At 32.5% G+C, this 71,170-nt stretch overlaps 2 protein-coding genes and 5 long non-coding RNA genes across 8 annotated transcripts in view; 5 read left to right on the top strand and 2 right to left on the bottom strand.

Annotated features, from left to right (window-relative positions):
• Positions 1–3,480: 3,480 nt before the first annotated feature.
• Positions 3,481–7,906, bottom strand: LOC139485980 (uncharacterized). The gene is made up of 3 exons (XM_071270661.1): positions 7,753–7,906; positions 5,656–5,886; positions 3,481–4,125 (listed from the first exon to the last, which is right to left on the bottom strand). Exons 1-3 carry the CDS (start codon positions 7,811–7,813, stop codon positions 3,854–3,856), a joined length of 564 nt encoding a protein of 187 aa, XP_071126762.1. The 5' UTR covers positions 7,814–7,906; the 3' UTR covers positions 3,481–3,853.
• A 22,105-nt stretch (positions 7,907–30,011) lies between these two features.
• Positions 30,012–32,431, top strand: LOC139485979 (uncharacterized). The gene is made up of 3 exons (XR_011655442.1): positions 30,012–30,100; positions 31,247–31,489; positions 32,096–32,431. It is a non-coding gene; the product is annotated as an uncharacterized lncRNA (long non-coding RNA).
• Positions 32,432–35,537: 3,106 nt separating this feature from the next.
• Positions 35,538–40,223, top strand: LOC139485978 (uncharacterized). The gene is made up of 3 exons (XR_011655441.1): positions 35,538–35,654; positions 36,967–37,209; positions 38,984–40,223. It is a non-coding gene; the product is annotated as an uncharacterized lncRNA (long non-coding RNA).
• A 3,090-nt stretch (positions 40,224–43,313) lies between these two features.
• On the top strand, positions 43,314–45,714 carry LOC139485977 (uncharacterized). Of its 2 annotated transcripts, none has more exons than XM_071270660.1 (3): positions 43,314–43,473; positions 44,322–44,536; positions 45,220–45,714. In XM_071270660.1, exons 1-3 carry the CDS (start codon positions 43,413–43,415, stop codon positions 45,253–45,255), a joined length of 312 nt encoding a protein of 103 aa, XP_071126761.1. In that variant the 5' UTR covers positions 43,314–43,412; the 3' UTR covers positions 45,256–45,714. The 2 variants fall into 2 exon arrangements, with proteins under 2 accessions (XP_071126761.1, XP_071126760.1); XM_071270659.1 differs by having other exon boundaries at positions 43,315–43,473; positions 44,322–44,540.
• Positions 45,715–50,410: 4,696 nt separating this feature from the next.
• Positions 50,411–52,680, top strand: LOC139487069 (uncharacterized). Its single transcript, XR_011655735.1, has 3 exons — positions 50,411–50,563; positions 51,108–51,338; positions 52,288–52,680. It is a non-coding gene; the product is annotated as an uncharacterized lncRNA (long non-coding RNA).
• A 3,797-nt stretch (positions 52,681–56,477) lies between these two features.
• LOC139487068 (uncharacterized) lies at positions 56,478–60,143 on the top strand. Its single transcript, XR_011655734.1, has 3 exons — positions 56,478–56,642; positions 57,331–57,576; positions 59,830–60,143. It is a non-coding gene; the product is annotated as an uncharacterized lncRNA (long non-coding RNA).
• A 3,201-nt stretch (positions 60,144–63,344) lies between these two features.
• LOC139485976 (uncharacterized) overlaps positions 63,345–71,170 on the bottom strand; it is a 67,551-nt gene continuing 59,725 nt past the window's right edge. Inside the window, exon 3 of the long non-coding RNA XR_011655440.1 lies at positions 63,345–63,956. This is a non-coding gene — a long non-coding RNA (uncharacterized lncRNA). The remainder of the gene's footprint in view (positions 63,957–71,170) is intronic.

Here is a 71,170-nt window from a genome sequence, read left to right as displayed (position 1 = left end):
TCAATTGAATTATTATAGCCAAAAGACAAGATACTATTAAGGGCAATATAGATTTGGGTACATCAACGCATATTGAATACTATTTATTGAGACAACCTTGAAATATAAAAATAAAATGTGTATTTAAGGATTGTTACAAATCTGTTTGTCATTCGTTTGCCATAGTATGTATAAATGCTTCTTGCCAATAAAGTATTCATTCATTCATTCATCCATTCATTCATTCATTCAAATCTCCCTACTCTCCCGTATTTTTGTTTGTTTGTTTGTTTTTGTTTATTAATTCAAAAGCACTTGAAAAAAAAAGAACTACCTACCGATTGCTTTGTGTGTTATCGTTATCCCAATTATTGAAAATAAAATAAATTTATACACCATTTTAAACGTATTCTGGCAAAATATATGATTTCCTATAACGACTTATGTATGATTTGTTTTCAACATCACTTAACAATACTAAAAACAAAGTGAATATATCCGCATGTGCAATACATGGACAGATTACTTTTTATTTCCTATATTTCATAAAGGAAGTACAGTGTTATCTGCTATTTAAGATTTATATATTTTTTACACGCATTAGTGAGAACATTGGTAACATTTTATACAATTCAATTATGTAAACATTATCGACGTTTTTAACTACATTTTTATGAATACGTTCTCATTTATTTGCAATTTTTAGTTCACATGGCATACTTTTGTAATTTAATTGCGCATCGTATGTCTGACAGCTTCCATAGCCATGGCAAAACTTAGTCTAGCGGTTTAAATTGCCGTATTTGAAGAGAAATTTGCACCGATTTAAACAAAAAATCAATCTTTCTGATCTATAGGGGATCAGTCAAATGTCGTATTGATATACTAAAAGGTTTCAACGTAGAATAATAACTTCGCATGTTGTACATTTTGTACATCCTATTATCAATTAAAACTGCTGTGCTGAATATGTTTTCCGAAAACATTTACAGTCGATTTCAATGAGTGTGTAGCTAAAGGTAATATCTTTGGTTGACTTACTTGCTAGCTGCACCGTGAAGTCATTATTATGTAAGTTGTACTACCTCCTTTCCAAGTAGTCTAGTCCTACAGACAGATGAATTGGTTATCTGTCGGACTAGTCTACTCTTAGTGGAGGGTAGTTTATCTAACATAACAATGACTTCACGGTTCAGCTAGCAAGCAAGCTAACCAAAGATATTACCTTTGCCTACACACTCATTGAAATGGGCTGTAAACCCATAATTAAAGATTCTTCTCATGGGGTATTTGATTATGTGATTACATTTACTTGGCCGTGTATTATAGTCATCATTTTATTACAAGACCAATTATTTCATGATAATTTATCATAATTTGATAATCTAGGACTGTGTATTTTTGATTATTTGATAATCTTGTTTAAAAAAAGCCGTGATTATGTGATTACTTGGACACCAACATGAGAGGCCTCATTAAACTATATATTCGTAATTTTTAAAAACGTATCATTATTAGACAGCAAGTTGTTCTTTTTATCACATTTAAGCATGCGCCAATATTATCTCCTGTTCATTGTGGTTATAATTTCCTGTTAGTTAGTATGAGTAATGTTTTGCGGTTTGTGTATAATATTTTTATTTATATAAAATGTATTATTTTTTCTTTGTTATACTTAAAACAAAATCGAAGAAGAAATACATAGAAATAACAGGGGATGGGTTATGGAAACCACAAGTCGTATAAACACAGATTGAACCATAGTTAAAGTATAGACTGATACCAGACAAATAACAAACTACAAAACACTTCACGAGATTTTACGAGATTTTAAGATTTAATATTTATATGCATGTAGGTTGAAATCACGTAGACATATACTATGTGAAAAAGAGTGAAGTCATTATTGATACTATAATATATACATCTATCTTTGATCTCATCCCATAAGAAATTTACTGACCCAATATATCGTATCAGGTCACTAGCACACTTTGTAACAAATATTATAGCTATTTTACGAAATTTTCCTTTGATCTTACTGACTGATAATTTCCTTTCTCAGCACAGTAGAGTGATATGAAAAATTATCGCTTGAAACCAAGAGCGCACGTACCCGTTGTCAATGAATTAACAACGTCGTAATAGGTAAGAAAAAGCGATAAACATATGATCATTGGTCATTTCAACTCGATTGAATCTATAAATATCCGTAACTGGACTGATATCTTAAAGAAATAATCATGATATCAATGTAATTTTTTGTCTGATGTAGAAATGAGAATAAAATACTCAAAGGAAAATTGTGCCTGCTTAAAAATTATTTTAGACTATTTCTTATGAGACCTTAACTCTTTCCCTGTCGTACTTGATTATTTTAGTTTTTCGAGTGGCTACACTAGCTAGATTCAAATAGTACTCAGCAGTATTTGACTTTGCTTACAACACTTTGTTATGGCCTATTCATGGGCATTATGTTTTCTGGTCTGTGCCCCACCTAGGTCTGTCCGTCTGTGCCATTTTATGTTAAAGATTTTGGTCAAGGTAGTTTTAGATCAATTTGAAATCCAATCAGATTGAAAGGTAGTGCACATGGTCCCAAGTATATGATCTTTCTAATTTTCATGCCAAATTAGAGTTTTAACCCCAATATCATGGTCCATTGAACATAGAAAATGATAGTGAGTAGGGCATCTGTGTACTGTGGACACCATTCTTGTTTAAAACTGATTAATATAAAATGAGGATCTGTTATCAGTCACAATGGGTCAATTGATTAATTTCTTAGTGATTGCCACATCAAGATGGATACAAAATAATCCAGGTTATATTAGTAAAAGTTGACTATGCTTGAAGGAGATCCAGGGTACTGGATTTTCATGCTGCATTGAAGACTAAGTGGTGGCCTTTGGCTGTTTTTGCTCTTTGATGCATTTCCCATTTCTATTCTCAATTTTAATCCTTATAGTTTTGAAAAATTTTACAGAATAATAAAAGCTAAGAATTTAGAAACACAATGAATGAAGACCTATGATGAACTATTGACTAATGGTCATGCAGTATCGGGCAGAAATGTGCCTTGTGGTCAAAGTAGCTCTTCTACTGTATCATTAGCCTGACAACTCCAAGGTTGTGAATTTGAGCCAAGAACATGGCAGATGTGTTTGCCTCCAAATTTTTATCGACTAGAATTCAAGTTTTCATGCAACAGGTAAAATTTCTCCATAATCTCTAGTTTCCTCCAGCAATGAAAATGGCTTCCATTAAAAGTCAATATTTCTGAAGGTAGCCTTCAAACACAAACAAATCAATCAATCAGGGACATAATTTGTATCAATCCAGTGGTAGCTATATAGTATACTGAAGAAACTATATATATTTTGTTCTGGAGTGATTGTTGTTCATTAAATGTCCAGTGGCAAATATTCCAAGCATATCTTGGCGATTGCTAGTTTATTGACATCACTAAATTAGAATGCAATAAAACACAAAAAAAACCACTTGGTATAAAAAATCTTTAATTTATGAAAGTTAGGCAGCAACATGCATTGGTCAAATTAAGTGAGACTTAAAAAATGATTAAAAACATGTAGAAAGCTAGTAAAAGAACAATATGTATATCAATCAACAAAATGAAAACTGATGAACTTTCAAAGTATTTCAGAAAGGCAAGTGGTTCTTGCTTTACTAGACTGTTTGATGCCCTTGTGTAAGGAATGACTTAGTCAAACACAAGGAATATACTCAAAGGAGTATGCAGGATTGTAGATTTTTTATTTAAGGTCCAGCTGAGGACAACCTCCAGGTGTGGGATTTTCCACATTTTTTAAATTTTAAGTTGTGCTGCAGTAATTGTACAATTAGAATATAGTCTTTATACAATAATTGGTGCCAACATTAACATGATTAGTAACCACACTGATGAAAACATTAAGGTGCAAGACTTATTGGTACCATCGTTTTTGATACAGAACTCTCCATTTTGTATATCTCCAACTTGTACATTAAGGCTTTTCAGATCATCTTCAAATTGCTTTACCAAGATAGCTTTTTGGTCATTTAAGGTGTTTTGGTCTGTATAACATCCAGATTCTGTGTTTTTATTCACCGCAAAACAATCTCTTAGATAGAAGGTAACTGTAGCGTCTGAAAGTTAAACAAAAAAGATTTTAGGTTTGAATGCTAGTAGTAGATTTAAACTGAACTATCACTGGATCATGTATTTTGTAAACTCATCAATTTTATATAAAAAAGAAGATGTGGTATGATTGCCAATGAGACAACTATCCACAAAAGACCAAAATGACACAGGCATTAACAACTATAGGTCACCGTACGACCTTCAACAATGAGCAAAGCCCATACCGCATAGTCAGCTATAAAAGGCCCCGATAAGACAATGTAAAACAATTCAAACGAGAAAACTAACGGCCTTATTTATGTAAAAAAAATGAACGAAAAACAAATATGTAACACATAAACAAACGACAACCACTGAATTACAGGCTCCTGACTTGGGACAGGCACATACATAAATAATGTGGCGGGGTTAAACATGTTAGCGGGATCCCAACCCTCCCCCTAACCTGGGACAGTGGTATAACTGTACAACATAAGAACGAACTATAAAAATCAGTTGAACAAGGCTTTACTCATCAGATGGACAAAAATACAAGTCATTTTATCTTTTGCAATATCATATATATTAACAATGAACAGTTCTATTCGAACCTGCCTAATATATATGTTTTATGGATGTCATCGAGAAAATCCAGGCCATAACTTACTACTATGTAACATATATAAATAATCGGCAACAATATATTTATAACTCCATTGTTTCCCGTTTTTATGGATTGTAATGTATAATGCGCGTTTGAAATGCAGTAAATAGTGCTACATGTAACGACAGAAAAAAACATGTGAAAAGCAGATCGGCGCAAATGCAAAATGCGCTTAAATACTGATATTGGTATAATCTGGTACCAGGTTTATAGTCTACATTTATATTCATTTTTCATTATTGCTTGTGTACAAATTCTTTCCTTTTCAAGATATTTTGGTGTCAGGCCACCAATTCAGCCAATCAGCATTTAGAACATTGGTAAAAAAAGCCCGACTTTGACGGACCAAGCACGGATGTTCTGTAAATTATACTATACTATTAGATAAATAAGAAGTATGTTTTGACAATTTGCAATTAATCGTTGGTAACTATATACCTTAAAAGTAGGAATTCAAAGACCAATTGCAATTTATGACTTAATTGAATAAATTTGACAGATAGTGATGTACATTGATATTTTTAAGACTACATGTACTTCATCCAGATACATATTTTTGTTCTTTTTTGACCGGGCCAAATTAGGTGATGTTATATCTCACAAAGTCTATACAAATCGTTTTTGCAAAGAATTCCGCTCAAGCCGTTGCTAGGGGCCGTCTTAAACTTGCAGTGAGGTGAACGTACGTTTACTCCGTGTCAAAGACCGCATTATAACTTTGAGATGAAGAACATTAATGCAAACACTGTTCTTTTGTGTGTGTGTTTTTTGTTTGTTGGTTTTTTCAGCTATACATTTGCTGATTTTTGTCATTGACGGATATCTCACATACTTTCTATTTTTTATAACCTAAATTTTAAGTTGCGTACATAATATAACAGCCAGACATTACCTCCTAAAGGTTGCATTGAAAATTTAACACTTCCACGAAGAGAACCACATCGGTTTATTCGTTGGTCATCTGTATTATTTGGACATGGACCAAATGATACATTTGTTGCATTAGTTTCCGACGTTGCTTTGATACACTTTGGGTTAATACATTTTTTCTCATAATCTGGTATTAAGTTTTGGATTTCTGGTGGGCTGATACTACATTCTACACACCTCACACATTCTGTACCTGAAAATAAGATTTTTACTTTAAGAATTGAATGCTTCTTTTTGTAACTTCATTGAAGTGTAAAAGCGTTGATCGAAGTACATTTTGTATGAAGCGCGAAGCGCTTCATCTAAAAAATGCGCGCACGGTCAACCCTTTTACAAACCTATAAATTAAAATAGACACATCCAATACTTACAATTACATTATTTAGCTAGGATCTTGAAAACACGAATTTTATCAACTTTTTATTTAATTCACCTGTGCACTTTATTGTGGGGCCTCGTGTTGATTTTCTCACTGCGTCGAAGACCCGCTGGTGGCCTCGTGCTGTTTTCGTCCATTTAATCGGGTTTTGACTCATTGACACATTCCCCGTTTCCTTTCTTAATTGTATTATTACAGTTAACACGTGTCGCTTAGCTCTTCACTAATCATACATGTATGTGCAGTATTTGGTTGTCGACATTTTATGCCTTTCGTATAATCAATATGGTAGGAAGGAACATGAGTAACGCACAATAAAAAACCCATAAATTTGCATATTAAACCCCAAAAAAAAACGTCGTTCACGATAAACGTGTTTATTACTTTGTTGCAAGAAGCATACACATATCGTTTCTCTTAAAATAGAAGCTTTGCTTTACAAATATTCTGAAATGATGCTAAGGCTAGATACAGTAGGTAAACGCGACGTCGTTTAAATCCCGCGAGATTTTCAAAATCCTTCAATCTCGCAGCTGCTTTAGAAATTCTGCGAAATACAATGCCGCTTGCAGTCAAATAGTTTCATCGAGGTCCAGTAGTTGGAAACTATTGACCGGTCCGATATAATCCAAACCTTGAATTTGAAAAAAAATAGTCAAAATATTGTGTTCTTATTTTATAAAATGATAACTGTGGTAAAATAAAAGCTTTTATTTAAGAATTGAATGCTTCTTTTTGTAAATTTATTTATTTATTCAAAAAATGTACGCACGGTCAACGCTTTTACAACCCTATATATACTTATAATTACATTTTTTAGCTATGATCATGAAAACACGAATTTTATATATTTTATTATTTAATTCACCTGTTGACCTGTGCACTTTATTGTTTGAGCACGTGTTATCATGAGTGAAAAGTTGTATTGAACAATGCAACTGCCTACGGAATAACACGTGATGTGCAGTTAGCCAATCAGAATAAAATATTATAATGAAACATACATCTAATGTAATTATTTCCTGTTGTCGTTATAAAAATATATAAAGAAAACATTTTGTCATCGTGAGCAGCACGATATTATACAAAGTTACAGAATTTCCTGCGACCCCAATAAATGATTAACGTTGTGTTGCTTTGTTGTGCGGGATGTAAAGACACACTGCCGCCACGCCCGCTCGGAATTGGGGGGGGGGGGGGGGGGGGGGGGTTAAATACAATGCCTCGTGTTGGGGTATTGATGTTCAATGGCGACATACATTATTATTTACGATATGTATATGTTAATATTAAAATTTCGACCAACAATCAACAGCTTCATGTAGCATTTATTAAAGACAGAAGGATTTGCCTCACTGCTTATTCCATTCTAGTGAATCAACCGTAATTAGACATATGGAAGAAAGTGGGTATAAACTTGATATCAAATGCATTTTTGGAAACTTAATTAATACATTATTTTGAATTGAATTATAAACAAAAGACAAGATACTATTGAGAGCAATTTAGATTTGAGTACATCAAAGCATATTAATTACATTTTATTGAGACAACCTTGAGATATAATGATAAAAATGTGTATTTAAGGATTGTTACAAATCTCCCTACTTTCTTGTATTTTTGTTGGTTTGTTTTTGTTTGTTAACTCAAAAGCACATGAAAGAAAAATTAACTACCTACCGATTGCTTTGTGTGTAATTGTAATCCCAATTATTGAAAATAAAATAAATTTATACACCATTTTAAACAACGTATTCTGTGTTCAACATCACTTAACAGTACTTAAAACAAAGTGACTATATCCGCAAGCGCAACGGACAGGTTTCTTTTTATTTCCTATATTTCACAAACATGACAAAGGAAGTGCAGTGTTCTATGCTATTTAATATTTATATAGTTTTTACACGCATTAGTGAGAATATCGGTAACAATTTATACAATTCAATTATGTAAATATTATCGACGTTTTTAACTTCATTTATATGAATACGTTCTCATTTAATTTGCAATTTTTAGTTCATATGGTGTACTTTTGTAATTTTATTGCGCATCGTATGTCTGACAGCTTCCATAGTCATGGCAACACTAGCGGTTTAAATTGCCGTAAGCGAAGAGAAACGTAGTATGAAATTTGCGCCGAATTTAAAAAGTTTCAATCCGCATTTGCGCCGATTGTGCACAGGTTAAGTTGAACACTTTAGGTTGTTTAAATCATTGTGACATGTTCAACATAGGTTGGTCCCCTCCTTAAAACATTCAGTATGCCTTCGGAATATACAAATATCAAGAATATTATCACTAGGTATTGTCAAGAATTTCAATAACGGTCAAGAAACAGACTTTGTTCAATACAAATGATCTATAGGGGGTCAGTGATGTCGTATTGATATGTTAAAAGGTTTTAATGTAGAATAGTAACTTCGCATGTTGTACATTTTGTACATCCTATTCTCAAGTAAAACTGCTGTGCTGAATATGTTTTCCGAAAACATTTACAGCCGATTTCAATGAGTGTGTAGCTAAAGGTAATATCTTTTGTTGACTTACTTGCTAGCTGCACCGTGAAGTCATTATTATGTAAGTTATACTACCTTCCTTTCCAAGTAGACTAGTCCTACAGACAGATGGATTGATTATCTGTCGGACTAGTCTATTCTTAGTGGAGGGTAGTTTACCTAACCTAACAATGACTTCACGGTTCAGCTAGCAAGCAAGCTAACCAAAGATATTACCTTTGCCTACACACTCATTGAAATTGGCTGTAAACCAATAATTAAAGATTCTCCTCATGGAGTATTTGAGTATGTGATTACATGTACTTGGCCGTGTTTTATAATGATCATTTTATTACTAGACTAGCTATTTCATGAAAATTGATCTTAATTTGATAATCTAGGACTGTGTATTTTTGATTATTTGATTATCTTATTTAAAAAAAAAAAACCTGTGATTATGTCATTACTTGGACACCCAGATGAGAGGCAAAATTAAACTATATTTTCGTAAATTTTAAAAAGGTATGATTATTAGACAGCAAGTTGTTCTTTTTATCACATTTAAGCATGTACAAATATTTATCTCCGGTTCATTGTGGTTATAATTTCCTGTTAGTTAGTATAAGTAATGTTTTGCGGTTTGTGTAAACTATATTTTATTTATATAAAATGTACGTGGTATTTTTCCTTTGTTGTATTTAAAACGAAAAACAAAGAAGAAACTCATAAAAAATAAAAGGGGATAGGATGAAAACCACAAGTCGTATAAACACAGATTAACCATAGTCAAAGTATATCTACTGATACCAGACAAATAACAAACTACAAAACACTTCACGAGATTTAAAGATTTAATATTTATATATGTACTTAGTCTAGTTGAAATCACGTAGACATATACCATGTGTAACCAGAAGGAAGTCTATATACTAGTTAAGAAACTTCCTGAGCTTCGTATTAGTTACATATAAATAATTTAATTTTGGATGTAACGCGTCTTCTGATTGGCTTACGTTATTTTGTTATCAAACCATAGACATAATTTAGTCATGTGACCGTTTGTTATCAACGTTTTTTCATGGTTTTCTACGGTTTAAAATGGAATTTAGAATTAAATTATAAGAAATGACTGTAATATATTTTCTGTCTATTCAAAATAACATAAAAAATGTGGTGCACACTGTTAAATAACCCGCTACGCGCGTTATTCAGTGTGCACCAGATTTTTTATGTTATTTCTTCAAAGACAGAAAATATATTACAGTCATTCCTTAAATGTGTTTGAATCGGCAAACTTTCACTGAATGTATTTCACTCGTGGACTTTCTAGCATTATAATTTACAAAACATTTCAACATCTTATAGTTTATGTCAAAACTTTAAAGATGTAACATTAAAATTAATATCTCCTATTGCTGAATTTGCAACTAAATTTTATAAAACATAAAGAAAACCTGTCACACATCGTTAAATGTGAGAATGTGTTTGTTTTTATGTACATATGTGCATAGATTGGGAAACACGTGTCATTTCCATTTGAATCACACTTATAAAACTATTGTAGTTGCATGCCACCCTTTAATATGGTCAGTTCTAAAAAACAAGTGAAACTGCGAGCTACTGCTCACTGATGATACCCCCGCCGCAAGAGGATAATATTAATAGTGTAAAAATATGCAAGTGTTCGGTAAACAGGAAATTGTCGAGTGATGAATCTGAAAATGCATCACACAGTAAAGCTGACTTATATAAATCCTGAAACCAAATTTCAGAAATCCTTGTATTGTAGTTCCTGAGAAAAATGTGACGAAAATTTTCAATTTGGCTATCATGTGTAAAATCATACAAGTGTTCGGTAAACAGGAAGTTGTCAAGTGATGAATCTGAAAACGCATCACACGGTATGGCTGACATATATAAATGTTGATACCAAATTACAGAAAGGGTGGATGTGTAGTTCCTGAGAAAAATGTGACGAAAGTTTTGTGGGACGGACTGACTGACGGACGGACTGATGGACGGACGGACGGACTGACGGACGGACGGACGGACTGACAGACAGAGGTAAAACAATATACCCCCCTTTTTTTAAAGCGGGGGTATAATTAATAATAAAGGAGTATAATATTTTTGATTCAATTAATTTTCTTTTTTTGTTTGTGATGTTGTGTTGTTGTCTCATTAGAGTAAACGCTATTTCATGTCAAGTTACTTATTGTAATCACAGTGTACAAGTTTCACAACAAATTTGACACTTTTATTTCTCATCATTCAGCGGTATTTTGTCATGTTCCTGTAATTCTTTATGATCAAACAAGCAACTTGTTTCAAAAAGATATTTTGACGTCATAGAGAGGCGAAAGGTGCCAAAGGGAATTCTTGGTTGGTTCCATCCGTAAAATATCCAGTATGCCTTCGGAATATACAAATATTGTCAACAATTTCAATAACGGCCGGGTACCAGTCTAGGGACATTCAAACATAAGTCAAAAATAAACTGACAAAACCATGGCTAAAAAAGAAAACAAACAAACAAACAACAGTACATAAAAAATATTCGGAAAACTAAAGACTGAGCACCACGTACCCCACCAAATACTAGGGTGATATCATTTCCTCCGGAAGGGTAAAGATCAAGCTCCACATGTGGTACCCGTTTTGTTCTTCCCATATTATAGTAGTTAACAATTCTCTTGTCACTGATGTACACCCTGTATAAGATGTACTATAGTAGTACTGCAACTGACATCGAAAAAGACGCTTAGTTAACGAGTTTAATGGTCCGGAATAACACACGGCTGCAAATTGTTTTAAATGATAGAAAAATATCTATATATTAATTTCGGTCGGGTCGTAAAAAGTTTCTATGGTCACATTTTTGTATTTTATCCCTTTAATGGGGGTACCCCTCAATTTACGGTTTTGGGTAGTTACCTTAAAATCCAGAAATATATTTTTTGGTTAAATTTTTCGCTATTTTCGTAAATATTTTCTATGCACATATCATCAAGGATCATCGGAATGATGAAGACATAAATATAATACCATCTCCAAGTAAAACTTTCAAACTTAAAGTTGGCTGTTTTTTAGATAAAAATTTAACGCGTTTTTCTTTGAAAACGAGAAAACGTATGATTAAAAAACAGTATTTGACATTTGAGAGGACAAAACATATTATTGCGATACTGCATGCAAATTTTGTTGGGCAAATTCCAAATAATTTTGTCAAAAACTCAAAAATAAAAACATCATTTGTACCTTTTTTAATTACGGAAATATCCTATCCGTCAATCAGCTCCACCATTTATTTTTTCCTTCACAATCAATTTGATAGTTTCGATGTGATTATGTAGATTTTGTAGGAGAAGTTAATTTATTTTTGAGTGATTTGGATATATATAGTAGTTCTTTCGTGTATTTTCTGTAAATTAGTTATATTTTTGTTAATAAAAATTTTGACTTTATATAAAAGTTAACCAAATCCTTCGGATAAGACGTTTTTCCGCATAATGACTATAGTTGACATTGTGTGAAAAAACATTGTATGTCAATGTTTAACCTCAGAGCAATTAATATGCATGCAAGTGGTCGGTGGTCGGGGGGAAAAGTACTATTGAACATGTTGAAGTTTCGCAGAGATTTGGTGTGTGACAAGGTGATGCTAAAACCAACTTCTCATGATATTCTCCTTTCCATTGGGCGAATCATTAGTGATGTTATGAGACTTGCACCAGAAGGCAAAATTGGTGCGTCTTTAAATTAGATTGATTGATTGATTGTTGGTTGCTTAACGTCCAGTGGCAAATAGTTCATGCATGTTCAAGACGAGAACAAGTTAACAATAAAAACAATAGGTAGCTTTTGTCATAATAGAGGCCATTCGGGATGATGATCGGGAAAATTTAGACTGATACTGGAAAATGATGGTTTATTTGATTGGGACAGAAATTTTCCATTGCATCATGCCACCTACGGACCCCTCAAAGAGTTGATGCAAGGGTTTTTAACGTGCAAAGAACGTGACACTCCCTTTACACGAGGCATCGGATTTAACGACCCCATTTTGACCGGACGTTACTGCGAACTTGATACATCCCGCACAGCCAAACGGACGCCCCACTTCGTTTTACTGCCGGTCGGGAGAAGACCAAGTGACCATATTTCGTTTCCCCAGTCACCCTTGGGGAACTTTAAATTAGAAACATCAGAAATCCATATATGTGATCAAACTGATCGACATGTATCCTCACAACCTGACACTTTTATACGATCTCGTACTCAGTTTCTTCCTTGTAGTTTGGATATGAAAACAGGGTTTTTGTGTAAAAGAAAAACCTTTAAAAAAACCCAGAAAACTACACAAAACTGAGTCCTCTAAACTTGTTGACAGTCTTTTAAGTTGTGCTTATTAATGTGAGTAATCATTTATCAATGCATAACCAAGTACTTATTGAAGTCAACACCTGTGCAATTAAGTAAAACAGTTACTGAAAAATTAAAATTTGAACTTGCTGTCAGTTCATTAATAACGATTGTTAGTGATGTGATTTGTTCTTCCATAAGAAAAAGCCTTTCTCATGTAGCACATTTTCTATATATACCGATCAGTTTTACCCAAGATTGTCTCTGATGCTTACCAAACTGCCAAACTTCAGAACTAACTAGATATTGTGACACTTAATTACAATTCAGACACAGTGGTGCCAAGGGATATGAAATAAAGAGTTTAGCTCTGAACTCAATTTAGTGGTTGCCATATTTGCTGCATGAAAATTGAAGTCTATGTTAAGACTTTCAGAATTACACCAAGGTGTGTCTGAAAATATCAAGGATACATTAAAAGAAGAACAATTACTTCACCCTGCCACCAGTGCTCTTATGAGCTTTGTCCTCGTTTTGGTATTTCTATGGAAATGATGCCCGCATAGCTTGTTAATAGATATAGGAAGATGTGGTATGAGTGCCAATGATACAACACACCATCCAAGTCACAATTTATAAAAGTAAACCATTATAGGTCACGGTCCGGTCTTCAACACGGAACCTAAACTCAGAAGTTCATTTGTTAGTTAATTGATGAAAAATAACACAAAGGCGTTTCTGAACCGTATATTGTCCCTAAAGATAACAAATATTCTTAAATGTATGGCTATTACTAAATCAATCGTTTCTGTAGCAACATTCTCCCCATTACATTTGGGATTGGCAGTGCAGATACATCATGCATATGCATATGGGAATATGGGTCACGAACATTGATCGAAACTTTGTACTCACGTTTCTTTTGTGTTTCCTATACAAAGTTAAGGTAGCACTCCACAGTTAGGTGTGTAGTTTCGCATTTTGGCCCCTGTGGATTTTTCAAATATGAGAGCTAGTGTGCAATAAAATTCATTTTTGGATAGCTGAGTATTAAAATAGCCTTTGTATTGGGTTTATATGAACATCAAGATTATGTAATGTATTGTAACGTGTAACCGGGCGATCAATGGATCCGTATCTGAATAAATCAGGATTTCAAGTGTTCAACCTAAATTTGCACCACAACAAGTTGTCCTATTTAAAACAATTAACACTCCCTTAAATGAATTCACAATGTCAAATATATAAGCTACACAATGCACATAAACTAAATTACAAGGTGAAGTTCCTCATTCACTTTGTATAGACACAATGCCTTATTATAGAATATATACACACAATGTCACTATGCAATCACTTTGCAACATGTATTAAGCCTGAGTATTCACAATGTCACTAATATATCACTATGCAACATGCATCAGACACTTAATTACACAATGTCACCAACGGATTACTATGCAACATGCATCAATTTATATCACACAAAACGTATAAACACATTATCACATATATACAACATTTATTAACAATATTCACCAATTTGTAATATCACCTTTGAATATTCAATAAACCACTATAACACAGTGACACAATAACATTTGCACAATGCTTCAATGCACAAGGAATGTATATGAACACAGCTCAACTCACACACTAATTATCACTATGAATCCGATCGAAATGAATATATTCCAAACTGATAAGATTAAACACAGTGCACTTTCACTTATACACTTTCACAATATAACAACTTGCAACACCAGCAAGATTTCACCATGTATTCTCACTAATACACGTCCACAATATAACAACTTGCAACACAAGCAAGTATACACCTTGTACTTTCACTGTACAATAACTTATTATATAAGTTCACTTATAACATAATCACTATTTGAAATATTCACATATAAATCCAAACACTATGATTTATATCCTTTGAATCACTAAAGCCACTCTACTTACCAGTTGGAATATTTAATCCTAGAAGTTAACACTTCAATGGTCCACATAAAACTGACAAAGTTTCTCTGTCTTGAGCTGGTTTATATACTACCATATGGAACGGTCCATTATACTTAAAGGGGTGAAAATCAAGACTATACAAAATTTAGGGGTGTTTTAACAAATAGACGGTGCTCCAACTATGGAGAAACTTATAAACATATAGAAACACAATTAACAGGAAAAGACAACTGGTATTTCACATCGAAATAAATAAACTATTACCGATTTTCGTTACACTACCCACGCCTCAAAAATCATGCGTCCTCGCATGACTCCTTGAATATATCTGACATGCTGATAAATCATCTATCAAAGTGGTCATTTTTCATACCCAAACTCTTACCATAGTGCAGTCACTACTTCCATTGGACATATCTTCTGACCACAACGTCAGGCTACCCTTTTGTCCATCAGGTCTTAACTGATGACATCACAAGGCACAACCCGTAGAAACAAAGTCTACATATGTCTTTCAGCCATATCAAACATATTGTACTTTCTTCTTATGAACAAACACTATTCACAGTATATTTCTCCTTTCGTCAGAATAAAACTTTTTAAAACTTCCTACTTCCAAATATCCTTGTTTCCAACATTAACATCTTTCCTATTTACGTCTGTAATTTTGAGCGTCACTACCAAAGAATAAATTTGACAAGTCCCTAACAAATTTTGCCTCTGCAGCGGCCCCAAGGAGCCAACTCTTAACGAAATCTGCAGGAGGGGTCTTTTACATGCACAGGGCGTGACATGTGCCTGTACATGGGGCCTCGGATTTAACGTCCCCATCCGACGGACTCAAATTTAACTATGTACACTATATACACTTCCAAACTACAAAACTACCTATATACACATATACATTGATCCTTTACCACGAAATGATTCCTCTTTTCAGGCTCACGATTACTTTCTTCTAAACAGTACAGTATCTCTTATTAATTAAACGCTATCTTTAATTCCTGAATCATTTTCCCTTTGTATTCAAAGAATAAGAGGATGAATTTGCACGTCAAAACTTTGTCTGAAACAATATTTCAATTTTTCAATTTCACTTGATAAATGTCCAATTTCCAAATCAAACAGATTTTCTACCCATTTCAATTTCAACTGACAGTCTGACTTAATGTTACTTCTCACTTAAAAAAAATGCACTATACTTTGACTACAAACACAACACACAAATAACTTTGAAATATTACAACTGGTTCAATCATACATTCATCATGTTCATATAAGTATTTACAGTAACGAAATCAACACATGAAATCCCACCGCTGCCACCAAATTTGTAACGTGTAACCGGGCGATCAATGGATCCGTATCTGAATAAATCAGGATTTCAAGTGTTCAACCTAAATTTGCACCACAACAAGTTGTCCTATTTAAAACAATTAACACTCCCTTAAATGAATTCACAATGTCAAATATATAAGCTACACAATGCACATAAACTAAATTACAAGGTGAAGTTCCTCATTCACTTTGTATAAACACAATGCCTTATTATAGAATATATACACACAATGTCACTATGCAATCACTTTGCAACATGTATTAAGCCTGAGTATTCACAATGTCACTAATATATCACTATGCAACATGCATCAGACACTTAATTACACAATGTCACCAACGGATTACTATGCAACATGCATCAATTTATATCACACAAAACGTATAAACACATTATCACATATATACAACATTTATTAACAATATTCACCAATTTGTAATATCACCTTTGAATATTCAATAAACCACTATAACACAGTGACACAATAACATTTGCACAATGCTTCAATGCACAAGGAATGTATATGAACACAGCTCAACTCACACACTAATTATCACTATGAATCCGATCGAAATGAATATATTCCAAACTGATAAGATTAAACACAGTGCACTTTCACTTATACACTTTCACAATATAACAACTTGCAACACCAGCAAGATTTCACCATGTATTCTCACTAATACACGTCCACAATATAACAACTTGCAACACAAGCAAGTATACACCTTGTACTTTCACTGTACAATAACTTATTATATAAGTTCACTTATAACATAATCACTATTTGAAATATTCACATATAAATCCAAACACTATGATTTATATCCTTTGAATCACTAAAGCCACTCTACTTACCAGTTGGAATATTTAATCCTAGAAGTTAACACTTCAATGGTCCACATAAAACTGACAAAGTTTCTCTGTCTTGAGCTGGTTTATATACTACCATATGGAACGGTCCATTATACTTAAAGGGGTGAAAATCAAGACTATACAAAATTTAGGGGTGTTTTAACAAATAGACGGTGCTCCAACTATGGAGAAACTTATAAACATATAGAAACACAATTAACAGGAAAAGACAACTGGTATTTCACATCGAAATAAATAAACTATTACCGATTTTCGTTACACTACCCACGCCTCAAAAATCATGCGTCCTCGCATGACTCCTTGAATATATCTGACATGCTGATAAATCATCTATCAAAGTGGTCATTTTTCATACCCAAACTCTTACCATAGTGCAGTCACTACTTCCATTGGACATATCTTCTGACCACAACGTCAGGCTACCCTTTTGTCCATCAGGTCTTAACTGATGACATCACAAGGCACAACCCGTAGAAACAAAGTCTACATATGTCTTTCAGCCATATCAAACATATTGTACTTTCTTCTTATGAACAAACACTATTCACAGTATATTTCTCCTTTCGTCAGAATAAAACTTTTTAAAACTTCCTACTTCCAAATATCCTTGTTTCCAACATTAACATCTTTCCTATTTACGTCTGTAATTTTGAGCGTCACTACCAAAGAATAAATTTGACAAGTCCCTAACAAATTTTGCCTCTGCAGCGGCCCCAAGGAGCCTACTCTTAACGAAATCTGCAGGAGGGGTCTTTTACATGCACAGGGCGTGACATGTGCCTGTACATGGGGCCTCGGATTTAACGTCCCCATCCGACGGACTCAAATTTAACTATGTACACTATATACACTTCCAAACTACAAAACTACCTATATACACATATACATTGATCCTTTACCACGAAATGATTCCTCTTTTCAGGCTCACGATTACTTTCTTCTAAACAGTACAGTATCTCTTATTAATTAAACGCTATCTTTAATTCCTGAATCATTTTCCCTTTGTATTCAAAGAATAAGAGGATGAATTTGCACGTCAAAACTTTGTCTGAAACAATATTTCAATTTTTCAATTTCACTTGATAAATGTCCAATTTCCAAATCAAACAGATTTTCTACCCATTTCAATTTCAACTGACAGTCTGACTTAATGTTACTTCTCACTTAAAAAAAATGCACTATACTTTGACTACAAACACAACACACAAATAACTTTGAAATATTACAACTGGTTCAATCATACATTCATCATGTTCATATAAGTATTTACAGTAACGAAATCAACACATGAAATCCCACCGCTGCCACCAAATTTGTAACGTGTAACCGGGCGATCAATGGATCCGTATCTGAATAAATCAGGATTTCAAGTGTTCAACCTAAATTTGCACCACAACAAGTTGTCCTATTTAAAACAATTAACACTCCCTTAAATGAATTCACAATGTCAAATATATAAGCTACACAATGCACATAAACTAAATTACAAGGTGAAGTTCCTCATTCACTTTGTATAAACACAATGCCTTATTATAGAATATATACACACAATGTCACTATGCAATCACTTTGCAACATGTATTAAGCCTGAGTATTCACAATGTCACTAATATATCACTATGCAACATGCATCAGACACTTAATTACACAATGTCACCAACGGATTACTATGCAACATGCATCAATTTATATCACACAAAACGTATAAACACATTATCACATATATACAACATTTATTAACAATATTCACCAATTTGTAATATCACCTTTGAATATTCAATAAACCACTATAACACAGTGACACAATAACATTTGCACAATGCTTCAATGCACAAGGAATGTATATGAACACAGCTCAACTCACACACTAATTATCACTATGAATCCGATCGAAATGAATATATTCCAAACTGATAAGATTAAACACAGTGCACTTTCACTTATACACTTTCACAATATAACAACTTGCAACACCAGCAAGATTTCACCATGTATTCTCACTAATACACGTCCACAATATAACAACTTGCAACACAAGCAAGTATACACCTTGTACTTTCACTGTACAATAACTTATTATATAAGTTCACTTATAACACAATCACTATTTGAAATATTCACATATAAATCCAAACACTATGATTTATATCCTTTGAATCACTAAAGCCACTCTACTTACCAGTTGGAATATTTAATCCTAGAAGTTAACACTTCAATGGTCCACATAAAACTGACAAAGTTTCTCTGTCTTGAGCTGGTTTATATACTACCATATGGAACGGTCCATTATACTTAAAGGGGTGAAAATCAAGACTATACAAAATTTAGGGGTGTTTTAACAAATAGACGGTGCTCCAACTATGGAGAAACTTATAAACATATAGAAACACAATTAACAGGAAAAGACAACTGGTATTTCACATCGAAATAAATAAACTATTACCGATTTTCGTTACAGTATGTAATATAGGCTTGAAGTTTTTCACTATGATCCAGCATTTATTTTTAAATCACTTTTTGTGGCGTTTCAACATCAACTGCTAACCTTCATAAAATCTTTATTACTGAACCAATTTTAAAAACTAAGGTACCATTTTCATTGTAACAGCTAGTAGAACACAGAAAATATAATAAAAATTGAGGCAGGAGGGGAAAAATTTCACCTTAAGGTAGCACTCCACAGTTAGGTGTGTAGTTTCGCATTTTGGCCCCTGTGGATTTTTCAAATATGAGAGCTAGTGTGCAATAAAATTCATTTTTGGATAGCTGAGTATTAAAATAGCCTTTGTATTGGGTTTATATGAACATCAAGATTATGTAATGTATGTAATATAGGCTGTTTTCTGTATGACAGTCCGTATTTGCATGTCCCTACCATACATTGGTCCGGCAATTATTGCAATGTTTTTTCCCAACTTTTTATCGCACGAACTTTGTGATTGGATTTTACGAAAAAATGAGGCGAAAGACACCCATTTTTTATTTGATCATTAGGAAGATTTATGAAAACAGTTTCTAAAAAGGTATCACTCAAAGGCATTGAAATTCTAGTTTGATCAAAATTTTGGGGGGATATGTGACATGTCCACCCCCCTTTTTGCAATATTTTATGGTAAATAAATGCAGAATGTTGCCATGGATACACATAAAAGGAATTAATTTTCACTCTTTTAACTTTTGAAAATCAAATCTATGGAATATACGGATTACATACATATGCACATGTACAACACAAACAGTCAGGTTAATGTATTAGAAATCCAGGAATAGGAGATGATAAAACATTTTGTGGCTCATTTTTAATTTTATTTTCTAACTGTGGAGTGCTACCTTATGGCACATCAGAAAGCACAGAAATGCACTTTTTAAGATAAAATTTACCACAAATCTTTAGTCTTTTATGTTCTTGTTTTAGTTCTGAAGGTAAAAAATCTGCTAGGAATGCAATTTATGTTTATTTTATTGTTTACTGTCCTTAGCAACCAAATATACACATTTTGACACTTAGACATGTTGCGGTCTTAAATTTGTACTCAATTAGCTTCACCATTGTAACCAAAGATTGCGCTTTATATGATATCCTCAGAATGTATCGCTTTATATTTTTGAATGCGAATAAGTCAAATAAACAATTTTAGCAGGATTTTATATTATAATTTGGCATTAATTAAATTTAATGATGCCAGTACTGCTAGAAATTTATACCCTGCTTAAGAGCTTCTAAACCAAGGTTAGGTATGCTATTTACAGCAAAATTGACCTGTAAGTGCTTTCAAATACCTAAAAATTGTACAATTTGTCCTCTTTGAAGGTAATTTTATGATTTTAAATAAGATAATGGGAAAAGTTTTAGAAATTTACCCCAAAAATGAGACAGACTTGAAGTTTTTCACTATGATCCAGCATTTATTTTTAAATCACTTTTTGTGGTGTTTCAACATCAACTGCTAACCTTCATAAAATCTTTATTACTGAACCAATTTTAAAAACTAAGGTACCATTTTCATTGTAACAGCTAGTAGAACACAGAAAATATAATAAAAATTGAGGCAGGAGGGGAAAAATTTCACCTTAAGGTAGCACTCCACAGTTAGGTGTGTAGTTTCGCATTTTGGCCCCTGTGGATTTTTCAAATATGAGAGCTAGTGTGCAATAAAATTCATTTTTGGATAGCTGAGTATTAAAATAGCCTTTGTATTGGGTTTATATGAACATCAAGATTATGTAATGTATGTAATATAGGCTGTTTTCTGTATGACAGTCCGTATTTGCATGTCCCTACCATACATTGGTCCGGCAATTATTGCAATGTTTTTTCCCAACTTTTTATCGCACGAACTTTGTGATTGGATTTTACGAAAAAATGAGGCGAAAGACACCCATTTTTTATTTGATCATTAGGAAGATTTATGAAAACAGTTTCTAAAAAGGTATCACTCAAAGGCATTGAAATTCTAGTTTGATCAAAATTTTGGGGGGATATGTGACATGTCCACCCCCCTTTTTGCAATATTTTATGGTAAATAAATGCAGAATGTTGCCATGGATACACATAAAAGGAATTAATTTTCACTCTTTTAACTTTTGAAAATCAAATCTATGGAATATACTGATTACATACATATGCACATGTACAACACAAACAGTCAGGTTAATGTATTAGAAATCCAGGAATAGGAGATGATAAAACATTTTGTGGCTCATTTTTAATTTTATTTTCTAACTGTGGAGTGCTACCTAAGACTATATCTGACGAGTTTGACCGAATCATGACGGTTTTTACGCTCCAGATAGCATTTGTACTCAACAACTGTGTTTGCTTTGAACAAACTCTGTCCTGCGCCGAATTTGTTCTTATAAAAAAAGGGAAGTGTCTTGTAATGCTAATACGCGTACTGAATTCGCATATGATGACTAAGAGATTGATTCATGTCGCTATTTTATGAATACTTGAGCTATTGTGTGTCGCTTTTAAAAGTTATAAAAGGATCATGACTGATTTTGAATAACAACATTAGAAAATTGGCATTGCATTGTATACTTTTTCATCCTTCCCTGAAAAAAATAATGAGTTAACTTTTTTACCAGGATCATCCCACTAAAAAAATGTTCATGCACCAAACTTACTTTGTTTTACACTCATTTTTTTTAAACCTCGCATTCGCCTCGGGTGACTATAGTATATTTGTGTTATAACTGCTGTGTCCAGACTTTGCAAATACACAATATGTATTTATCTATAACTAGATACTAATTTTCACAAAATACACAACCTTTAAGATGCAAAATTAAAAACACTGTTTCAGCGCTTGAATTTTGTTTTTTTCAAAGATAGAAAAAATATTGAAATAATTTGATAAACTGGTGTTTTATACTTTAGAAAATAATTCTGTAATATACTATAGTGAAATACTATACACAATATGAAAGTTTATGGATGTGAAAAGGTCAAGGCCACTTCTTCTTTCGCTATGTCTTAAAAGGAAAAAAATCAGAAAGTTCAAATCAACGCCATTTTGTAATGGCAGCTCTTCATATAAGTAGTCAAATTTGTCGTTTTAACATCGTTTATAGCATATGCTTATGATTGAATCGTTTTTGTAGCATTTTATTGAATAAATGTCAAAATATTTCTCCTTTTTGTCCTTGTGGTTGAAATATTGATATTTTTAGGTCTGACCTTTGACCTCAATTTCACAAAATTGTGACCACTCTGGATTTTTACGACCCAACTTTTCTTATTGTACACGTTTTCCTCTTTCCATCGATATATTATTTAGGTGTGTGTTCTTCCGGACCATTAAAGTTTTAAAAAATGAACTCTGGTTGCAGTACTATAGGCAGTTATCACCAGCGCGGGTAAAAATGTGTATCCATTTATATTTTGTATCAGTTTCACAGGACATATCTGGTTATTAGTTCGATGAAGTACTGCTGGCGGTGGGCGGCTGCCAACAATTTCCGTGCAATAACGTATTAAACGTTTAAACAATGCATTTCAATTTCAATATGTTGTCACTGATGACAATAATTAGGTAAAGTTTGATGATGGCGATTTTCACGTTCAGAAGATAAGGTTCTGGATAAATTGTATAAAAGGCACTTTCTGCGCAATAACTTATGAACCGTTCAATTAATGCGTTTCAAATTCAATATGTTGCTATCAGGCGCGTAGCTACATTTACGCCAAAACGCCCGGGCGTACACGTAAATTTTGACAAAAAAAATAATCGAAAGAAAAGAAAAAAGAACTTGTTATAGAAGCACACAAGCTCAGTTATAATTCTTCCTTCATTGGCTTGTAATTGCGGATCAAATTGACGAAATTTACTGTTCAGCAAATTCGTATCATATTATGATTATGATCATTTTCTGTGAAGCCTGTGACATATTTTTGACGACAAAAAAAAAAAAAAAAAAAAAAAAAAAACAAGAACTTTGCCAAACCTTTGCGAAATTTAACGAAGTTGAACAGAAACTGTATATGTTCAAAAGAGTAAACTGACTGAGAGCATAATACTGATGTTAATTTTCCCGTGTTTGACGAAAAAAATTAACAAATACTAATAGTAATAGTCATGGGTTAATATTTTGACACAACAATTTCTTTGTCGAAACTTCATCGAATTAATTGAAATTTTCGCAGAATCCAAGCATTTTTTACAACTTTGAAAGTAAATTTGTTTATTCATTTTTCAGTATTATACTGACAAACCGTATGGCATTTTTTAAATTATAAATGCATAAACCTTGATAAATTGTTATGAAACTTGGGACGAAACTACAATTCCAGATCAAAAAAAAATATCTAAAAATATGCGTTTGATTTTTTAAAATCCAGTAGCGGACTGATAATGGATTCACTTTTTGCGGGGAAAATCTTAGACGAGAACCAGGGTTCAACAGAGCCCTTTACGATATCTAACATTGCATCTGAACATCTCTGACGATTAATTAATACATGTTCATGTACGAAATTTAAAATTACTGGTTTTGACATTTTCTCTGAATCCAATGATAATTTCAAATAAACAAAATGATTAATTAAATATACCAAATAAACCATTTAGATTCTAAACGATGTTGCTACTTATGAGTGTCTAATGACAGGAATGGTGTCCATTTTCGATAACTCGTTAGCTTCCGGGTACTTCGCCCCCTAGCTCTCAGCCAATTCCAGCAATTGTTTGTCATTGGCCCGTTTGGGGTCCTCAGACCCCTCGCCAAGGTTCGGGCGTACACGAAAAAATGACCTAGCTACGCCACTGGCTATTGATAATGAATGAAGGTCAAGATCAGTATTAACGATTTTCACTTCAACCGTTATTATCGACTCCTAGGAGTCGATATTAAGAATTGAACGATGGACAGTCAGTGCGTGAATTTTTCTTGCTACCTGATTGGAAGATATTACCAGACGTGAATAATCAAAGTTTATTGATTGGTTAGGACAATCCAAACCTAGTTAATGTCCTTCAATCCCGTAGAATATCGGATTTGTCCTCTCTATTTTAGCAATTAGATTTTGCCATGGTCATTGATAATGCATATTCATGGTATTGGTACACAGGTAACTTTTATCTATAATAGTCGAATCTTCTGGAGTTTCGTAAACAACAACGTTAAACGATATATACTACTTCATAACGTATGACCTCACGTGTGTGGTAAAATTTGTTGATTGATGCACGTGGCTATTCTAGTAAATGAATAAATCTACAAAGCGAGAGCACTTTCCATTTTCATCAGCTAAGAGTCGACTTAGCCCTTTTTGAAAGGATAATGCTTGTAGAGTTATTGTTCTTGATACTCTTTCAAATTTGAAATTTATGTCATTTCCGTGTAATAAGCGATCAACCGTTCTTCCAATGCTTTTAAAATTCAACATGTTGTTACCGATGAAAAAATGAAGGTCAATTAAGATTAATTTCGAATTGATAATATTCCCTTTTAGTGCTCATGAGTTATGGTTAACAGGCACATAACGTCGTAGGTCAAATAAGTGTGAATGTGCCTTCATAATACAGAAAACACGGTTTGCTGTCAATTTGACAGCACTGTTCTTGTAACGGTTATGTCAAATTCATTAGAGATAGCGATCTGATGTGTCACGAGAAGAAAACATGTATAGCTGACAATTAAGACTTAGATTTATAGCAGCAAATAAAATGTGTTATGCTGTGGAACCATATGTATTCACATATCAGCATTGTCTGGTTTAAAGAGGACGATATCTTAATTTTGAGGGGTACAATGTTTACAAAACTTTGAATTTTTCGAAAAACTAAGGATTTTCTTATCCAAGGCATAGATTACCTTAGCCGTATTTAGCACAACTTTTTGGAATTTTTTATCCTAAATGCTCTTTAACTTTGTACTTGTTTGGCTTTATAAATATTTTGATATGAGCGTCACTGATGAGTCTTATGTAGACGAAACGTGCGTCTGGCGTACTAAATTATAATCCTGGTACCTTTGATAACAATTTAATATTGGCTGTCTTACAAAATTAAACGACAAAGTTGAAGATTAAATGATATACATAAGGAAATTCTATCCAATAGAAAGGAAGCACTTACATATCGACACGAAATTTCCGCGATAGTTCGTTTTTTCCTGGTCCACAATCTTACACACACACGCAACGGTAACTGGCGACTTCCGAAATTAGCAATCTGAGGACCAAGGATATGCATAAAATACCCACTTATGGTATTGTCTCTTGACTCTTAGTTTCCGGAATAATAAGGACCATCATAAAAATGGGAAGTCGAATTTTTCAAAGGAAACAGTTGAAATCGATCCTGTATGTTAATTCGCATTTGATAAACTCTCGTCATACGTAGATGTACAGAAAAATATCACGTGATGTGACTTTTCCACCATCCATGTTGAAAAGAATAATATTGTGGAACAAGCGTAATCCCAACAACGATATGGTTTCACCATTATTTAATATGGGTGTGTCGTTTGGCAATGTGGTTTTAACATTACTTGATGTGTATGTGACTTAATGTTATGTAGTTGTTTCATTAAATTATGTGGCTTTGTTATTTCATAATTAAGATTTGCCAATTCTGTATATGGCTTTATCATTACGTATTGATGTTTCAAAAGGAGTATGTCCAGTAAGACCCTTTTTTGGCGCAAAATATAGCAGTTTTACAAAATTGTTAAAATGTAAACGTTCAGTTATTAATTGGAAAGTAGAATGCTTCGGCTACATAAATACGGTCTGTTTTTGACAATACAATTCACATATATGGAGTACTAGCACCACAAAGTCATGCTAAACAACTGAAATCTTCTGAATTTAGCATTTGAGTTAAATTTTAGACGGTTTCCGTCTTCAATGAAAGTGGCCGCATTTGTGTCCATTCTTAATATTGAAATGTAAGTTGTATTTGATGATAATACACAACATATATAAAGGTTGAGGATGAACAGAGATGCGACCAGTTAAATTTTTGACGAAAACCATCTTAAATTTTACATTTTTTAGCATATTTGATAGATTTTTAATATTTAAGCTTGAATCGGAGCGTTTTAATGACTAAATCGGTTAAGATATTTCACATAAACTAATGGAAATATCTAAAATAGACACTTAAGTGTTTAAAAAGTGTCCAAAATCTACCGTCAGATGAACCTGAAATTTGAGGCCAAAATCGGCCCTTATCGGACTATTTTACACTTCATAATGTCAGTTTTTGATGTGGTCCTTTCATTCTTTGATGTGGTTATCTTCGCACTTTATTTGGCCCTTTTAACTTTTTGGATTCGAGCGTCACTGATGAGTCTTTTGTAGACGAAACGAGCGTCTGGCGTATGTACAAAATTTAGTCCTGGTATCTATGATGAGTTTAATTATCACAATACGTGATGTAGCATATTTATTTGTCTTCGCCATAATATGTTTCAAGTTGAACATTACAAAGTAACAGGAAAGTCGAATAAAAATCAAACTTTTTCTATATCCATTAAGAGAATATACTTTAATTTGTTTTTCATTATTGTTATGATTTAGTGGATAATACAAGGTCAAGGTCATATTCTAATTTTTGAATTTTGCTTATTTTCACTTATTTCTAAAAATCGTATAAGATATCGACAAATTAGTTTTACTAATATGTATGTTGCGACATGTCGTAACATGTAAATTTTGATTGCAAGGGTACATTGAATGTAATAGGGAGTTTTCTCCCCTCTTGTATTTAAAAATACGCGTATGGTGATATAACTCAATAACCAAATTTAATTCAGACCTATGGTCTTTTGATTTGAGGTCCTTGGTCTATGACCTTTAATTTCAAGGCAATAGCTTAATTTGAAGTTCTAGATTTTTACCTCTGCTTTTACATGATAAAGCCATAAAACTTTTGGCAATAGGCATACATGTGACAGAGTTGTCAAGCCACAACTGGAGATTTGGAAATTTTCAGCAGGAGTTTGGGCCTCATAACCTATTATAGATATCACCATTTAATTTTGAAAAAAGCAAGCGGAAGTGACAATGTGAAAACCAAAACTAGCTATTTTTGTACTTTATTAATATAAAAGTATATATACCCAGATATGTTTGAAACCAGTGTCAAGTAAATATTCAAATATTATCGGAAAAAATTTTTTTCAAACCGAAACAAATTAACTCCTTTATTTACAAATATTGTATAGAAACCATATATTTTGGGAATCAGCGTACAATAAGCTATCATTTGACGATTGAAATGACATTTTTAACTTAATTTTACTACTTTCATATCAAAATACATTGTTTTGTGTGGAAAGACCTTCAATTGTTCTCCGAACAATTGGTTTTTAATTATTATAAATTTTTTCTTACACTATATTTTGTTGTCGCGTAAACTTTTTGTTTCGCAATATGCTGCTAAGATATTTCTTATATAGTATCATACAGTTAATGCGCTTTTTAAATTATTTTTATCTATTCGAAGCCGAACAGTTTTCTTTGTAAGAGTTATCTCCCTATTCACTGTTTATTAAGTGAGTTCATCTCCTTCTTAACAAAAAAGATATTGAAAAAATTCTTTTCTAAATTGTTAGTTACATCCTCAGGAATTTTTGTCTAATTTTTATTGAAGTGATTCGATGAAATTTTATGGAAGTTATCTACCTTCACAAAATATTTGTCGGTATGCTTTTTTATCCCATAAACCTTTAATCGTATAACCCTAGAACCTTTTTATTTGAGGTCCCTATGTCCTAACTTAGAAAATGAGGTCAAGGTAAAAGGTCAAGGTCGGAATCAATATATTTTGTAATTCAGATACGTAAACTAGAAGTGACTTTCGATAAACCGGAAGTAACCAATTATCTCCTTGCTTACAGGCAAAAGTATATAGAAACTATTTATTTCTGGAATCAGTGTGCAAAAAGCTATCATATGAGACCAGAAGTGATCAAACTTCACCGAAAGTAGCTAATTATCTTACTTATTTCACTCAAAAGTATATTGAAACCATTTATTCATTTCATCAGTATGAAGAAACTAGCTTCTTTTCAAAATTTCTTTGAAAGACCATCAATTGTTTTTCTGAACAATTGGTTTTTAATTATTAATAGGACTTTTTCTTTGTATACATTTGAATACAATAGTGATTTGATTAATTGCGAAAGTAGTTTTCAAAGGTACCATGGGTGGTGTTCTCGAAGCTATCTTAGGACTAGGACGTGTCCTAAGTCCATTTTATGACAGGTATTTATCCTAAGTCGTGTTCTCCAAGCTCTCTTAATTTACGATATATGGCTGTTATCTTCCTAACTTTAGGACACCTAATTAGTTGTCTTAGGATCATCCTATCTTCATTCTAACATAGTAAAGTTTGGATTTCGTTTTTTATTCATTTTTTTACCTGAAAATTAACATGAAATAAAACGCAACATCGGTTTTGACTCGTATATAAAGAAATAATGCATGATTTTAAACTTTGAACTTTGGTTTACGATTACACTACCAATTCAAGTCTCATTTCAAAACAAGTTGTTTTCCAGTTTAAATTACAATCCTTTTTGATATAACTTTAGTATTACATTTGAAATCATGGATTTCATTCTTTACAATCTAATTAAAAACCGATCTCTCATCGCTCCCGTTTTCTGATATGTCGCGTGGGAGCATCAGAAAACGGAAGCGATGAGAGATCGTTTTTTTTAATTAGATTGAATTCTTTAATTGTAACTATAAAATTCGTAAACAATTTTATTAATTGGTTTATTCATTAATAAATGTTTTATCAAAAAATAAATTTGACGATTTAAAATTTCGACTTGGGATATGTTTATGACGTCCTAACATAAGATACGTCTGAGATAGCTTCGAGATACAACCAAAGAGTGTTCTAACTTGATCCTAAGTCCATCCTAAAATTGGTCTTATCTATGACTTAGGACGAATCTTAGGATACCTGCGAAAACACCATCCCTGGCTTTTAATTTTATTTGCCAGACGCGCGTTTCGTCTACATATATATAATACTCATCTTTGACGCTCATATAAAAAAATAGGTAGAAAGCGAACCGAGTATAAAGAGGAATAAATTAATTGAAATTAATGTCTTCTCCTTTTTTGCAAAGAATACAATTATACGAATAAGAACGCTCTACAATTGATAACTCCAGACCTACTTTTAACAAAAACACTTCTTACATTGTCTCATGCAAAAATTTTAAATTTCATCATGAATTATATTACATTATCATGCTGAAAATCATATATTAGTTTAATGAAACATTGCGGTGGGAAGATTATATTTGATACACACAAATGTTCAGTTTGAAATGGGAAATTTGTTATAATAAAACAATAATCATAATTGAGAGGTCAAATCAACCCACACTACATTAATATTTCCTTAAAGCTAGATACTATTTTCTACATGTATTATTAGCTATTGTTATTTCAAAGTTATGTTCACACGATGTTTTTTGGTTTTGGTAACTGTTTTCTTATTCACAAGAAAATGTTACGGTAAGTTAAATATTTTACATCATCAAAAGAATGCATTTAACTATAAACCGTCTTAGCATCTGTCATTAGAAACCATGCATGTAAGTTGATTTGCGATTACACTATTCGTTTTTTTTTATAACTACAATGATTCAAAGCATGAAAAACAAAAGGTCTGAAAAGTAAAGCCATAAATGTCTATAGATATAGTAAGATGTGGTATGAGTGCCAATGAGACAACTCTCCATCCAGGTCACATTTTATAAAAGTAAACCATTATAGGTCAAAGTACGGTCTTCAACACTGAATCATAACGAAAAGAAAACTATAAAGGGCCCCAAAAATAATTACTAGTGAAAACCATTTAACGGTCTAATCTTTTATAAAACGAGCAACGCGAAAACACTTATGAAGCAACTCAACAAACGATAACTACTATACATCAGATTCCTGACTTGGAACAGGTGCAAAAACATGCTACTTTGATTTAGGAAAAATGCAATTAAAGTTTGAGAACAATTTGTTAATTCAAGGAATGGAAATGAAAACTCAACCAGCTTCATGCAGAAAAGGACGATGCTGACTAACCGCATTCGGCAATCCTCGGGTGAATCCGCTATTCTCCTTCTATCCGTTAGATAAAGGTACGGAATTTACCGAGTTGTGACGAATGAGAATAACCAATGAATAGTTATAAAAAGATCAATGCCGATTAACATCATCACGCAAATGTTCTACTGAATAATATTACTACCCTTGAATCTAAAAACTTGCATACCAAAATTTGAATTTAGTGTCAGAGCATAAAACTATTATTATTATAATATTTTTATGAATCTGGAATAAAAAGACAAACTGCATCTTTTTACCATCATAGTATCCTAACAATAGGGAAATTGGCTAACGCCAAATATACCATGATGATCCATTTAACATTGCGAACACCAATGACATTCAATATGTCTTTTCATCGTTAATTTGAAGCACTTACTTAATTTCAATTGTTTTAAAAGATTTAACTGCCTTTAAAAGAAGTTTGACCAGTGCATGTCCCTAAGGAGTGGAGTAACGTTTGGACAACTCAATTTAACGTGTGTAGTAATAAAAGGTCAGAAGGTTTAGTAATGTGTGCTACACAAGTTAATAAAATCTATTGATTTTCCACAGGAATTGAGTGCATCAAATGTACAGACGCTTTTTTGAAGGGATCGTCTACCCCGTTTGTACTACAGAATTTTGATTCAACACACAGACATCCAGAATGTGACAAAGCACATATAGCTAAACCGGATTTAGGCGTAACATTGCTAAGCTGTTTGGATACTCCTGGTCACGATCAAGTAAACAAGTGTGGACGAATGGTAGGAACGGTGAATGTGTCCATACAGACCAAATTTGTCGATGTAAAAGGTACCGTTTGAACATTAAATGAAATAATTTCTCTTTTCAAAATCCTCATTTCGCTACCATTGATATCCGTTTTGTTGACTGAACTTTTCGTTAAAACAGTAAGTGCGGTAGGTGCCCTATAGTGCTTTTGTATACATAATGTCGGTTACTTTAATTTGCTTGAAATTTGTATCGATTGTCATTTCAAAAAAATAATTGGCAACGTCCAAAATGGGGTTTTTATTTGGGGGGGGGGGGTCATTTACTTACATTGGGACGCATTAAGCCAAGGAAGTGTCAGTACTAAAAGACGTTCCAAATTTTGCACAAGGAAACCTGAAACCACAAACACACATAACATCTACATTCTTGACACATGATCAGCTTGACACTCTCATTAATATTTTAACGTTTTATTCAATTTTAATTTCAGATTAAATGATCTCACACAAAGTCAAGTATTTGTTTGAGGTCTGTTTGAAATATAATGTACTGAATACTTAATTTTCTATATAAACGTAGAACTAATTTATCTCAATTCAAACGCATATTTAATTCTGAGAAGGATTGTGTTTTTCTTTTTAACCAAATGTCTAGAGACACTTACAATTATATTTTGTGTTATAGATTTTCCTATACATTTTCTGATCAGAGGATGTTTTGTCGTAGAGAATACATTTAGAGGAGGATGTTACCGAGACAAACAGATCATTGATCAACAGAGAGGTGTTTTGTCTAATTTTTTCAAAGACATCATGTCTTTGCAATTTGGAGAAGTTGATGCAAAATTATGTGTAAATAAAGCCAACAGCTCAAGAACATGGGGCACTAATGTCTCAAATTCCAACAATTTAAGCACATGGGGCACTAATGCGTCTAAAAATTACTTATTGCAGGATTTCCTGATATGCTTGTGTCTTGGTTTTATTCTTTTTATAAATAAAACTATTACATGATTGCAAATTAGACAGATCAATCATTTGTAAATGCCTTCCACAATTTCAGTCATATGATTGGCTGTTCAAAACACTTCAAATGTCCAATTAATCAAATGATAATTAAGTTAAATTTTGTCAGAATATATTATCTCTTTTAATTTATAAAAAAGGAAAAATGTGGAATGATCGCAAATGAAACAACTCTTCACAACAGACGAAATGACACAAGAGTTAACCGGCCTTCAACAATGAACGAAGCCCATACGACATAGCCAGTTATAAATAGCCCCATAATATGCATTATACTTTTTTTAAACCGTATTCATGGGATTTTGCATCGAAAACCTTTGGACTTCCGCCGGCGCAGTTGTCCTTTCAGTTCATTGTCAGACATGAACTTCATTATTTGATCAGTTTTATTAGATACACATTACGTTTTGCTCAGTTATGTTATGTATAGCAAAAACGTTACAAAAGCTATGTGACCTTTCATTTATAAGCTGAAATGTTAAAATAATTGTCTGCTGGTGTGTCAAATAATTGTCTGCTGGTACGTTAAATAAAAAATAGACTGTCATTGCATGAGGCAATATAAAACAAAAGATAAAACATACACCAATAGAAATTGTTTATGGGACTATCATTTAAAGATAATGCCATGTGGTTTAAAAATCCGTGCTGTACATGAAAGACGATTCCAAGCAAGACAGGACAAGCGTTACATAATCGGAAACAAAGGAAACAATCTAAACACGTATTCATCTTTTTAAATAATGTTTACCACATCACACGAAAACGTACCACGTGAATTAAAAATTATTTAAAAAGCTGAATAATTATGTGTGGTAAAAGAGTCCCTGGATGATGGTGTGTTTAAGATAATGAATACATTCAGAATATAAATACAAACAATCTATATACACCTCACTTTTTTATGAATCATTAACGCACCCGGAGGCGTCCTTCAGTTGGCACCTAAACAAATATATATACTAGGTCAGTGATAATGAACGCCATACTTAACTCCAAATTGTACACAAGAAACTAAAATTAAAAATAATACACGACTAACAAAGGCCAGAGGCTCCTGACTTGGGACAGGCGCAAAAATGCGGCGGGGTTAAACATGTTTATGAGATCTCAACCCTCCCCCTATACCTCTAGCCAATGCAGAAAAGTAGACGTATAACAATACGCACATTAAAAATCAGTTCAAGAAAAGTCCCAGTCTGATGTCAGAAGATGTAACCAAAATAAACAAAATGACAATAACACTTATTAGTGAAAAGGCTATAGATGTATTGAGGTGTGCATCTTAATGGTACCCCCACGCAACGCAGTTGCGGAAGGTTTTATGTTTTGACCGTCTGTCCGTCCATCAGTCCTGTTTCTTGTCATTGTAACTCCTCTAAAACCACACAATTTCATGAAACCTTTCGTTATCATAAGAAAATACTATGCAGATGTGCATATATACAGGAAATTAGGATTCTTTTTTTAAGAGGTACGTCCCTTTGATCTTATCTGTTTCAATATACTACAGCAACAGTTTGTCATCGCAACCCCTCTGAAACCATAAAACAGAATTTCATGAAACTTTGTAGATAATAAGGACATACTACGTAGATGTGCATATATACAGGAAATTAGGATTCGTTTTTTTTAAGAGGTACGTCCCTTTGAACTTATCTGTTTCAATATACTACTGCAACAGTTTGTCATCGCAACCACTCTGAAACCATAAAACAGAATTTCATGAAACTTTGTAGATAATAAGGACATACTACGTAGATGTGCACACATTGTATATACAGGAAATTATGATTCAATTTGTTTTTGTAAGAGGTATGCCCCTTTGAACTCATCTGTTTCAATATGCTACTGCAACGGTTTGTCATCGCAACCCCTCTCAAAACCACAAAACAGAATTTCATGAAACTTTGTAGATAATAAGGACATACTACGCAGATGTGCATATAGACATGAAATTATGATTTAATTTTTTTTTCTAAGAGGTACGCCCCTTTGAACTTATCTGTTTCAATATACTACTGCAACAGTTTGTCATTGCAACTCCTCTGAAACCACACAACAGAATTTCATGAAACCTTTTTGAATATTAAGGACATACTTAGCAGATGTGCATATTGACAGGAAATTACGATTCCATTTTTTTCTAAGAGTTACGCCCCTTTGAACTTATTTGTTTTTACATTCTACTGCAACAGTTTGTCATCGCAATTCCTCTGAAACCACACAACAGAGATTCATGAAACTTTGTAGATAAAAAGAATATACTACGTATATGTGCATATATACAAGAAATTATGATTCAATTTTTTTTTCTAAGAGGTACGCCCCTTTGAACTTATCTGTTTCAATATAATACTGCAACAGTTTGTCATCGCAACCCCTCTGAAACCATAAAACAGACTTTCATGAAACTTAATAGATAATAAGGACATACTACGTGGATTTGCATATCGACAGGAAATTGTGTCTCAATTTTTTTGTAAGAGTTACGTTCCTTTGATTTTTTATTTTTATTTTTTTTTTTTTTTTGCTTCAATATACCTCTGCAACAGATTGTCATCGCAACTCCTCTGAAATCACACAACAGAAATTCATGAAACTTTGTAAGGACATACTATGTAGATGTACATATGGAGAAGTAATTATGATTCATTTTGTTTTCTAACAGCTATTTTATTTCTCAAGTGACAATGTGGGGACGTGGGGTATGTGAGTGCGCTCACTAAGGTTCTTTTATTAACGTAAAACTATACAATTAACTTACTTTGTGGACCATCGAAAGGACTGTTTATGCTAGACGTTTTTGATAATACATACCGAGAATTATATATATTCATATGGAAATGCATTTCTACAAGTCGCAGATATCTTTATCGTGAACAATTGACGTGTTCACCATTGTCAGTATGATGAGAGTCATGACGTTTATATGCATTACATTGTCGTTCTTAAAGTTATATACTAGTATTTTGGAAACCTTTCGCCGGGAAGAATATACTTGATAAACACAAATGTTCATTTGAATGAACTTAGAAATGCGACATATGTAATAATATGGTGATAATCATTGTTGGGTTCAAATCAACCCACACTACATTAATATTTCCTTAAATTCACATTATCGTGTTCATTCTTAGTATTGTAATTGGTTTGTTATGTTCATACGATGTATTTGGTTTTGATTACAATTTTGTTTTTCACAACAAAAGGTTATGGTAAGAAAAAATTGATTCATTATACTACACTTGTCCTTTCGGGGCAATTGATAGCTTGCTGTTCTGTGTGGGTCAATAGTCCATGTTTAAGGGTATACTTTGACGTATAGTTGTTAACTTTTTATACGTTGTGACTTGGACAGAGAGTTAACTCATTGGCATTCATACCACATCTTCTTAATTATATATATATATATATATAGTACTCAAACCTATATATATGGCGGGTTCAAAATCTATGGTAGATTCTAATCTATGGCTAATGTGACGTTACAAACGCAAAACAACTCAAATTTATGGCTGATTATTGTTTTCTCCAAATCTATGGCAGATCTTGAAATTGCGGTATTTACCGGGGAAAAGAGTAACATATAACGTCACATTTAAATAGCGCTATACCGGGTATTACATCGTCGACGACAATAACGAAGGCGGAACCCAAAGATTTGAACTTAATTTCTGATGGAGGTATTTCCCTCGACAACTCTTCGCGGATGGTTTAAAGGAAGCTGTAACTTATTATCAGGAAACGGGACAAAATATGATGTACAGAGCGAATCCTATGATGAATAATGCACCACTGTTTTAGTACTGGATATTTTAGAAAAATAGTTATTTGAAAATTAAAACTGTTATCTTTTTTTTTCTTTTTTTTTATATAGAAAACTACTTACTAGTTGTTTTAATGAATGGGTTAAACAGGTATCGTGCACATATAAACAAATGTTTATTTTTATATGGCTCGCATTGTTTTCCATTTGCACAAACTTTGCCATGGATTTGAAAACAACAAAAAATCCGCCATAGATTAGGAAATTACATTGTAAAATATCTGCCATAGATTTTGGATGGTTAACGTGATATTTTCCATAGATTTGAAACTCACCATAGATATATGACCTAGATATATACATCAACTAAGTACCGCTGAGTTACAATTTTACGTTAAGGAATGAAAAACCACCCCTAAAAATATTATGTTGAGTTTGTTTAATACATTTTGACGGTTCGTTGTCATGACTTGAAAATTTAAAACAGACATCTTCAAGTAAGCAAGAAAAAATGAATGATGCCTTTATAAAATAATAACCTTCAGCAAACGCTGAATAACCAATTAATAGTTTTACAAACTACAACATTTGATACTAAAAACTTTGAAACTAAACTTTGAATTAGGTATACATTGTCTGATCTGTTCTTAATGAATGGAGCTACATTAGGACAACTTGATTTAAAGTGTGTTGTATTATAATGTTCAAAAATTTAGTAACGTGAGCTTTGTTCGTTAATATAATCTATCAATTTTCAACAGGAATAGAGTGTATCAAATGTACAGACGCTTTATTGAAGAGTCCGTCTGTCCCGTTTGTGTTACAGCGTTTTGATTCAACGCACGGAAATCCAGAATGCGAAAAAGCACAAACAGCTAAACCTGATTTAGGCGTTAAATTGCACAACTGTATGGAAGCTCCTGGTCACGATCAAGTAAATACATGTGGCAGATTGGTTGGAACAGTGAATATTTCCATACAGACCCAACTTGTTGATGTAAAAGGTACTGTTTCAACATTAAATGAAAAAAAAACTTTATAAATGTCGGGCGCTCAAAGAGATTGCTTCTGTTAACCTTACCCAGAATATCTTTAAAAAAGGTTGTCTGAAAATGTAAATAACTACATGAACAAGGTGCAACGTTACATAACTTTATTTTCAAAAGATATGTATATTGCAATCGTACAATTTTTTTTAATAATTTGTACTTCAATAGGAAGGATGGTTTATTATTTTGATATTTGTTTAATCGCATTTACCAGATAGCATAAAATAAAATGGTAATAAGTTAAAAATAAGTCTGTGTTACTACTGTTCCACCTGATTTAAAGATTATTACTTATAAATATTAATATTTTTACAATTGTAGATTATTTCTGCTTGATTTTTAATATTTTGAAATTGGTCTTTTAATGGGAGGTACCTCTAAAATAGTGCATTTTCTGAAAGAATCTTCACGGAATTTTGCTATTTTGTATTTTTACCGAAAAAAAAGCACTGTGACCCTATCTTTTCTTTTGATATTCTCAAAGCATTTTCTCAAAGATATACCTTCTCGTATTCTATTTTGCAATTTTTCATATAGTTTAGCTTGATGATGCTTTTTCCTGTATTATCCCTACAAAATACGTCATTTTGTCACAAAATATAGATTGAGAAAATGCGCGATGTATCATTTTCATTATATTTTTGAACATATATCAATTTATACGTTTTGGCAAGTATGAAACAATTTGATCATTTTTAATTTAGACTCCCATACCACCTTAATCCACCCTTTTCTACATTGACAAATGCCTGTACAAAGTTTGAAATATGGCAGTTGCTTTCCATTCGTTTGATGTGTTTTTAAATATGCCATTTTCTAAAGGACTTTCTACTTCATTTTTTTTTAAATTCGGTATTTTTGTTATTCTATATTTTATGCAGGTACATGTACGGTAATTTTCGATCACACACATTCGTAACCCTATTTCACATTTAAAATCCATTTTCAAATTGAATGGACATGAAGTAGATTTTTTGTTCATCCTCTTCCTATTTCTTATGGTTTTTGATTTTGGCACTGTTTGACATAAAATAAACCATTTAAAAGTATTTAAAATTACTTAGTGAATTCGAAAATCACAATGGTTCATAGAAAAGACGACTCAAATACAGAATATAGGTCGACAGAACATTTGACATAAATGTTAATAATGCCAAGCTGAAATGTTTGGGCAAACCAATATTCTCTGGAAGCACAATCTAGTACAAAATTCGGTCAGGTTTTCCTTTTGAAATTTAACATAGAGTTAACATTGACGTTGGATAAGATGGTTGCATTTTTCTGTTAATAACAGCAGTACTATTGTTGTCCAGTGCTTTTGTAAACGACGACGCTGTTTACTTTTGTTTGATATTTGTCTCGATTTGCATTTGTTTTTTCAGACACGTTTGAAAGCTTTTTTGGTTTAATTTCATCAGGAATTCTTTAAACCAAAACATCGAAAGCCAAAATGTATAAGTTCTCAGAGACGGTGAACTTCGCAATTTCGTACGTTTCATTCAGTTTAACTTCATATTGAATTATCTCCCGTTTATTCCAATATTTGCATTGGTCTAACTCAAATAAAGTGACCTTAAAAGTCATTTTTCCATGTAAACTATAGACTCAGTTCTGAAACTTGAAAAGTATTTTTCACAGTATTAACATTAATTATTATTATTATTATTATTATTTCATTTTCTTTTAAACCAATGTCTGACGACAATCTCAATCACATTTTATATTATAGATTTTCCTATACATTTCCACATCAGAGGATGTTTCGTAGTAGAGAGGACATTAGAAAGAGGATGTTATCGAAACAAACGGATAATTGATCAACAGAGAGGTGTTTTATCTAACTTCTTCAAAGAAATAATTTCTTCGCAAATCGGAGAAGTTGATGGAAAATTTTGTGTTAATAAAGCCAACAACTTAAGTACATGGGGCTTTAATGCGTCAAAAGAATACTTATTGCAGGGTTTCGTCATGTGCTTGTTGTGTCATGGTTATATCCTTTTTACATAATTGTAAATTAGACAGGTCATTCATTTATAAATCCTTTCAACAAGTATGGTAATTTAAAGTGATACATAACACGAAAGAGAGATAACTCTGTAAAAATCAGCTGAACATTTTAATCACATTTTCTTGTTGAGGAATATATGCCTTATTGGAGTTGATAAAACTATCACAAAACTACAAAAATATTTTCTGATCAATTGTGTGGTTCAAGATTTTTAAAATGTTATATTTTTGTCAAAGGATCACAGTGAATATTTTGTCAAATATTTATGAAAATTAAATGAGCAAAATAATTTTAGTCAACTTGAAGGTGTTTGGTACCATCTTAATTGTCTGTTAAAATCAATTAAATGGAAATGAACAGCAATTTTGTCTGAAAATATTATCTATAAATATAGCTATTTACATATAAAAAAGAAGATGTAGTATAATTGCTTATAAGACAACTATCCACAAAAAAAAACAAATGCCACAGAAATTAAAAACTATAGATCATTCTAAGGTCTTCAACATTGAGCAATGTCTTTACCGCATAGTCAAAAATAATGTTCAAAAATATGCGTTTTACTTATAACTTTTTTTGAAGCTGTATTCATTGAGTTTGCATCGCACATCTTTATTAGACTTTGGCTCTTCCCCTGCAGTTTACTTTTAATTCATTGTCGGCCAAAAGTTTCGTGGAATATCAGGTAAACAAAATAAAAAAATGTGACATAAGAATCTCTATAATTTGAAAAGTTTTTTCTCAATATCAAATCTTAACATTACATATAAATAAATATAAGTTTTAAAGTGTTGCTTACGTTTGACAGAAAGTTTTACGAAAGCGATGTGAGTTTTTATTTACTACTGGAATGTAAAATTGTCTGTTGAATGTCGCGTAGGGAGCGTTTGTTCAACCTGTTCGGTCACTTTAGACGAAACACATATATAGTACAAGTACCCAAAAAGGAATCTAAAACAAACAAGAATGTGTCCAAAGTACACGGATGCCCCACTCGCACTATCATTTTCCATGTTCAATGGACCGTGAAAATGGGTAAAAAATATAATTAGGCATTAAAATTAAAAAGATCATATCATAGGGAACATTTGTACTAAGTTTCAAGTTGATTGGACTTCAACTTCATCAAAAACTACCTTGACCAAAAACTTTAACCTGAAACTCGCACTTTCATTTTCTATGTTCAGTGGACCGTGAAATAGGGGTCAAAAGTTTAATTTGTCTTTTAAATTAGAAAGATAATATCATAAGGAACATATGTACTAAGTTTCAAGTTGATTGGACTTCAGCTTCATCAAAAACTACCTTGACCAAAAACTTTAACCTGAAGCGGGACAGACGGACGAACGAACGGATGGACGGACAGACGAACGAACAGACGGACGGACGAACGAACGGACGAACGGACGCACAGACCAGAAAACATAATGCCCCTCTACTTTCGTAGGTGGGGCATAAAAATAAAATATACACACATTACATATTTGTTGTTGGACTTTCATCTTTTTGACAAAGAAAAAGACATGTGGTTTTGGTGACAATTTAAAGACCAAAGAATAGATATGTTATCAAATTCCTGGTAAGCATAGGACCTTCAACGTTGTGTAATTTTGGTCCGGTTTAAAACATAAAAGACACGACTCTGATAAAAAGCAAAATTTCATTATCAAAAGTTAGTTAATATCAATAAAATATTGAAATAATTACGAGGTCGACAAAAAACTAGCTTTCTGGTAAATTAAAGACAATAATCACTCCTGAATTTTTAAAAGTGTATGCTAACATACGATATTCCCGGGCTTGTATTTCCTATCATAACTTCCTTGATAGAGGGTTGCTACTCACATAATAGCTATTAAACCAAGAGTTACAAACCGCCATTGAATATTTGTTTCACAAAATCCTATAATCCTGTTTTCTTTTGACGAATGTGACCTACCGAATTAGACTATTAACAGGGATTGTAATACCATGAGCAACACGACGGATTCAACACGTGGAACAGGATCTGTATACTCTTCCTGAAAACCTGAGATCGTGTTGCTTGCTCTTTAGTTTTTTTGTTGTGTCTTGTGTACTATTATTTTTCTGTTTTTCTTTTCTTTTGTTTTTTGCCATGGCGTTGTCAGTTTATTTTCAATCTATGAGTTTGAATGTCCCTCTTGAATCTTTTATACAGTCGTTCAGTATTTAGTCCACACTCTGACAATCAATCTGTTATCTCTCTTACAAACAGAAAATAAGAAAACACATATTTAACTATGATAACCACCTTCTATGTTAAGTCATATTTAAGCGTTCAATTTCTTGCTGAACATAAAGGAATAAATAAATCAAGCTACTTGTTTTATAATAACAGTAAATTGCACATCAATATTTTGTGCGAAATGTTCATAAACATGTTTATTGTAATCTGTTTAACTCTCTAACTTAAGATATACATGATGTAATAAACCCTTCTGCTTATAAATTGTGTTGCTTTTTTCTGTTGATAGGTTGCTCTCTCACAATCAAATGCGTCTCATTTTTATAATTCATATGAGATTTTCCTTTAAATATCCGGATTACTCATGTAAATCAGTACCCTATTAATTTAACCGGTGTTACCTAGGTTCTTGTTTACGTCCGAATTGAACACAAATTGATCAAAGAAGATTTCTAAGTGCTGTTTTTTTATTATTATCATAATTAAACAAGTCACATGCAAATACATTCCAGTATTCAAAATATCGGCTTCCTTAGTTACCGACCGGACGAAAGTGAATTTTACGGTCGCTATCATCCAATTAAAATTTAGAAAAGTACCATGTAAGGTAAGTATTCATATTTCATATGGCAATTAACAAATTAATTTAATGGATATACTTAGGTGAGGTGAGGTAAGGTAAAAATTAAGAAACTAGGAAATTAAAATTGATACTATAAGCTGGTAAGACATCAATTAAGGATACAGATTAGCTAAAAATATTGATAGGTTATGGACCTCCTTTTCGAGATATTTGAGATTTAAAATATGGCGGGAAAAGGCTTACTCGGACTTTTACCTTATATTTTCTGTTTGGTATTATTTGGGTCTCAAAACAAACGAAAGAAAATCAAGAATCTTCTAAAATTTTGGTAAATGACCTTTCATGAGCTATTAAGTCTTATATGAAAAAGTAAATGGGTGTTATGGGGCAAAATATTTTACATTGTATTGTATGGAAAAACACCAAGGAGTCCGAACATTTGACACAAATTCCAAAACCTCACCTAAGTACATCCTTAACAAAACGAAGGCACTTTTACAGGTTCAAACATACAGATATACACTCTTAACTATCTCATTTGTTCAAGAGATTGGGGTTAAATAATGCCCTATTGATATATAATATAAATATAAGTAACAAGTTCCGGGTTAATTTCGATAACGATACCGATGTTATTTGTCACATGAAGTTCCGATTGTATGTAATTTCTGTATCTTCCGCCTTTGATATCACCACCATGGTTAAGGTATAAAGGAGGACATTCAACACACTGTATCTATACAAGTTAAATGTGAGTTTTTGCCTTCCCAGTTTCCAAGCGTGAACGTAACGGGTTTTACTACAAAAAGGTTGACATTGCCCAAAAATAAATGCAATGTAATCAAAAATACCAACAGTCACTCTCACCTAATTCGCTTCTCCTAAATATAAAAATAAAAAATATAAAAACAATTATATACAAAATATGGGATACGGTCACCTTAGATGATTCACAAATGCAATGGCAAGGAACGAGTGACCGATAACAACATACTGGGATTCCAAATCCATACTGATAGGGTGCAGACTTTCTGTGAAATTTAATGGAACATGGTCAAAACTGTTGCGTTTTATATTTCACAAATTAGGTACATATGTACCCCCTTTCCCCCAACCGAACATTACCATAAAATAAGCAATTTTGGACCTCGACCAAACCGGCAAAAACAAAGGAAGTGAGAGTTTAAAATCCTTTGTATTGATCTATTATTGTTGAAGTACTTCCTTCTCATATGCAGTCGAATAATTGTGAATTATTCCAAACAAAAATATATCAGATGATTCAGAATTAGTCATTTTACATTGTTGAAGGATACAAACCATAATTTATAGTGTTCTGTCTATAGCTGTTTGTAACAGAAATGATGTTTAAACTAATTGTCTTATTAGTAAGCATGGCTTCGGTTTTACATCTAACATCAGGTAAGCTTTTAAAAATGTATTAATCCGATGATTGAATTATCATATTCAATACTTGTTAAATATCTGATATACTTAAAAGTAAAATTTGGTTGCATAATATATTAGTTGCCATGCACATATGGTGTTGATTATGTGCATCCACGATAGAATGTTTAAATTTGTTCGGTAAACACTTTTGGTATTATTTACCCCACTGCTGTTGGACGTTTCGTCCCCGAGGGTATCACCAGCCCAGTAGTAAGCACTTCGATGTTGACATGAATGTCAGTTAAATGGTCATTTTTATAAATTTACCGTTTGCAAAAGTATGAATTATTCGAAATACTAAAGATTTTCTTATCCTAGGCATAAATTACCTTAGCTGTCTTTGACACATTTTGGGGGAATTTTGTGTCCCCAATGCTCTTCATCTTTGTACTTGTTTGGCTTTCTAACTATTTCGAGCTGAGCGTCACTGTTGAGTCTCATGTAGACGAAACGCGCGTATGTCGTATTGATTTATCTCTGATTTATGCTACAAGCCCTGGTTCCAACATATCGACCATATTTCTACCTATAAACGTCTAATTTAGAAATATGTTTTTTTATTCAGATGTTTCTCCAATAATCTCCAATTATGTTTCATATCCGAAAACAGTTGTTAATGTGTTTCGTCATTTCATGCCACAAAGTAAACAGGAAACGGAAGTTACCAAAAAAAACAGCAAAAGAGTAAGTCGAAAATAGATCGACAAAGCCATTGCATACTAACATTAAAACCACAAAAAGACATACAAACACGTGTTTAAATATTTTGATTCCATAGTATTTTATATGATATGAACTAAGTTTTTATTTTTGTTTTTCAGGAATGCAATGCGCCCTGTGTGTAGATATCAAAGCTGATCTCAGTGCTGCTTATAATGTAGACAATTTCCAAAATTATATTGACAAAATTTCTGCCTTACGTAATCGAGAATGTGTAAACAAAAATACAGCAAACACTCTCCTCTCATGTGAACACAGAAAGAACAAATGTGGGACAATCAACGGGGATGTAGTTCTGAGTCAAGCATACTTCGGGGTAGGTAAGTATTTTTATCGAACAGGCAAAGTTACAACTCTATAGTGTTTCGGTATCTTTGTTTTCTTTTTACCTTACCTCCTTCTGTCCTTGATCTCACAATTGTGTCAAATATCTCGAAAAGGAGATTCATAACCCATATATATTTTATCTTTTGTTCCTTAACTAATACTCTTTTGACTTATGGAAACAATAATGAATTCTTGATCTTTTTTTAATTTTACCAAAGTACATCCATAAATTCATTATTTCAACAGTTGTGCTCTTAACAAATTATTCAAGATTTTGAATGTGGGACGTCAAAACCACCCTTTGAACATGTAGAGCGGATATTCATCAATATTTTAAGAAGAATATAACATGCACCATTTTTTGTACATCAATTAGGCCGTTAAGTTTCTCGTTTGAATTTGTCATTTCGGGGCCTTTTATAGCTGACTATGCGGTATGAGATTTTCTTATTGTTGAAGGCCGTACGGTGACCTATAGTTGTTAATCTCTGTGTCTCTTTTTTGTCTCTTGTGGAGAGTTATGTCATTTGAAATTTTACAACATATTCTTTTTTATACCAACAAATCTATAGTTCTTACACATATACATGTATATCTCATACATGTACATTATAATAAATATGGGTTTGTCTAAAATAGTTATAACGACCTTTTACATATTTTTAATTACAGATATACCTACGGCAGTTACAATCAGTGGATGTTTAAAAGTTGAAAACGGAACCGAGGCTGGTTGTTCCAAAAATCTGAATATGTTAAATGAGAATAGAGAAATATTAGTAAGCTTCCTTAACGATAAAATAGGAAGTCTGAACATGCAAACAAGCAATTTCACTAAAGGGCAAATTTGTATTATAAGGCTGCCTTATGGGACCGGTGGTAATGAAGAGGTACAGAACAAATCGGCGCCAATATCTACTGGATATGGCAAGAATACGTCCGTTATATCTAGGTTCAAATTGATTTTGACATTGTCAACCCTATTTGTCTACTTTGTTGTATTGTAGAAATACAATTTTCAAAAAAAAGTTGCATTTGGTATTGACAATACTCAGATTTTAAAAATTGCATATTTTGATATTTTAGGTGCATCAGTGTGTGATTGTGTTTTGGGCTACATTAAAAAATAAAAAAATTGTATCAACATTAAAGTTTCTGAAAACCCGTTTTTATGTTTTTACACTGTTTATTTAAATAGCTTTTTCAATTTGAGAAATGTTGTACTAAATATACATATATGTTAATCTTCCATGAGATACGTAATGTTACACATAAAAACCACTGTTACTATTCCATAAGGTACGAAAATGCTTACGAACAGATATTCCATAAATTACGAAATGGCATTCAAATGACTCATTCACAAAGTACGAAATGGTATGCATATAAATATTCTATGAGGTACGAAATGGCATACATAAAAATATGTCATGAAGATGAGGTACAAAACTATATACATACGAATATTTCATGAGCTTCGATATATAACTCATATAACAAGAATGTGTCCATAGTACACTCGCACTATCATTTTCTATGTTGAACATTGAAATTGTGTTAAAACTCTAATTGAGCATTTAAATTAGAAAGATCATATCACAGGGAACATGTATACTAAGTTTCAAGTTGATTTGACTTCAACTTCATAAAAAACTACCTTGACCAAAAACTTTAACCTGAAATTTGCACTATCATTTTCTATGTTCAGTGAACCGTGAAATTGGGGTCAAAACACTTATTTGGCATTAAAATTTGAAAGATCATATCATAGGCCACATGTGTATTGAGTTTCAAGTTGATTGGACTTCAACTTCATCCAAAACTACCGTGCCCAAAATTTTAACCTGAAGCGGGACAAACGGAGGGAAGGACGGACGAACGAACGGACGCACAGACCAGTAAACATAATGCCCTTCTTCTATCAAAGGTTGGGCATGAAAAAACATTGTAAAAGTACCAAGTGGTCAGGGAACAAAAAGCTCAAATACTCACATAAATACGGCCAACCTACCTTCTCTGAAATATTGCCCAAACTTGTACATGTAAATATATAATTTACTGCAAACGTTCTAGAGAATTATTAAAAGATTTCTATAAATCAGAACGTTAGATATTTCATTTTCGTATGGATATTTCATTTCCGTATTAAACGGTAGTGCTTCGGTATCTTTGTTTTCATCAACTGTACAGGTGTATTTGGTTTAAATGGCTAACGACAATGTGTTACCACTTCCAAGCTTGGCTTGTGAAGATAATTTGAACTCTGATTTGGAAAAGTTGTACCTTTGTTAATGCACGAAAAGTGGATGACAGACTAAATTATCAACAAAACAAAAACAGGGTTTTCAAGTTTAGTGTACTATCTACTAAACAAACTAATAATAATTACAAGGATTTAAAGTATGTTCGCCAGAGGCGCGTGTATTCTACAAAAGACTAATCAGTGACGATCGAAAACAAAAAGTCAAAAAGCCAAATACGTAAGTAAATACAAACTAAAGGCACCTCGTCTCTCTCCCTTAACGACAATATAGGTACAGAAAGCCATTGCGCGATAATGTATCAGTGACCCTTTGTACAAATAGACCGCTTGTTGAAAACAATGAACTAGAGGCTCTATAGAGCCTGTGTTGCTCACCTGGGTCTATGTGAATATTAAACAAAGGACGCAGATGGATTCATGACAAAATTAAGTTTTGGTGATGGTGATGTGTTTGTACATCGTACTTTACTGAACATTCTCGCTGTTTACAATTATCTCTATGTATAATGAACTTGGCCCAGTAGTTTCAGAGGAGAAGATTTTGGTAAAAGATTACTAAGATTTACGAAAAATGGTTAAAAATTGACTATAAAGGGCAAAAACTCCTAAAGGGGTCAACTGACCATTTCGGTCATGCTGACTTATTTGTAGATCTTACTTTGCCGACATTTATTGCTTTTTACAGTTTATCTCTATCTATAATAATAGTCAAGATAATAACCAAAAACAGCAAAGTTTCCTTAAAATTACCAATTCAGGGGCAGCAACCCAACAACGGGTTGTCCGATTCATCTGAAAACTTCAGTACAGATAGATCTTGACCTGATAAACAATTTAATCTCGTCCGATTTGCTCTAAATGCTTTGGTTGTTGAGTTATAAGCCAAAAACTGAATTTTACCCCCATGTTTTATTTTTAGTTGTGGCGGCCATCTTGGTTGGTTGGTCGAGTCACGCCACACATTTTTAAAACTAAATACCCCAATGATGATTGTGGCCACGTTTGGTTAAATTTGGCCCAGTAGTTTCAGAGAAGATTTTTGAAAAAGATTACTAAGATTTACGAAAAATGGTTAAAAAATGACTATAAAAGGGCAATAACTCCTAAAGGGGTCAACTGATTATTTCGGTCATGTTGACTTCTTTGTAAATCTTACTTTGCTGAACATTAGTGCTGTTTACAGTTTATCTCTATCTATAATAATATTCAAGATAATAACCAAAAATAGCAAAATTTCCTTAAAATTACCAATTCAGGGGCAGCAACCCAACAACGGGTTGTCCGATTCATCTGAAAACTTCAGTGCAGATAGATCTTGACCTGATAAACAATTTAATCTCGTCCGATTTACTTTAAATACTTTGGTTTTTGAGTTATAAGCCAAAAACTGAATTTTACCCCTATGTTCTATTTTTAGCCGTGGCGGCCATCTTGGTTGGTTGGCCGGGTCACGCCACACCTTTTTTTAATCTAGATACCCAATGATGATTGTGGCATAGTTTGGTTTAATTTGGCCTAGTAGTTTCAGAGTAGATTTTTGTAAAAGATTACTAAGATTTACGAAAAATGGTTAAAAATTGACTATAAAGGGCAGTAACTCCTAAAGGGGTCAACTGACCATTTCAGTCATGTTGACTTCTTTGTAAATCTTACTTTGCTGAACATTAGTGCAGTTCATCTCTATCTATAATAATTCTAAGATAATAACCAAAAACAGCAAAATTTCCTTAAAATTACCAATTCAGGGGCAGCAATCCAACAACGGGTTGTCCGATTCATCTGAAAATTTCAGTGCAGATAGATCTTGACCTAATAAACAATTTAATCTCGTCAGATTTGCTCTAAATGCTTTGGTTTTTGAGTTATAAGCCAAAAGCTTCATTTTACCCCTATGTTCTATTTTTAGCCATGGCGGCCATCTTGGTTGGTTGGCCGGGTCACCGGACACATTTTTCAAACTAGATACCTCAATGATGATTTTGGCCAAGTTTGGTAAAATTTGGCCCAGTAGTTTCAGAGGAGAAGATTTTTGTAAAAATTTAACGACGACAGACGCAGGACGACGACGAACGACGGACGCCAAGTGATGAGAAAAGCTCACTTGGCGCTTTGGGTCAGGTGAGCTAAAAACGGGGATAAAATTCTTATATTAAGTTTAAAATTAATAAAACCTCGGTGATTGTGATGTCGGGAACGACCCACTTTTCTCAAATTATTTAAATGAATTTAAAATTCATTCTTTTTTGTGGATAATTATACCCTCTAGGTTATGTTAACACCACTCACTTATTTCGGTGTTAACTCAGGTAAGCATTTGATCAGCCTAAAATCAAAACTGTGAATGGTGAGGTTTTCAATGAAATCATTAAAGATGCTGAATGGACATTCTTCTGCTCAACGAAAGGGAGAAAACTTGCCTCAAAATATGGAATAATCTATCAGTTATCTTTTTCCATGTAATTTAGAAATTTGTTTTTATGATTTACCAGTTAATGCATTCACAATCTGTTTGGTTAAAATGTAATACAAAAAGGAAAGGAACCAGACAATCATACTAAGATCGCGATTGCCACAAAGGCTTATCGACTTTTGTAGGAAACACGTTTTTGTTTTACTCGAATTATTTGTTTTTAATAAGGCCGTAAGTTTTCACATTTGCCCCCCCCCCCCCCACATTTGAATTGTGTCATATTTTGGCATGTCGGGGTCTTTTGAACTTTCTGTTCATTGTTGAAGGCTTTCAGGGTGTTCTTATTCACTACATTTATATAGACGGGAGTTCTGTATAACGTCAAGAAGACATGTAGATACAAAATTAGTATACTGAGAGGAGAAAAAGCAGATACAAAATTTCAAGACGCGTGTGATCCGCCTCAAACTTTTTTCTACCTACCGCACTTGCGGCAACCACATGCATGATACTACGAGACCCCCAAAGAAAAGATGTCGATAAGACTCAATCTGATGGAAAGTTGCCTGCATACGGAGTATATATCTGCCAATTGATACGATATTCCCGAGTTTGTATTTCCTATCATGATTTCCTTGATAAAGGGTTGCTGCTCACAAGGAAGCTAATCAACCAAGAATTCCAAATGGTGAAGTTAAAATCATCCCTCAGTAATTTTTACGGACGCCATCACGGGTTGGTTGACCGTTATGGAATAACCGTTTCACGGAAGATATCGGATACGTTCCTTATGTTGTAACTACAATCCCGTTCCCTTTTCATGAATGTGAATAACCGAATTAGACTACTTACCGGGTTTATAATAACATGAGCAACACGATAGGTGCCACATGTGAACTAGGATCTGCTTACCCTTCCAGTGCACCTAAAGTCACCCCCCCCCCATTTTTAGTGGAGTATGTAGTTTTCTATGTTGTGTTTTGTTTACTTTTACTTGTCTGTTTGTATTTTTCCTTTTTAGCAATGACGTTGCCAGTTTATTTTCCATCTATGAATTTGACTGTTCCTCTGGTATCTTTCGTCCCTTATTTGTCTAATTGAATCTATCAATAAATACTTGATTAAAAAAATCAAATGTGAAATGAAAAAAGCATTACTTCCTAAGTACTTCCTTGTTTTTTTTAATATCGGTACCAGATGGTTCCAGATCAGTCACATGAAATTGTTATTGAGTATATAAAATGTAAATTAAATTTTCCTGCTAAAGTTGTTTGCAATATAAATGATGCATGTGCTAATTGTGTTGTTGATAAGCATGCCTCAGGTTTTGCACTCGATAGAAGGTAAGCTTTTTTAATATATTAAGATCACAATGCTTTGATAATAACAACTAACTGCTGATAGTATCTGATGTTATTAGAATTAAAACGCAGCAGCAGCATAGTTGATATATTGCCCAAATTATGCTGATAGGACATGTTTCTATACTGTGTTTTAAATGTTGTTTTGGTATATGTTGAATTACGCAAATAAGTTTAATAAAAAACAATAAATACACTTGACTCGTTATGCTGATTGCATTTTGGGTCAATTGGGAATGGAAATGGGGGATGTGTCTAACAGACAACAACCTGACCAAAGAACAGGCCACTAATAGGTCTTCAGTACAGCGAGTGTTTGATCGAACACCATTTTGCGTTCATATCTTAATTCTTTAGAATATTGCGCTTGCACGACACGTACGTTCCTTTATCTTTTTATATACCAAATACATGTTATCGTTCTTCCGTCATTCATAGTATATGTCTAATTTTAACAAATGCGACTTTTTAAAGAATTTTATCAAATCTATTCTCCTTATCAAATGTGTTGGGTTTTATTCTCCAGGTATTGATTGCTTGAATTGCATAAATGTCATAAAAGCTCATCTCTATGGTGATGACAGAGTTTTCCAATCAGTTGTTGAAGAAATAAATATGATAAACACGTGTTCGAATGCAACCAATCAAACTTATTCAACAATCCTCCCATGCAAAACTGCACATGGTAACCAGAGAGTACAAAGATGCGGGGAATTCAACGGAACCATTATCTTGGATCTACATTCCTTTCAACGCAGTAAGTTTTCAATAGGTATTTGTTCGTGTTGTTCGTGTGTTCCTTTGTACATGTTGGCCATGAACATTGAAGTTGAAACATACCAATATAACTCAACCAAACGAGAAATTATATTTTAAAAAAGACTAAAAAGACACCAATGAGGCAAACAGAAATTAAAAAGAAAGTTGAACTATAAAAACAAAAGAAAGGATTGTATTTTAACAATAAAAACACTTCATTCACCTTTTATCCGAATGCATCAGTTTTCATAGACAATATTGTGTTTGCTCACTTCGTTCCGAAAATGTTATTGTATTTCATATATTAATGCTTTTGAATTGTATCTCAATTTTGGTGCATTTTACTTGAATTGTACCTATTCATCATTGTTCATTATTGACTGTCCCATGGCCAGCTGTTCCTTTTAACCGGTTTAAATGAAGGTAATTAAAGAAGTTGTATCAGAAAATGAATTGATAACATGGCTAATTAGAGGCGCCGCGGTAGGCAAACATAAATTGAGAGATTTCAAATAACCATTTCTCCATAAAGCAGTACCTGTACCAAGCCAGGAATAAGACAGTTGTTTTCCATTTGTTTGATGTCTTTGAGTTTTTAATATTGCCATTTGATAGGGACTGTTCGTTTAGAAATTTCGTTGGAGTTCGATATTTTTGCTCGTTTCCTTTTTTTGTTTAAATCATCATTGATGCTCACAATAAAAATTAAAATAAAGAGCAAAGACAAACCAATAAAAAAATAATATATTATTAAAAACCAGTCAACAAACCGTTTTCCTTTCGTTGAACTTTAACAAGTGGAAAACATGTTTGATATGATACCCATTAACAGATAAAATATTTGACACCTCCATCGACAATGCCCCACGTTCACATACATAATGGATTTTATATATGTTAAGCTTATACCTAACTGATCAATTATTATTTATTATTTTTTATTACAGATATGCTTACTGAGATTATAGCACGAGGATGTTTTGATGTTGACAAAAAAACAAAGACTGGATGTAACACAGATCCGTTTATGTTAAATGAGCAGAAAGCAAACTTAGAAAACCTCCTTGTAAAAGCAAAAGCACGTATAAAACTTCAAGTAGTCAATGTCACAAATGGCCAGTTTTGTACAAATCCGTCATCTACTACTAGGCGTATTGAAAAGGCTACAAACAAATCGATTTTAGCTACCGAAGAAAGCAAAAATATGTCAGCAATGTTAAAATTTGAATATTGTTCAATATTAGTTTTTGTGATTTTCATCTTCAGTGAGTTTTAAGAACTTCAATAGCACTAAAAGGGTTTAAATTCAGTGATGTTAAAATAAAACATTTTAAATCGCATTGGTGTTTGTTGTGTTCTTCCTTTTGTATGTGTCAATAAATTTTGACTGATTAGAAAATTATATAGATCATGCATATTATCGGTTACGTTGCTAACAACAGAGCTGTTGCTTAGAGGGCTCAAAACATTCAAGGCTAGGTTTTTCTTCGGAATGTGTTACGAACGCCATCATTATTTGGGGGACCATCGTAACCACTATTATATCATCTTTTCCTCGAGTATAACTAAAATACCACCGTATGGGTACTCTCGAGAGCAACATAACGGGTGTAATATTTTGAAACACGAGATGTTAAGCATTCCGGAAATCTACAGCCCAGTAGTCAGTCCTTCTGTGTTATGATGAATTATCATTGATATGGTCATAATTATAAATTAACTGTTCCAAAAACTTTCCATGTTTGAAACACTCCGACTTTTCTACCTCAGGAATTTATTACCCTAGCTATATTTGGCAACAATTGTAGGAGTGTATTGTCCAATGCTCTTCAACTTCGAACTTTGTTTGGTCTTTTTAACTTTTTTATTCGAGCGTCACTGGTGACGCTTTTCCAGTGACGCTTTTGTAGACAAAACGTGTCTCTGGCGAAGTACAAAATGTCAATCCTGGTATCTATGAGGATTGTAATAATTTTCGTTTAACATGGTTTTCGTTTAACATAGAAACGCGCGTCTGGCGTATATACTAAATTTAGTCCTGGTATCTATGATGGGTTTATTTCATGCCAGTATCAAATAACTAGCATGAAAACTATGTTAAACGAAAATTATAACATGGCTTAAAATATTTAAAAACCACATAACAAAACCCGATATTAAAAATGATAGCAAGTTCAGAAGACGAACAAAACTATATTAAGTGAAAACGATATCTGTGAATATTTTGTTGGAAACTACAATGTATACGGATAAAATGTTCCCTGAAAATAAACAAATAAGCAATAACCTTTCAAAAAATCTGTTTAAACATATTCAAGGGATAGAGCATTCGAAAACTGTTACAGGGTAGAAATGTCAGGATATGTTTAGCTAAAAAAAATCTACATAAATGTTCTCGGATAGAGATGTTAACAGTTTTTAGTAAACGATCTTTTGACATCGCTGCTTTTTACATAGAGAAAGAATTGTTAAAAAAAAAGATTTTGAGGCCTTGGTTGGTCAAAGTTGTCCCCGTCTTTGACCTGAGAATCAATCAAATTATGTTCTATTTCTGGCTAATCTCTAGTTGGTTCTCTGTAAGAATTTCGGCTTAAGCCACCATAACAGACTTCCGGTGTCCTAGCACTCCCTGTACTCCCTGTGTAGGAATTATGGTTGTTAATATTGTTGTAAATATATATGTGAAACATCTTTTTCGCACCCCTTAAGGGGTGCTCCGACAATCGGAGAAATCTACCTGTGCATACATAAGGGTAAATACAATTTTTAATGTACTGTTTTGTATCATGCAATTTTATATTTTCGGGGGAGACAATTTCATTAGTAAAATCAAGTTCCTTTAAGGCATTGTGATATGACCACGAGTCTGTTGTTAGCAGCTGTTGATATTATCCTAGACATAGCGCACATTGACGTTGTTAAGAAACGTGCGTTCGGCGAGCAAAAAACTTTACCCGACGCTTTTGGTTAAAAAGAATCATTTTGACTTAATACCGCAATATAGGATATTGCATCGCACGTAATCCTGGCGGATATTAATAACCCTGAACATCAGATATGGTGCCATAAATTAATATATACAAAAAAAGAATATGAATAAGTTGCAGAAACAGTCGTATAAAAAGTGAAATAATAAAAATATCGAAATCTGAGGATAATTCAGAAAAGAAAATCCTGAATCAAATAGCAAAATCAAAAGCTAAAAAGCATCAAACGAAAAGATAACAACTGTCATTGTTCTGACTTTGTATAAAATGGTGGGTAAAACCTGGTTTTATAGCTAGCTGAACCTCACATTTGTTGACAGTCGATTAGAATTCCAATATACTTACCATAATGTGTGAACAAAACAAACAGACATACTTGGGTTACAGCAGTTAACATCTTAATCACTTTAAAAAAACAAAAAAATATTTCAACAAATAAAATCAAATATGCATTTATACAAAGGATATTAGCAAAAACGAAAGACAAAAATACGGAAATTAATATAAAAAAGTCTTATTTCAATGCAAAATTTGCCTAGTTGGCTATTAACAGCCCTCGTATTCTTTCGAGATTATAATCTAAAAAAAAAAGTACAGTTAAAATGTCAACAAAAGTATCCCATGTAATCAGCGTAAAACCTGACAAAATAAAACAAAACAACGTATTTCAATTCATCAAGTAATGCTTATATTATTGTGCTAAAAAAGTAAAACAAAAATACCGAACTCCAAGGCAAATTCAAAAGGGCATCTATAAAAACCGACAAAGTCAAACGATATCAAAAAACAGAAGTGAAAAACTGCCATACTGCCGACCCGGCACAGCCATCCCCCGTTGAAAATGGTGAACAAAGTTTTATAGCCAGCTAAACCTACCACTTGCAAGTTATTCATATGTCCGTTTAATTGACATAATTGGGTTAGCAACCAAAATAGACATATACTGACCAACTTTAGAAACGCATTGTTGAATTTTTCTAAACAAAAAGAAGAATGGTAAACACGAATAGTAGTTGTATGAGGATCAAACATGATTTGGTACAAAATATCAACAAAATGTTGTTTGTAATTTTTAAGTCAGTCAGTATATATTCAGTGGTTGTCGATTGTTGATGTGATTGAATGGTGTTCGAAGAGAGCAATGGCTCCGTGTCAAAGACCGTACTTTGACCTATTATGGATTACTTTTACAATTGTGACTTGTATGGAGAGTTGTCTCATTGACATTCATACCACATTTTCTTATATCTATAATAGGTGAAATTGACAATGATTGGGATCCAGCAACCTAAACTAATTACTGATGTCTTAAAAAGTGGTCCAACAGTCTTAACAAATAGAAATTAGAAGAAAAAGTAAAATCATAAAAAAACTGAACTGAATTCAAACCGAAAAATCCCATGTCAGATGGCAAAATCTCAAACACAGCAACCGAATGTATAACAACTGTCATATTTCTGACTTTGTACAGCTATTTTCTTATGTAGAAAAATGTTGGATTGAACCTGGTTTTATAGCTCGCTAAACCTCTCACTTATATAACAGTTGCATCATATGCAATTGCTTTAACAACCATGCGTGAACAAACAAACAGACATAAAAATGTCAAATATACAGCAGTCAACATTGTGTTACAATCACTAAAAATATATATATATATATATATATATATATAACCAAGAAGCACAAAATGTCAGACAGACCAAGCATATTAGCAAAATTTAAAGACAAGAATAGAAAAATTTACCATAGTACAATAGCACAATGATGGGATGAATAAGTACAGAGTTATCAAAAGTACCAGGACTATTGTTTTATACGCCAGACGCGCGTTTCGTCTACATAAGACTCATCAGTGACGCTCAGATCAAAATAGTTAAAAAGCCAAATAAATACAAAGTTGAAGAGCATTGAGGATCAAAATTTCCTAAAAGTTGTGCCAAATATGGCTAAGGTAATCTACTCCTGGGGTAAGAAACGTCATATATGTAACAAAGAAACATAAAAAGGCATATAGACAAAGCACAAAGCAAAAATGAAAGACAACCAACAAATAAGTATTATAATAACGCAATAACTATATAGAATGATATACTTCATATCCTTCAAAATGTAAACTGTATACTTCCTTCTTGAAAAAAACAATTCAACTAAAAGTGGCATTTATGTTCCCAGACAGTTACGGATATTGAGTTTTACAGTTCGAAAATAAACATGAGTGTGAAATACATCAAGTTAGATGAGGTTGGATAAAACGATGTCTATATTTATTTGTGCAATATTATTTTGGATGTTGACTTTAAAGACGGCAGGCGGTAAGTCTGATGTGAAAAAAGAAATGTAAATAAAACACAGAATAAAATTAAAAAACGTATCAATATAAACCAATTCCTCAACCGTTTTAATCGGAATCTGAATCTATGTCAAAAGTTTCAAACTATAAAGCAAATTAATAGTTAGCATTCGACTTTTAAAAGTAATTTTAAAATATTAAAGAAGTTACATGTAGTTAATTCTACTCAACCGATGCCTTTAATTTGATTAATATTGTTCTATTGGATTGAACCAATCAAAACAGCTGTTATATTAGCCTGTCATGAACAAAAACGAAGGTTGTTCTAGATACAACTAACATGCTTTCTTAAAATATTTATTAATGTTACTGATACGATAGCAGTCCTGATGAACTTTTAATTTGAAAAAAAAACATTATTCAAATTTATATTCAAAAGTGGCTATGCGGAAATGACAACAACCTCGCACTTTTCAATAATTTCGGTTCTATAAAAATGTACTTATGATTTCAAAACTTTCTTTAATGTAAAAAGTATCTATGACATTTCAATTTCTTTCTTTCTTTTTTTTCTCTCTTTACAATACTTAGTGGTACACTTCCCAAAGAAACATTCCCAAATATGATAATAGTACGACATAAGACCAGACTTCGTCATTAACAAATGTTTTAGAACTGTTCATAAAGCGGCTTGTCTTATATTCTTTCAGCTACAGAATGCTTGCAGTGCATAGATGGTACGTTTGTTTCAACAAGCGTTCCTCCAACATTTCAGTCATACATAAAAACTTTGGAGAAAGACATAAACACGCCAAAATGTGCAAATGCGACGTCTGGTTCTAAATCAGGAAGTATAACAATTGGTCCATGCGAAGATAACCCCCCTAACAACAGGATGAATAAGTGTGGAACTTTAACTGGGACTATCAACTTGACTCACTTAACAACTGACTTAGGTATTGAAATAACAGTTTCTTTCATTTTTGCTTTGAGTCTTGTCTAGTGTTGTTATTTTTATATTAAACATTGCCTTAAAAGCTTGAGGTTGACTAGCCGCAAAACCATGTTCAACCCACCTTTTTTTCTTTGAATGTCCTGTACCAAGTCAGGAAAATGGCAGTTGTTATGTTATTGTTTGTTTCTGTGTGTGTTGCATTGTCGTTTTTTTTCTTTTTGTTGCACTTCGGTATTTCTGTTGTTTTCCTCTTATCATGCTTATAGTTGATGCGTTTATTTCAATTTAAGTTTGCAACCCTGATTTATTTTCTCTCAATCGATTTATGACTTTCGAACAACGGTATACTACTGTTGCCTTAATTTGAAATTGTAATTGAATACGATAAGTAATGAGTCAAATGACAAAGTAGAATAATAAATATAATGATTTCGAAAGGAAAAACAAAATGGAAGGTCCTAAATGATGAAGTGGTCAAGTCAAAAACTCAAATACATTAAACAAATAGAATATAATTGTCATATTATTGGCTTGGTGCAAGTATTTCCTAACGTAGACAGCGATGGATTAAATCTGGTTTTATAACTAGCTAAACCTCTCACTTGTAAGGCATAAACATAGAATATCATTATATTGGTAATAATATGTGAACAAAACACACAGAAATAATTGATAAAAGTGTAAAAGTGAAAGGCCAGAATATATTTGGTAAACGTGACCATTATTGGATCCAGCAGCCAAAAAAACATTTACGCCCATTTCCGAGAAAGTACACATTATATAGAATACGGCAAATACCAGGGTACAAAACATGAAAATGCACCATAAAAGTTGCATGCAGCCATCCACGTCCCCTTCCAGCATCAGGAATTCTTATTTTGATCATAGCAAAGTAACAGAAAGCTGAATAAACGAATACCGGGCAACATCAGGTCATACGAAAAAAAAACCACGTTAAGCATTTTATGCATTCTATGCGCTTTCCTGGATTAACCTTTAGCACGCAAAGAATTATGAAAAAAAAGTAATTTTAAATTGTTCAGAGAACAACTGAAGGTCTTCCACCAGTAAAGATCTATTTTGATATCAAAATATTAAAAGTCTGTTTAAAATGTCAGTTCCTAATGATGTATAAATATGAATTTCAAATCAAAGGTCAAACATATAGAACGTCTTAAACTATGACCTTGACCTAAATTTCAAGGTCACAAATCAAGGACGTCAAATCAAAAGACCCTAGGTCTTTAATATGTATGGTTAATGAGTTACATCACTTTACGCATAATTCTAAATATTAGATGGGGCGAATACTCCTATTTATTGTCTACGCACCCTTTCAACCAAAATTTATAAGTCGCAACTAACAATTTTGTAAAAATAATTTTTCGATATCTTTTACGGTTTTTGAAAATAAGTGAAAATAAGCCAAAATCAAATTTTTGAATATGACCTTGACCTTTGATCTTGACCTAATTTTCATTTTTTTTTGGACTAAGGACCTTAAATCCAAAGACCCTAGGCCTATATCACTTATGGTTTACCTGTTATAAACACACATCACTTATATAAAGTACAAAAAGGGGGAATGACTTTCATATGGAGTCTCCGAATCGGTCAAAATAAAAATCCTTATCCTGAAGATGTAACAAGCAATTTGATAGAATAAATTTGTCGTAATCTTTTACGGTTGCGGAGGTGTAGTGGTCACAAGAAAAACAGTGTCTGGGGAGATAACTCTTACAACGTAAAGTATTTGGTTACGCGGTTGTCAATTTTAAAAGCGTATAAACTATATGACCTACCGAATTAGACTATTTACCGGATTTGTTATCACATAAGTAACACGACGGGTGCCGCATGTGGAGTAGGATCTGCTTACCCTTCCGGAGCACCTGAGATCACCCCTAGTTTTTTGGTGGGGTTCGTGTTGTTTATTCTTTAGTTTTCTATGTTGTGTCGTGTGTGCTGTTGTTTGTTTGTCTTTTTTCATTTTTAGCCATGGCGTTGTCAGTTTGTTTTAGATTATGAGTTTGACTGTCCCTTTGGTATCTTTCGTCCCTCTTCTATACGATATCATATTCTAAATATCTAAGCGACATCTTATGAAACAACAATACCATGCAAGAAAAAATATTAGGCGGAAGAAAAACAAATAATCAGAACAAAATCAATAGGTCTTTCCATGGAAAGGTGGAAAGACCTAATAAGATGTACATTTTCCACGTAATGATCATTTATTGTCCATCAATTGTAGATATCAAAGCCACAGTGACAGCTAGAGGTTGTTTTGCAGTGGATAAAAACATTGAAGAAGGATGTTATACAGAAAAGAATATGTTAAATGACCAGAAATTCGTACTTGAAAAAAAGTTCGGAGATGGAATTGAACTATTCCAAATACAAATAGGAGATATAAACAATGGAAAATTATGTATAAGTAGAAGTAATACAGTGTGTTATTCGCCTGTAGTATTGATGTTGCTTACATTAAAGCTGAAACTAATTGGACTATTCATAGAGTAGATATGCAGCGTTTTTCAACATTAAAAAAAAGAAGTAAAAAACCAATGTTATTTTGATTATTTTATGCCTATCGGAACATTGTGTTTATCTGATGTGTATCGACATGATGGGGGTCAAACCTATTGAATTTCCTAGAAATTGTGTTCTGGTATATCATTCAGAAACTTTGAGTTATTTTACAATTGGTACTATGTATCTGTAATATTAGTAGTTTATGTGTCTCCTCCGCGATTTCTGAAGATAAAGTCTAATTTTGAGTATATGTTTTATATGGAAAACATGTCTGTATGATCGGAGAAACATGTATAGAATGCCATAAAAGAGGGGCGAAATCAGATGTTGATGATCACCGTACGACCTTTAACAATGAACAAAACCAAAACTGTATCATAAACGCTATTAAAGGTACCGACCTAACAAAACGGACACCGGGTGCGGGAATTTCTCGCTGCATTGAAAACCTATTGGTGACCTTTTGCTGTTGTCTGTTCTATGGTCGGATTGTTGTCTCTTTGACACATTCCATTCTCAATTTTAACAAATCAATTGAGAAAACAAACAGGCTGATGTTTGTACAAAATAACAAATGAACAACAGATAATATACATTAACAAACGACAACCCGATTTTATTGTGGTGCCTTGCATTAAAATCCAATGAGAAAATATTTTATTCACATCATGTATGTTGACAAAACCTAATACTTCCCTTTTTATTTATCATTAAAATGAATAATTTCAAATCGTTCCGCACCGTAATAGCTCAAGTGATATCGGATATAATCACTCATAATCATCATTGTTTCATGGTTCTAAATATAAAACTTTTTCCTGGTGTACTTGTGTTTTAGGGTTGTGTTATTTGAATGAAATTCCGATCGGAAATCACAAGATAATAGGCAAATATAGACAAAACGAACACATTTGCTCTCTCTTGTATTTTTCCTTTTATCTTGTTTTCTACTCCTCTCTTTGATCTACCCTCTCATTATGTTTTATTCGTGTGTTTTATATTGTGTATTGAAAATTGGTTTTGTTCAAAACAGTTACTTGTTCTCTCTTTAAATAAAGATAGTATTATTATTAGTGTTATTACTATTAACCGTCACTGTGTCTTTATTTCTTTATCTCTCTTCTTCGCTCACTTACTAGGTGACTCTCATTTCCGCACTCACGACCTCTTCTTCATCGCTCACTTCGTCTGTCACTACCTGTCTGTTTCTGTCTCTCCTTTCTAACTAACTCTCCCTCATTTTTTCTCGTCTCTCTCACTTGATCTTCCTCGCTCTCTCTTCGCTCGCTGACTCTCTCTTGTTTGCTTGACCTCTCCCTCTTCCTCTTTTACTGCCGCTCTCATTTCCTCCCTTCTAGGTCAATCTCGCTCCCGCTCCCACTTCTTGCTCACTCCCACTTCCTTGCTCTCACTCACGTCCTTGCTCACTATCTCTTCCTCGTTCGCTCAATCACTCTTTCTTCCTCGTTCGCTCACTCACTCTCGCTCTCTTTCGCTCACTTTCTTGTTCACTCTGTCTGTCTTGCTCGCTCGCTCTCTCTTTCTCGCTCGCTCGCTCAATCTCTCTTTCTTGCTCTCCGTCGCTTTTGCTCGCTAGCTCGACCGCCCACTCACTCTGTTCGCAAAAGGCAAAAAAAAAAGAAAGAAGTGAAAGGATGGAAGTGCATGACAATGGGAGAGAAAAAGAAACAGAATGAGAGAACCAGTAAAAAAAACAGAAATAAAAAATACAAAGAATTTTACAAAAAAGAAAACCAAAGGGAAATTGATATTAGAGAGAGTGAGCATAACCTTTCCAAAATAAAATCTTGTACGCTTTTTATAGCCATCAAGAATGTCCACTATTGGTTTAGTTCATGGTTTAGGCGGTATTGGGTTCAAATCCTTCAGGACTATGCATTAACATAGTACATGGGGAATGACACCACTGCCTACCTAATCATAGAATGGTCTAGTGCACGACCTTCAGTAACCTTCATTAGGTCAGGGCACGAATATTCAGAAATGTAAATAAAACATATTATCTAAAAAGAAATATTGTATTTGAAAAATACATTTCTTGCATGCATTAAATTTTTTAGACAAGAGATTAATTTTTATAATTATTTCACTTTAATTTTATGTTGATTATTTGTTTTTTCTTCAGAATTGTCTGGTTTTAAGCGGGTAACATGCGACGTTGAGCAAGAGTGTTATGTTTATCTCTAATGAATAATAAAATATGTATAAAGTCATTATATTTATAATCAATATATTCATCACGAATGGGACATTCAATTCTTTAAAAGGAAGAGAAACATAATAGGTTATAACTTAATATTATAACTACTGACGAAGTTCCGGAATTTAAAAGGATTTAAGATATGTTGTAGCGTAGTTTAAACTGTGTGTTTTTAGCATTCAACTTTCATCCTCTTATATTTTTGAAGGTACATAAGTTTTAACCTCAAATATTAGAATTCACACTATACTAGTTAACGAAAACTTCAAACAGGTCGATTTTATTATGATCTAACATTAAATGACACATGAGCTTCTTTCTCATTGAACACATATATATAAATGATATAATTATAAAAGGGGATGCGTTGTATAAGACCCCCCTCCCCAAAAAAAAAAAAAATTAAATAAAAATAAAATAAAAAATAAACAAAATAGTACACAATTAAGAAATATTTTATTATTTTATTAAGTAACGTATTTTTATTCCAATCAACAGTTGTGGGGTTAAATTATGTACACAGTCTTATTTTTACATATTTTTGTCTAATACACATTTATTTTATGTTTGGTCCTTAAAATACGACAATGACGGTATAGATAAATAGTTCACCTTTATGTTGAATATTTTGATGTGTTAAAAGTTATGTCACTGTTTTTATTTTGTTGACATGTAGTTTCAAATATTCATACTACATGCACTAATCCCACGTTTACGTACATGTATTTTTTATTGTTTAAGAGATTTCTTTTATGTTAGAGGCTTAAAATACTTCAGTTCACTTCTTATCTCCATAAATAAATTACGCTTCATTTATACATGTAGGAATTTAAAAAATATTTGTCTTTCTTTGTCCTGAAAGACAAATGGAAAAATAAATATTATATTCATAAAATTAATGTACATTTACAGGAAAAGGGAGAGAAGCCAACAATGTATCTTGTTCTTGATATTTAAGTTCTTAATGTTAAGAATTCTGCAGTTATTCGTAAGCTTTTTTGAGTTATCAGCTGGTTATTGTCCGAAAACTGGCAAATTCCCTCTTATTTATGAATTAAATCCCATAACTCCGACATGTACAATCTGATTTTTTTTAAATCTAAAAGGAGCTTACATTATTAAATATAATAAACAATTCACAAAAGTTTCATAAAAATTGGTTAGATTCTTTTTGAGTTATTGTCCGACATGTTGACGACCGACGAACGGACAACGGTATCATACGTTCCGTAAACGCAAGTGAAAGGAATGAAGTAATTTTCCAATCAAAATTTTTCAAAACATGAGAAGCACTTGTTATTAGTGGCATTTTAATATACAAATACTTTATTTTTAATATGTTTTGTTAGGAAGAACCATTGAAACAATAGCACAAAGAAATAAAGTCGCCCAGGAAAAAACATATCTGATTGTCCCATTGGTTCCCCATGCATCTAAGTTACTTGGTCCATGTATACAGAGCACACCGTTGAATTCTCTGAGTTGCAAGAAAGCTATTCCTTTCAAAACGTTAGATAAAACCCCTCTCTGCTGATTAATGATTCATTTATCTCTATAGCAACATCCTCCTCCTAATGACTGCTCTACTAGGAGACATCCTCTGACGTGAAAATGGATAGGCAATTCTACAATATAATTTAAATATTGAATGAAGATTGTCAATATATACGAATAAAAAATATGTGTCCTGAATTTTCGTAATGGTTCGAGGGACATAAAGCAAAAGTACGGTTAGGCAACTTTGGTTCATAAAAAAGAATTCAGCAGACTTAGTATAATTGTAAATTGAAAGTATGTACAAGTAATGATTAAAACTAAAAAATAGAAATGCAAGACATGGCCGTCTATAAAGACAAATCAATGTTCAAGCATACAGAAAGCTAGTGTATATTCCAAACCAACTTAGTTTAGTAATATACAATATACAACGAGCAGCAATTTGAAACATAAACAAGAAAATACACTAAAAAATATTTTAAAGATATGAAAAATAAAGTTTCGTTCTTGAAATTTTTGGGTTCACTGATTGGAACAGACTGATAATGTATGGATTGAGATACAAGGAGGCTTATAAGTTTAAAAGTATTGTAGTTATTCACTTCTACGCACTCGTTTATTTTCCAAGTTTGCATTGTGACTATTTTCAATACAGTATCATCATCTACCCATAAGTCATATAATCACAAGAGAATTTTGTTCTGCAATTTATTAAGATTCTTAACTAATTACCTATTTTATCGATCAATGGAGGGTCTATTGAGACCCTCAGTGTTCCTACGAGTCTTCCACATCTATTGACTTGTCCCGGACCAGGAGCGTCCATGCACGTATTCAATGTTACATCTGAGCAGTTTGTGCATTTTCACATTCTGGTGTTCTGTAAGTCGATTCAAATGTAGACAGGAAGAATTTTACTGTAGATGGGATAGAAGAACTGTTCAGTACGGCGTCTGTACAATGAAAACACTCCATTCCTGAAAAAAATTCAGTGGATTTTGTTTTTAAAAAAAGCAAACAATCAGGCATGGGGCGAATTACATTGCAAAGTTATGCATTATATTACAATTACTTTGAAAAAAACTAGCATTAAATTACAATTACAATTACATGCATTTATCAAAGTAATGCATTATATTACACTTACGTTTGCAAAGTAATGCATTGAATTACACATTACATTTTGTAAATTTTTTTATCAAGTGAAAAGAAAAATCAAACATTTTGAATAACAATATGAAGTCACAAAAGATTCTAGCATATGTATTGAATTAAGTAGACATGTAAAAAGGTCTATTCAATACGAATATTACATTTTTACATTATAAGAACTTCGAAAGATTTTATCCTTCATGCACATTCTATCAGACCTGAACACTTTCAAATGATTTTATTAAAATATTTCTGACTACCCTAATGTTTCACAAAACCTATCAAATTTAATTGCTCTTCTATCTTTAGCTTTAATTTTTAAGGTATAATTCATCTCTGTGTTTTTCTCTAAAAAGAAATTTTAGTGAAAAAGTTTAATACTTATTTTAACTTAATGTTAACTTTACTACATGTATTATAAATATATATATATATTTTATTTCAATCTAAATACTTACTGAGAATTTCTTTCCTAATTATATAATAAAAACGTAGAGCTTAATCTATGCAGACTAAGTGTCAAAGTGGTGAAAAGATTAATTATAAAACAAACTAATTAGTGTTTTATGAAATTGTTCAATTATCTTTTGTTTAAGGTGGTTCAGGGGTATACCGCCATCTTGAATTGTACAATCACAGTAAAACATCGGTCTAGTTCTTTGCCCAAATCTGCAAATTTTAAGACAGATTTGCAATTTATTGTTTACACTGTTTATTTATATAAAGAAAACTTAGTTATCCATTGCATTATCGAAAATGTTTTAACACATACCAAATACTTTTACTTTTATAATTAATTTTTCAAATAAGCCATAACTCTTTTAGTACAAAATTTATACTGGACATATAGGGAAATTTTCATTTTTTACTTGTAGCAAGAAAACAACTACGGTGACACCATTTTTTCTTTTTATTTTCTTAAAATATATTATAAAACCAACATTCTGTCTTATAGATTTCTTTTTATGCACAAAAATGTGTTTTTTCATGAACAATCTAAGCAAATTTTGGCAATTTTGAACGACTCGTACCTTGAAAAATAGCGCGATGACCCATACTTTTTATAATTTAAAAAAAAAAAAAGCATAGTAAAATCTTCATTTTGGCAAAGTATAAGAAAATTCTGTCATTTGTTTTCTATACCCCCTGAACTACCTTAATCAGGACAAGGTATTCATTGATCTTTTAACAACAATGGAACACTTTTACTGTCAAGTGTTGCTTTTCAAATATTTTTTTTTTATGCTGGAAAATGTATGAATTAAAATGAAATAAAAATAATACTCAATCTGATATACAGTATTGTGTTATTCCAGCTAGTGATTTATGTAAAGTTTGAAAAATAAATAGAAAATCAATATTCAAATGATCATGTTCTTAGTTAATCAAGAAATCTAAAATTCAGTTTCAGTTTGAATATCCAACAATCTGTTAAAGATATAAAGTACATGTATGTGAAGAAGTAATGCCATGTAATGTAATGTAATTCATGAAATTACATAACTTCTTGCTAAAGTAGTGCATTAATTAAATTACAATTACATGTAATGCAAAAATTGATGCATTTCACAGTACATGCAATTACTTAGAAAAATGTAGTGCATTACCTTGCATTACAATTACAAATTTGCATTACCCCATGCCTGCACACAATGAATGTGCCATTCGGTGCCAGAATTTTATATTTCTTAAGTTAGACGCTTGTAAGTCAGATTAGAAAAATCTAAATCTTGTACATAGATATAAGAAGGAATGGTTTGAGTACCAATGAAAATTCCCCATCCAAGTCACAATTTGTAAAATTAACCATTATATGTCAAAGTACAGCCTTTAACACGGAGCATTGGCTCACAACGAACAGCAAGTTATAAAGGGCCCCAAAATGACTAGACTGTGTAAAACAATTAAAACAGGAAAAACAACGGTCTACTCTACATAAAAAACGAGAAACGAGATACACTTATGAACCACACCAACAAACGACAACCATTGAACAACATGCCTACTTCTCATTGTGTATGCTTTTTAGTAAACATTATTTGTGTGTGCAATGTCTGTCGATTTACACCCAACTCGCAAAAAGAGTCCTGTTTGGTCCACAAAAAGAATTCGAAAAACAGTTAAAAAGCCAAATAATAAGTATTTTCTGATTTTTTTTCTTTCTATAAAGATATTGAAAATGTGCAAGATAATATGTTTATTTATCTTTACTTAGCATTGTGAGCGCGCATTACCTTTTTGTATTAGTGAAAGCGCTTAGGTTTTTTCTACCCTGTCTTAGGCATAGATTTAAGTTTTTGAATTTAAGTAAATGTATAATAAAACCGCAAAAAATATTGGACACAATCTTGAGATATAATAGCAATATATACACAATTATCAAAAGTATAATTACTTGCATTTTTTCTGTTCTTATGAAAAATAAGAAGATGTGGTATGATTGACAACTAGACAACTCTCTACCAAAGACCAAATAAAAACGAGCAAACCCTTTATTTATTATCACTTAATGTACGATTCTCCAGTCAAAAACAAAAATGTAAACACGATCAAAAGCTTTATTAATATAAACTACATTAATTTTTTTGTCAAGAAATTAAGTACAATGAACTTTTCACGTGACAAACGGAAGAATACACTTAAGTGTATTTGGATGAGACATAACTATTGATAATTATAGGTTAAATATTGCTACAATTGTGTGTTTAATTCTCTATTTCATTTACGCTAAGTGCTGAATTTTTTTCGAATTAAATAAATCATGACTGAATAATTTTTACGTTTCATTTATACATGTTATATTCAACAACTAAACATGCTAACGAAAACAGATGATTTAGTTATAATAAATAATATTTTATTGAAGTAATCAAGCAGTAGGGTAGAACACATGTTTAATACTACAACCCATACAAAGACTCTCTCCTTACATATGCAATACATCTCTATATATGGTTAGACTAGGAAGCGATACCGTTATTTCTGAAATATTTGTATATGCTCTCTCTAGTGAATTATAAATAATTTCAGGTAGAAGTTCATTGATATCCTCAACTTTATGCCACCTAAAGTACACCTTATAAAATTGAGAATGGAAACTGGGAAAGTGTCAAAGAGACAGCAACCAGACACAAGAGCAAAAAGCAGCCCATATGTATATTTATACTTTAAATTGACATGAGTGGTATCATTGGCAGTTATACCACATCTTCTTACTTTTATATTAGCAACGCCAACCAATAGGGAACCAATCAGAACTTACTTTTGTAAGGTTATCATTTCAAGGGAGCCTGTATATTCTATGACACCAATAGAAAATTTTGCAACAGATTTTTGAAAATTCTTTTACAAATTTAGTGATAATGTTAAGTAAATTTAAAGTTCACGTTTTTAAAATCCGAGGATCTTCCTTTTTGAATCACACGTTCAAGTGTTGGATGCAACAGACAAAAATCAAACGGCATCAGATTTTCCCTATTTGCATGGCTTCTCTCCCTTTACATTGTAGTTGCAGGACATTTTTTTTAACAACATTTTCATGTACACTAGAATCATTCGTTTGTTAGATAATGACGTGGCGACAAAGATGGGATATGATGTATTAGGTCACGACACAAAATCCGTACAAATATTTGACAAAAAAGAATGGATATTCTTCATCTCAAAGAATAACACTGCTAGTTGTTCATCTCCAAGTCATATATATAATCGCCTCGGTGGTCTCGTTGAAGGGTGTTCGCCTCGATGCCAGAAGGTCCTGGGTTCGAACCCCAACCGGATTAAATTAAAGACTTTAATATTGGTATTTGCTACTTCTCCGCTAAGCAAGCGACATTATGGAGTAATACCAAAGACAGGATACAGCATAGTATCTTTTTGTGCATTGTTACCTTGTGAAAAGCAGTGTTAATATTCGTTTTACATTAACATGCTATCGTACTGAATTTGCATTTAATTTGCCGCTTGGCGTTAAACAGACACCAATCATCATCATCACCAATTCGTATTTGTGTCTCAAATACATAACTTACATATAACAATTTTTCGCTCTCCAGTAATGACAAAATTGTGAAATCATTTAAAAGAAAAACGGATTTTTGCTACACAACAAACGAAAAACAAATAAGGCCAACAGCTACCAACAACAACCACAAAAAATCTCCTAATTTAAAATTGAATTATAAGGCATGAATCTAATATTTTTTCTGTCTATTCGAAATAACCTAAAAATGTAGTGCACACTTTTAAATAACTCGACAGGCAGGTTCTTCAGTCTTCACCACATTTGAGTTTAAACAATATTTATTCAGATAAATCATCACAAAACGATATGATACAATTGAAATAAATATTAAGGATTCCGAAACAAGTTAACTTGCTTTTACAAATCTTTCTCCTATTATACAAATAATACACTTATTGAACAATACATACATATAAATACTGGCATGATGGTCTTGATTTGGTTTACATAATAAAGAATAATGGACAAAAAATGCAGAACAATAAAAAATATGTAAAATATGCGTAAAAATATTGAACAGAGCAAAATGGGGTGCTGAAATATAAAGAACAGAGAAAAAAGGGCAAAATAAATAAAGAATACAGAAAAATGGTCTGAAAATAAAAGAATAAAAGATTGAATAATCCCCTATCCAGACCCTCTGTATATATACATGATATATGCATTTTCTATATTGACTTTTTAATATCCTATAATTCCAGTCAAACTTCAAACATAAGGCAAACGTTCAAAGCTATAGTCTATTGCTTAAATAGAAGTACTTAAAATAGAATAATTAAATTTAAGTACCTTAGAAGTGCTTTCTGAACGTACATGTTGTTTTCCAAACTAATTAAATCACCAAAAATCCATTTCCAACATGTTTTTTGTTGGTATTTCCATTTAATTTTATTTAGTGTAAATACTAGGTTATTATCAAATGTATTCCATGTAAAAAGTTTATTTAAGTAATGATTTAGACAAAATCTACATTTGTTAATTTATAACAATATGTAGAGAATTAAATGAAATGTATCCTAAAGTATTTCAGTAAATATGTAAAATACGTCAGAAGTTTGATTCAAGTCAAAAATTTTAATTGTTTTTGATACTTATATTAACATTTTTTTGGTAAAATGTTTATAAATTTATTTTCTTCTAATAACATTAATTTTTTTTTATCCTTATCTTTATCTTATTTTTTATAATTTTTCGAACAAATTTAATGTCAAAATCAAATTTGATTGGTTATAAAAAAGGTATCAAATTTATAGGCAGTTATTGATCTGTAAGCATTTCCTATACAACGTCGACTTTGAAATTGACTAGGTCTTACAATTGAATATAAGTTCATTATCAAAACAGTTCTACTGCAGACCAAAGCTTTTAAGTAAGAACCATGGAATAAGATAGCTATCATTTTCGTTGACATTAATTGAGTTTATTTAAATCAATTCGGAAGTACATGTATTATTTCTATCTCTAAATGGTAAGCTATTACAATAATTGTCGGTAATATTTTTTACTTGTTTGTTTATCCATTTAAGAATTTGATTATTTATTTCAGAAATTGTAAATATTTATTTTTCTCTAATTTTTGTACTATCATTTTCACATTTCTTGATCGGTGTGAGAAAAATATTTCTCCTCACTAATGAAATGTCTGTTCTCGGAAAACGATTGGTCGAAATTTAATTATGACGTCAAATTTTCTTGGTTTCTTCTGAAATTTCTATTGTCACGTCATGAAAAAGGTGACCGTGCCTGATGACGTCATATATAAAGAACACAATTTTCTGCAAATCTTTGAAAAAGAAGGATAAAAATCATTAGAGAAACAGATTCCATCACTATAACTCGTGCTCTGCTTACTGTTTTAAGAAAACAGGGTATTTGCGACATATGTGTTTATCTTATGAATGATGTATGTTGAAATCTGGTAGACATACCATTCAAAGGATTCAAAGAACTTTTCTGGAGTAGTACGATTTGCATATTTGATTGGTTTAATTTTGATGACTTTTCACTCTTAGCTCTTAGCACTAAGTATAATAAAATTAAGAATGGAAACGGGGAATATGACAAAGAGACAACAATCCGACCAAAGATCAGAAACAGCCGAAGGTCACAATGGGTCTTTAACACAACGAGAAAATCCCGCACCCGGAGGCGATCTTCATCTGGCCC

This window comes from Mytilus edulis, chromosome 8 (genome assembly GCF_963676685.1).
Source record: "Mytilus edulis chromosome 8, xbMytEdul2.2, whole genome shotgun sequence".
In the NCBI taxonomy this organism is placed as follows: Eukaryota; Metazoa; Mollusca; class Bivalvia; order Mytilida; family Mytilidae; genus Mytilus; species Mytilus edulis.
Note: the sequence above shows the minus strand (reverse complement) of the source record. Positions and strands in the feature narration are given on the sequence as shown.

Coding starts and splice junctions, on each gene's coding strand:
- LOC139485980 (XM_071270661.1), bottom strand. CDS start 7,813: ATGGTGTATAAATTTATTTTATTTTCAATAATTGGGATTACAATTACA. Junction 5,887..7,752: donor AATTACACACAAAGCAATCG/GTAGGTAGTTAA, acceptor TCTTATTTTCAG/GTACAGAATGTGTGAGGTGT. Junction 4,126..5,655: donor TTCAATGCAACCTTTAGGAG/GTAATGTCTGGC, acceptor TTTAACTTTCAG/ACGCTACAGTTACCTTCTAT.
- LOC139485977 (XM_071270659.1), top strand. CDS start 43,413: ATGATGTTTAAACTAATTGTCTTATTAGTAAGCATGGCTTCGGTTTTA. Junction 43,474..44,321: donor GGTTTTACATCTAACATCAG/GTAAGCTTTTAA, acceptor TTTGTTTTTCAG/GAATGCAATGCGCCCTGTGT. Junction 44,541..45,219: donor TCAAGCATACTTCGGGGTAG/GTAAGTATTTTT, acceptor TTTTAATTACAG/ATATACCTACGGCAGTTACA.